The 60,948-nt window shown below is 37.6% G+C and overlaps 4 protein-coding genes and 2 pseudogenes across 6 annotated transcripts in view; 3 read left to right on the top strand and 3 right to left on the bottom strand.

Annotated features, from left to right (window-relative positions):
• Positions 1 to 612: 612 nt before the first annotated feature.
• On the bottom strand, positions 613 to 3,076 carry LOC122004801 (annotated as a pseudogene).
• Positions 3,077 to 11,561: 8,485 nt separating this feature from the next.
• Positions 11,562 to 12,596, bottom strand: LOC122007189 (gibberellin-regulated protein 6-like). Its single transcript, XM_042562999.1, has 4 exons — positions 12,408 to 12,596; positions 12,291 to 12,335; positions 12,181 to 12,214; positions 11,562 to 11,923 (listed from the first exon to the last, which is right to left on the bottom strand). The coding sequence occupies exons 1-4, from the start codon at positions 12,558 to 12,560 to the stop codon at positions 11,742 to 11,744; spliced, it is 414 nt and encodes a 137-aa protein (XP_042418933.1). The 5' UTR covers positions 12,561 to 12,596; the 3' UTR covers positions 11,562 to 11,741.
• A 4,328-nt stretch (positions 12,597 to 16,924) lies between these two features.
• LOC122007188 (zinc-finger homeodomain protein 9-like) lies at positions 16,925 to 18,371 on the top strand. Its single transcript, XM_042562998.1, has one exon. It carries the CDS (start codon positions 17,120 to 17,122, stop codon positions 18,092 to 18,094), a length of 975 nt encoding a protein of 324 aa, XP_042418932.1. The 5' UTR covers positions 16,925 to 17,119; the 3' UTR covers positions 18,095 to 18,371.
• A 4,576-nt stretch (positions 18,372 to 22,947) lies between these two features.
• On the bottom strand, positions 22,948 to 28,795 carry LOC122007187. Of its 2 annotated transcripts, none has more exons than XM_042562996.1 (8): positions 28,636 to 28,795; positions 28,039 to 28,334; positions 26,483 to 26,554; positions 25,905 to 25,969; positions 25,682 to 25,835; positions 25,069 to 25,152; positions 24,897 to 24,986; positions 22,948 to 23,212 (listed from the first exon to the last, which is right to left on the bottom strand). In XM_042562996.1, the coding sequence occupies exons 2-8, from the start codon at positions 28,291 to 28,293 to the stop codon at positions 23,084 to 23,086; spliced, it is 849 nt and encodes a 282-aa protein (XP_042418930.1). In that variant the 5' UTR covers positions 28,294 to 28,334; positions 28,636 to 28,795; the 3' UTR covers positions 22,948 to 23,083. The 2 variants fall into 2 exon arrangements, with proteins under 2 accessions (XP_042418930.1, XP_042418931.1); XM_042562997.1 differs by having other exon boundaries at positions 28,039 to 28,337; positions 28,636 to 28,774.
• A 23,566-nt stretch (positions 28,796 to 52,361) lies between these two features.
• On the top strand, positions 52,362 to 57,983 carry LOC122007186 (annotated as a pseudogene).
• Positions 57,984 to 59,623: 1,640 nt separating this feature from the next.
• The window catches only part of LOC122007184 (E3 ubiquitin-protein ligase MPSR1-like), a 2,435-nt gene continuing 1,110 nt past the window's right edge, over positions 59,624 to 60,948 (top strand). The window contains exons 1-2 of one of the 2 annotated variants that reach the window (XM_042562995.1): positions 59,624 to 60,406; positions 60,894 to 60,948. The exon at positions 60,894 to 60,948 is cut by the window's right edge and continues 734 nt beyond it. In XM_042562995.1, the coding sequence (XP_042418929.1) occupies positions 59,635 to 60,402 (768 nt within the window). In that variant the 5' untranslated portion in view covers positions 59,624 to 59,634 and the 3' untranslated portion in view covers positions 60,403 to 60,406; positions 60,894 to 60,948. The remainder of the gene's footprint in view (positions 60,407 to 60,893) is intronic. The other variant, XM_042562994.1, reaches the window with a different exon arrangement.

The following is a 60,948-nucleotide window of genomic DNA, read 5'->3' as shown; positions in this document are numbered from 1 at the left end:
AACTCGTTTAACTAAACAAACAAACTTGAACACATATGTGTTCAGCTTGTTATTGTTCATAAACAACATTGGTGAGCAATATTTGCGAACCATGTTTATCAATAAAATTCTTATCAACTTAGTAAATAAATAAAGAAACTTTTAAAATAAATAAATAAATAAATTTGTATTATCAAGTTCAAGAACTAACCAAAGAATTAAACAAAGTTAAATTGAAAACTCGATAACATTTAAACAAACCAAGCTCAAGTCAAACTCAATACCAAGCTTAAGCTCATTAAAAAGAAGTCAATCCAAGCTTAAACAATCATTTTAATGGCTCGGTCCATTTTAGGTTTGGCTTGACTACCTTATCAAACGAGCTTGAACACCACATAGTTTGGATCAGCTTGGCTTGTTTACATCCCAATGTATGTTCATTTAGCAAACTTCTTTGTTGATGAACATGGTTCACAAGCTATGTTCATGATCATTGTTCATGAACATTGTCCACTAACAAATCACAATCTCTATTTATGAACATTGCTGTGTTGTTCATTTTCTTTTTTTCTTTTTAAGCCACACCAAAGACTTTTTTCAGAAGTGTTATACGTATTTTGTTTCAAACAAACGCCTATCTTGTAAAGCTTTCAACTCATGTGAACTCCATTCTACTTGTCACCCATAATTGATGCTGACTCTGATATAAAGGATTCAGTAATGTGTTACTTGAAGAGTTCCTTTCTCATCTGCCTTTACAGAATCCATGCCAATTGGAGCTTAGTAGACAGCTTGACTTTTACCAGCTGCTTTTTCATATCACTGATTCTTGCTTCTTTCTTTTAGAGTAGATAATGATACTTTCCATCAGCTTTGCCTTCTTATACTATCTCTTTTCCTTTTGGTCCTGTAGAAGTTCCCTGTGTTAAAATTACAGTCATTAAAATACATGTTTGTATCATAGTTTTCCTATTTTTCCCTAATAAGTAGAACTCTTATTTTCTCTATGCTCATATATCAACATATCCATTTTAATATTCTCTTCTCTAACACTCTCATATGCCAACATTCAACTTCATATAACACAATAGAATCTAAAACCTAAAGTGAAATGATTGAATTTCAAATCACATAAAATGGATCTAGAATGCACATTCAGGTGTGTGTATGTTCCTCATACATTAAGAGCCTTTGAGTACATTCTGAATATCAATTTCACACTTTCAATGTCCCTAACATATCTTTCAGCATATCAGTACCACCTGTGTTAATTTTGGCACAATTTTGATACAATGGCTATCGAGTTATTTGGTAAAACCAACTTCAGCAACTGTAAATTCATAAGTTGCAATTAAAAAAGGTGTTCTTCTTTCTAGTTCTTGGCAGGTTAACTTGAAAATATTGGAAATTAATTTTGTGAAATTGCAGAGTGAGGAATCACTCACCCAATGGAGATGATGATGATGATGCAGTTTCAAACTTGGAGATAGCGGCCAAAAGCTGAGGCATCATGTGGAAAAAGCCAAAAGTTTGGCCATAACAAGAAGAGGTGGAAGTTAAAAGAGCAACTGCAGGGGTCCATCATCATGCTATTTCAACAAAAGCAACTCCTCACTGTCAGCCTTTGCTTACATAAGTAGCCTTGAGAATAATTTTTTTTTAAAAAAAAATAAATGCCTAAAGTAGTTTTAAACATGATTTACTTCCCTCCGTGTAATCTCCGTGTAATCTGGGGTGAGTATAATCATCTTAATTGCTACGATGTTTGATGAAATTTAAATTTATGTAAAATTATTAGTGTTAGGGTAAATTTATAAGTATCTTAATTAATTGAAATGTTTTCCCCTGTTTTATTACAAGTATATTGCGATTGAAGAGTGAAATCGATCAAGCAATCAAAGAAGAATTTAATTAACTCCATAAGAAAAAGAAAAAAAATTGGAATCGCATGCAAATTAATTAAAAGACGGCGGCGAAATTATTACGTGCGATCGCAGCAGTGCTCAATTTACTGGCTCGACGGCGGCGAGTTGGCGTTGGTCGGCGGCGGCCGGCCGTACGCGTTGAGCGCCGCCAGGATCCCCATGTGCGGCGCCTCTCCGCCCGCGTGGCTCAGTTGGTGGGCAGCTGTCTGCAGCACCGCCGTGGGGGACGCGGCCGCCGGCTGCGGGAAGTTCATGAAGTACTGGAGCCCGCTGGGGGCGGCGCCGGCGGTGTTTGGGAATGGCCAGATTGATGGTGATGGGTCAGGCTCAGCAGTGGTAGCAATGATGGTGGGTTGTTGGTTGTTAGGGTTCGCCATGGCCATCCACACTCTGCCAGGCTGTCCGTAACCGACCGCCATGATTGGATTCTGTGGCGGTTGGTGGTGGCGACGCCCCACCAACTCCTCCTCCCACCGCCGCTTCCTCGCGTTCGCGGGGTCCGCGGTCTCGGACCTCACCGGCTCTGCAGATTCAGCAAGAGCGCTGGAGGTGCTGAAGCTGAGAAGCAGGGGAGGAGCAGAGGAAGATGGAGACGTCTTCGTCGTCCCCGTGTAGTCCAACTCGCTGTGGAAACGGAAGGCGTGGCCGGAGAGCGGCGCGACGGCGGCGGCGGAGGAGGAGAATGAGTTTGGGGCGGAGAGGGAGGAGGAGCAGGAGCTGCGGAGAGAGATGTTGAGGGAAGTGAAATTTGCAGGGATGGTTCCGGTGCCGGTGGCGGCTATCACCGCCGGCTCCGCCTGCTGCAGGAGCCACTCGATGGTCTCTCCTTCGGACTTGTGGCCGAGCTCGCGGGTGAGCTGGAAGACGCGGGCGGCGCAGAGCACCGGCATGCGGATGCGCCGCCCGCGGCCGTCCACCTTCGTGTGGCGGTCCTTGGCGGAGCTCCTCTTCTAGGGCGGCTTGGTCCGCGTCGCCTCCGCCGGCGGAGGCGCAGTATCATCGCCGTTGCGGGCGTCGTCCATCCGCGACGGGAAGGAGGAGGCAGCGTCGGAGGTGGAGCACGACTCGACGAGTTCCTTCTTCTCGAGGAGCTGGAGCGGCCGGAAGCTGGGCCGCCGGGGAGCCTCGCCGCCGGGATCCATGATACGCGCGCACTTCCTCCGAAACCCAACGCCAGTGAGAATGAGATCGCGCAGTAAGCGTGAAATATAAAATCAATAAAATAATTTATTATTTTTTATATTTGGTAAAAAAAATGCTAATAATATTATTTATTTTCTGAATTTTATTAATTTAATGGCAGTGACTCTAGTGTCACTGACTGACTGGCCCTGACACTTGCTCAGAGTCCACGTGTGCTGCTGTTCTCTATCATCCAATCACCTGCGGCAGCGAAGGCGGGACCCGCTTGATGATACCTCCGGATATATTTTTAGAAAGAAATAACAATCAATAAATAAATAAATATGATAAAAAATAAATGAACGTCGCAACATTCATTTTATCCTGAAAAATACTTTTTATCCAATATTATTGTGTAACTAACGGTTATTGCTATATGACGTACAATAACTACTGTGATATATAAAAAATTAAAAATCAATTGTTATATGCTATAACAGTTGCCAATTATCTTTTACACAGTCAGTTGTTTTTTTTTTAAATATAATGAGTATTACTGAGTTTCTTTACTTTCTTTTATTTATTAAAATATTATTTTAATTAAATTATCATTCTCTAATAAATAAAATTAACATAAAATGATAATATTATTGAGCTAGCAAGAAGTTACTATACAAGTATAATAACTATCTATTAATTTCTACACAGTTAATCATAATTAGATAATATTTATTATTATTTCCAATAAATAAAATTAAAATAAAATAATGACAGCAAGTGTGGACCAGGATTTTAGGTTAGGAGACCTATTAAGTAATGAAAATAATTATTTATATGTTGTATAATGTCGTATGATAAAGATGACAGGAGAGGAGTCAGAAGGTGTCTACAAACAAGTGAACGAAACTGATAATAGAGTTGGGGTTTTGGGGAGGTTTCGACCGCTAAAGGAGTAAAACTTGATGGACATGACCAAGTGTCAAAGGAGTATAACTCATATAAAAATAAAGTGAACAATCCGTGAACGACTCACAATTCATCGAATGAGAAAAAATCATCTCAATTTAGCCGAAATATATGAACACGCAAAAATATTCAAAAGTCTTCTTTATACACGAAGCAAATGCTATGAATTTATATAAACTTATTTTGATTGCTCATCTAACGTAAAGAATCTTCTCTATAATTAAAATTATATGAAATAAATATGACGTATGTTTCTTCATTAATTTACTTAAGAAGTTTCATATTTCTTACAAATATTGAACTGAAACTCCTTTTTGTATCATTGGGTTTTAGATAAATTATTTCAAAAAAAATATTATCATAATTTACACTCTTAAAATTCTATTTGTATTCTTTTTTTAGTAAAATTCTATTTGTATTCTCTTTTTAGTAAAGTATCATAAGTTCCCCTATAATATCTTTTAATTATTTTCTAACATCATATGCTAAAAATAACTTATGAGAGTGATCATTAATATAATATAGTATAACTTTCATCCATATATAATATAAGCAAATATATACAATTAAAGAAACATCATATGATAAACAAAAGTTATATAGCAGAATAAATTATGTGGTAAAAAATGTAATTCTTTCGCCCAGTACCCTCGTCAGTCTGTCCCTAGACCAACACAAAGGAAGTAATAATCAGGAATGATTACTAGTCATTAATACAGATGACCAAGATATAAGAAAAGATATGCTAATGGACATGAACAGATATAAATGTGGGCGGACATGGACATAGCTGAGGGCCACAACCCCTCGGATCTAATTGTTTTGAATGACAATACTGTAAAATCTAGCAATAAATTAAAAAATCAGTGCAGAAATATTTTAAATAGTTAGGGTGCCCATTTGATTGCCATTTTTTTTTATTATAATGAGATAAATTAGGTATAAAAAAAACTAATATGTAACCTTGTTTTTTTTTTGTAATCTCTATTACGATAAAAAAAAACACCTTTTTGTAATCTCTATTACGATAAAAAAAATCTCTGAAAATATTCTTGAAAAAAAAAAATCTAAATCGAGTTTTCATCCATCCCATCCCCTTCGCCTAAAAGAAAAAAAAAACTAATTTGATTGATTTAGTTTATCAAATGGAGAAACAAAAGCAATAAAATTAAAGTGCATCTTCAACTTTTTTTTTAATATCTAAATTGTGTACTTAAATTTTATATTTATGTATTATGTTTCATTATATCATACCTTTACTCTTGCTGCATCACCAATCAATTACTTAAACTTTTTAATCGACTGTGTCAATTGATTGCCAAAAAAATACTATAACGATGAGGAGTGCAATAAGTTTGGCTACAAGTGTTTTTGAGATGCCCCAAACTTAATATTTCAATCCATATTTGAGGGCATGATTAAACTTAATTAGGAAGATACAGGAAGTATAATTAACTTGCTTTGAAGTGTTTTTGAGGTTCATAATGCCATCGGCGAGTTTTGCCCAAGATTCAACGATGACTTTAGAAACTTTAGAATCATTTCAAATTAGAACCATTACATTTTTGAAAGTCTCTAAATGTAATCATGTCAAACCTGAATCTTACTGTTTAAATTGAGAGCAGTAGATTTTTAAAAAATTTACCATCTTGAGACAATTTGCTATAAATTCATTAAAGGACATAATTGTAAGGGATCGGTGGCCGGCTTGAAGGGGGGTTGGATAGACGGCGCCCCCAAATACTCGCTTCTCCTACGATGTTAGCTTGCGCAGCGGAAATACAAAACAAACAAGCTAAACTAAAGACAAGAATAAGAAAGAGCAAACAAACCAACACACGTCGATTTACGTGGTTCGGAGATAAAGCTCCTACTCCACGGCGTGTCCGTAAGGTGGACGATCCCGATCCTTCGGTGGATTACTCCCCGGAAAACTTCCGGCTAGCTCAAACCTCCTTGTGGGTGGAGAAACCTCACCACAACCCTCACAAGAGCTCTTTTGACGCTAGGGCACAAGTAGACTACTAATAGAGATTAACCACCTCTATTTCGTCAACTCAAACCAAGCTCCCAAGCTTTGGTTTTATAGGCCACGGGTTGAAAAACCCCGCCTACCAGTCGACTGCTAAAACATGCAGTCGACTGCCCTCTATGGAAATTCGACCGTTACATCCCAACGGCTCGATTCCACACATTCTGTTCGCTGCCAGTCGACTGCTAAAACATGCAGTCGACTGCTACAGTAGTGCTACAGTAGTGCTACAGTACTACTACAGTACTGCTACAGTGAAACCCTAAAAACTAGGATTTTACTCCGAGTACAATCTCTCGTGCACTCGTACCCTCACCCTTATGACTCACTTGATTCTTCCTTTGCAGCTTTGACCTTTTGCCTTCAAGCCTACTTCCTTTGGCTCTCGTCCCTCGGATGCATTCAAGCCCGCGGCTCGTACCCAATGCCATCCTTCGCGTATGCCTCGAAGTCGCTTCCCTCGGCCCTTGTCCTCGCTGCCTTGTCCACGGTCCCTCGGATGCTCCATCCTTCACCGGACCCGAAGTCATCAACCTGAGTCATATGTGTATCCTGCAAACCTGCACAACTCAAATACACATATCAAATACAAGGGTGAACCTAACTTAAACCCTTTGCCCAAACACCAAAACACATGGTCCCGCGGACCATTGGGATTGCTCCAACAATAATTATTTAGATTATGTCAAGATTTTAAAATTTTAGACAATATATGTTCATCAATGAGTTTTGACCAAAATTCACTGATGATTTTAAATATCTCAAAAATACTTAAAATCAAGTTTACTGCACTCTTTGCATCCTCCTTAGTGTAATTATGTCCTTAGATAGATTTCACAATCTACATATAGAGATGCAAGTTTTTGAAATTAATATGATCTATATTTGATCACAAATTCATTAGAAGATCTAGTCGTGTTACACCCGCTCATAAATACTACCAAATTGTTCATAAAATTCCTCTAGTTTAGATTATGTTGAGATTTTAAAATTTTAGATATTATAACATTATTAATGAATTTTGATCAAAACTTACTAATAATTTTAGACACTTCAAATCAAGCTCATTGCACTAGTTGCAAACATGCCCTCAAACATTGGAATATTAAGATTGAGATATTAAATTCGAGACACCTCAAAACACTTCCAACTAAGTTAATTGCACTTCTTACAATTATAGATTTTTGAGAGTTGATTGACACATTCAATTGGAGTTCATATATGGAGTATAACAGTTTATAAATCGATTGGGACAGTAAACTATTCATATAATAGTTAAATGGTGATGCATCAACAAACAATCAATCGCGGGTGAAAGAAGAGTATAATGGAAATAAGACTTATTTTGGTAAATATAAAACTTAGGTATGTAATTTGACATTAGGAAAAATTGACTACACGATTCAATAAATTACCCTAGTTGCCCTAACTAAATTACACACACACACACAAAAATACAATATTCCTTACCTCGATAAGCTCCCATCATGAGGTATCTTCGTATCGCATTTAATATAAATAAATCTGACACAAATCGACCGAATCCTCATTCCATATGCTAATCTAGTCCTAAAACTAGATTTACCATTGCAAATTAATAAACCCTTGGGTTCATTTTGAAAACCCTAATGATTGTATGACATGGCCCTCCTCATAAAGGGGTTCCCTACCCTTAACCGACCAAATTAAATGCACTTTGCCACATTACTACCCCTCCATTAATGAAGAAATGCATGAGAATGTGAAAGTTAAGGAGTGCCTTAACTTTAGGGGCCCTCTCTTCTCCTCTCTTTTGGGGGTGTTTGGTTCCTAAAATAGGGTAAGGCTTCAAACACACCACATGGAGACCCTCCAAATTTAAGCTTGAGGTTGATGCTTTCTTCTTTTGAGCTCACAAGTTATTCTCTCAGGTGTACTATTTCCCTTCTACATTTAGGGTTCTACACTCCATGCATCTTTTTGGACCGATCGATATGATAGTTCAAACATTCACAATTGATTTATAATACTATGGCCTAAGCATAATTCATAAATATATATGTATTCAATTTGTTAGTATTTATCATGATCGATTTCCAAGGGCATACTTGATTTTCATTTTATCCATCTCGTCAATCATTATGGTGCTGCATTCAAAGAACATCACTATAGTAGTGTTGAATTTAAAAAAAATCACTATTGTGGTACTGCACTTCAAAAATAAATACCACTTAGGTACTAATTTTATACCACACTAAAATGGTACTACTTTTTGAAATGTAATACTACTGTGGTGCTATTCTTTGAAATACAACACAAAAATAGTATTGTTAATGCAGTATTATTGTAGGAGCACAGATCTTCTGGACCACTTTTTTGTGGTCCAAGGAATATACCACTCTTATTTGCGGTCGGATCGCGATCATGATCCGAACCTAAATTGTTGCGATCCCTTCTTGGGTTCACCGTCCCCACTAGATTATAGTTTTTGTTCGGAGCGAGCGGCCGGAGGTCGCTCGGAGGCCTCCGGTGGTGGATAAATAGGCAGGTTACTGGGCGCCGAGCGAGGATGTCCTCCGGGCGGTCTTCGGCCGCCCGCTCCGAACAAAAACTATAACCTGATGGGGACGATGAACCCAGGAAGGGATCACAATCATTTACAGTCATATCACGACCACAATCGGACTACAAATATAAATAACACATCCCCTATATCATAAAAAATGGTCCAAGAGATTCTACTTCTTATTATTGTAGTTGGTGGGAAAGGTCACAGATTTAGCCTGCTATGTCACGCCATATATTTTCAATTACTATAAAAAAATATTTATCAAATCGTATATTTGTATAAATTGACATGATTAATTATGAAAATAATTATCAAATAATTCACATTAAAATTAATATTTATAATATCTAACATTTCCTTTGCAAAGAACATTAATTAAAAGAAACCATCCTGCTTTGGTGATTGGGACTTATATTGGGCTCGGCCCAATTGCACAACGTGACCTGGGCTGGAGATATAAAATTCGCGATCTCTAATTCTCATCTCCCTCGCCTAGCCTCGCCTCGCCTCGCCTCTTGCCGCCATGGCGTTCAAAGCCCTCGCAATCTTCGATCGGGTTTCGCCATTCCTTCCCGATCCACTCACGTTGCGTGACAGCTTCCAAGAAGATCGTTGCGAGGTAGCGCGGCCGGTGCTGTGCTCGCTCTCCACGCGATTTGGGGCTACATGGAGTTTGAGCGCGCGATTGATGCGATGAACCATCCAATGGCGTCGACCTCAGCTTAATGGAGTTTTATAGGTGCGGCAATCCTCTCTCTTTCGTTCTTTTTTTTTTGCTTGTGCATGCGAAGACAGATTGAAACATTAACTTCTCTGTGATAGATTAATTTTGGCAAACAAACAGAAATTTCCTTCCCATTCTGCTTTGTCTAATCAACTAAACTACTGAAGGAGCACAATAGTGGTCATGTATAGATTAACGTCTCAAGGGATGGCAGAAGACATAGTAGCATTGAAACAAGAATAAAATGCTATACAATTATTTTCTTCGCCCACACTTTCATTGAGAATAAATAGGCCGTTCAATTGCAAAATTTGGAGGTCAAAATGAATCACATAATGTAGGAATTACACAGAGAAACTTTTCTGTAAACCTTTTCATAACGATGTACTTAGGCTAGCTTGGTTATTAGTATGTGGCAAAATGTGACTCAATCACCCCAAGCGTTCCTCAGCTCCATAGCGAGATGAAGAAAGTAAATCACGGTGACTGAGTGACCTCTCTAGTTGAGATGGATTTTATTCCCTAAGGGATTGTTCCCTCGAGGATTTGATCCGTGCTCTCATGTGATAATCTACCATCTAAGTACCAACTCGGCTATACTCGTAGGGCAGCTTGGTTACTAGTATGGTGACAAAAGGTGATTCGCTCGCCCCCAGCGCCTATGTTAGCCCGTCCCCAGGTCAACACGGAAGAGGAAAATCACAGATGACTATTAGCCTTGAGCAATTGAATAGCGCATGGGAGAGGACAGATAAACTTGGTTATTAGTATGGAAATACATGAGAGGGAGGAGGGTAGGAATTACTGAATCACTCGTCTATTTTGTGTTATTTTTCTCAATCTCTTTTCATCTTTTCCTAATTATCCATCAAAGTAAACCAAAAATAAGCTTTATAAAAATTTCGAGATTAAATTTCCATGATAATCACAATTATATGAGGTTTGCTATATAAATTTCATCTCTTTATTGAGCTATATATAATCTTGTATAATACCTAATATTTAAATCAGTTAAATTATTTTATATTAACTTCTTGTTTTTTAAAGTCTCCCTATACTTTTATATTTTTTTACTTTAATCGACTCAATTTTTCTTTCTAAGTATAAAATCTATTGTTAACCTTTGAACATGTTCATACTTTATAATACACACACTATGTTTAGTAGAGTTTACAAGATGATACTAGCTTAGGCATAGGGATCCACATTTTCAACTCAAATTCGTTAATTTGCGCCCGTTGGGGTAAGGACTTACGATGGGTAACCTAATGGCGTGAGTTCGAAACTCACCGGGTGAAATATACACTCGCAGTTTCTCGAATTTCTCACATGCCTAGGCCACTAGGGTTTTAGGGTTTGACCATTGCGTTTCCCAATTTATCTAGTGGTGATCCTTACAAGTTGGGTTGTTCACCTCAAGGTTAGTCCATTAACAAAAAAAAAAAAAAAGGGCAGCACGAAGCTCCCGTCATGTAGGGTCTCGGGGAATGATCCATTGTACGTAGTCCTTACCTTGCTTTTTGCAAGAGGTTGTTTCCAGGATTCGAACCCGTGATCTTTTGGTCACATGACAATAATTTTACTGTTACGCAAGGCTCCCCTTCAAAAGAATTACATGAACTTACATCACATTTTCATTTTCATTTTCATGCGTTTGCTAGTGTTTTTTTCCAGCGGCCTTTACATGTGCTCAGATTATTAAATTCCCCTTGTGTTCCACCATGGGCATTCTTTTGCCTTAGTATTATCAAATATATTATTTATTAAATTGTAGAAAGGTTAACATCTCAGAAGATATGCCCTAGTGTGAATATGTATATACAATTTCCATGATCCTTGCCATTGATCTGTCTTCAGATTGGACATTTATTTTTCCTGCTTAGGTAAAATATATCTCACATGTGTTTTGCAATGTGCATTTGACATGATCCTGATGTCATTTTTGGGTGGAAATGGACCTCGTAAATCTTTCATCATTTTTGGGTGGATAGGAATCATATATGCTCATCAAATGCTCATTTTAACCCTGGTTGGGAGTTCATCTGACTGTTGTTGATATCAGTAGCAAAAGGTTTGACCCTGTTGGCCTTTTGCTCCAACACTGAAGCAAAATTCACATTCTTCCTAAAATGGAATTACAGAAATTACCTGCTTTGCATGGCAATAGATTGCATCTTTGGATTAGTTTCCCACATTTTGTCCACTCTAGTACTCCAGTCTTTTTCTTTTAGAAACCTTTCCATTCTCCACACAAGACATAAATCATAGCCCATTAACAGTCAATTGTAAATATAGATTCTTAATACAAGACATACTTCCCCGTACCACACTGGCAAACCATACTGAGGTAAGTCGGGCAGCCTTGTGATAATATAGGCGCATTTTTAGGTGCAGCAAAATAGGATAACAATATCAATATGTTAGAGCAAATGTATGCTCCTCGACTCAAGGGCATTTAGGTCCTCCTCTCTGGGTCTTCCAGTTGTTATAACAAGGGCATTCTCCTTTGTTGCCATAATAGCCTGAGGGCACACAGAGGCACTTCATGCAACACTTCTGACAGAAGAACATGCATGGCTTGTGGTACTGCGTCTTGGAGCACCTTCTTGAACATTGTGATGGACACTCTGTTCGAGAACATTTAGCACTTTAAAATCCAAAAAGAAAGAAACTGACACATCTAGTCGACCAATGAGTCTGAAACATATTGCATCTTCTTCTTCTATTAGAGTTTCAACTGGATCTATGCATTTCAGTTGATCTATTTTAAGTTTTTTAGTAGATCTATCTAATGATTTCAACTACCCTGCTTCTTTTGTCGCTGAAGCAACCAATATTACACTAGAAACATTTCTTAAACTTGATTTATAGGAAGAAAACTTACGATAGATCCTGAGGGATCCTTGTCCATTCAATGCCTGACAAAAATCATTACAGAAATAAGTATTGCTACCTACTCCAGAAAATGGGTCTGGTGGAAGCAAATATTATTACCTGCATGTATTGCTCTGAAGAACCTTCAGTAGCTTTAGCTAGAACCTGGAACAAGACAACTAACTTAGGAAAACTTTTAGATGTCTAGAATATGTTTTGGTAAGAATGGAAGGTCACCTTGTGGCTGGAACCAGCCATGGAAATGGCTAGCAGAGCAATGACAAGCACAATAACAAGCTTAGCCATGGCCTTTGTGCTTCCCAAGCGTAGAGATATCAATAGATAATGGAGAGAAGAAATGATATGATGGGAAGTTGCAAAAGTGTTCATATTTATAGATTAGATGGAGGAAGACATGAGTCTTTAGGAAATGATAAAATAAAGTGAAGTGGCATCAGAGAACTCACCTAGTGGGCAATGGAAAAAACTAGGGTGCATGTGCTGGTATCAGTCCGGCACATGATGGAAGGCCAAACTGTGTCCAACTGCTCTGCCATCGCATTATTATCGCATATGGGTGGTCAGGTGGACCCTACTTGTCTCTCATATTTTTAATAGGCAATTAATAATCTTTAAAAATTCCCTTTAAAATCTTATTATTTTTAAACTGCCTTTTAAATTTTTTTAGTTCACTATCAAAGTGTCTTATCTTCCTAAATGAGTGATTGAGATGATAATTTATAAATAGGGTTATTGATAGCACAATGAAAATCCCCGGTGAGTTTAATGTCAATGAGAGTTTCAAGTGCATTTTGAAAAGTAGGAGACAATTTAGAAGTTATCCTTGCCAATATACTTGTTGCCATTGCTGTAAGATCATGGCCCTGTAAATCTCCCTCAAGGTGTGCATCATTCTCATCCAAATATGGACTCCATTGATTCCATCGTCGGCCCCTTTGATGTTGAGACACTTCCACATGCTCATAGTTCACCTTTTTTTCACATGCTTGTAGTTTGTCATAACAACACAATCAGTGTTTTGCTACCTAGCTATTGATCCTTTCTTGTGGTGCCTGGTGATGTTAAATAAGTTTTATTTTTTTTTCCTGTAATTTTCAATATAGTTTAGTTTTACATAATGATAGCTAAAATTGTGAATTTCTTTCATGTTTATGGTGTATACGAGCACTAGAGAGGTGAACTTTTTATTTCTCTAGAAAAAGGTTAGAAACACTAAAGCTTTCTTACACAAAATGTAAGATAAGATATGAATATTGATTTGGTTAATTTTTATTATGCTATTGTTCTTATTTTAGAGGGAGAAATATTTCATAAGTGGACTGCCATCTTTTTATGCATTTTTCCTTGTTCATATATAGTGGAGAATGATGGAGGTGATCCGAAGGAGACCGCAGTAAACTTTGTTGCTCTGCAGTAGTACATGAATGCACTAATTAGCTCCCGGGGCTCTTTAATTTTGCCGACTCTTATGATATCTCCACATGCAGTGGCCACATGAACATGCCCAAAGTTGCAGGTTTCAGACGACTCCTCTTGTTTTCTCTCACTATTCTTCTTCTTTTATTTTATTTTTCCTTTTCATTTACGATTGTTCTTACCACCATCCGGCTTTCACAAAGATCTAAATTGATTCTCTTACCTTTTACAGGCTGCACTAAGGGTGACCATCATTAATGGGTTGAAAGCTACACAGGTTTTGTTATGCCTTTCATTACTGTTCCACTTGTCTAGTTTAAGTTTTGAATTTTTAATAAAATAGTATTGCAAATTTGCAATCTTTTTTTCTTTCATGATTAATCTAAATTTATGACACGAACAGCATTTGATGTTCTAATATTTTTATGGTTCATCCAACCAAATGTTCATCAACCACTCAATATATCCAGTTTATTTAACATCCCCTTCACTATAAACAAGCTTATCCACTGAATTAAGTGATTGTCTAAATTTATGGAATTCACTTTTAATATTTGTACCAGGTCTGAGTCAAGAATAAAAACTTAGAATAAATTGAAAAAAAAATAACAGTTGCAATTCCAAATCTACAATGGGTTTTGGCCCTTTTCATGTTTTGAGATGAAGATTGGCCCTTTGAAGCCCATTTCTTTAGCAGCATAACCATATTTTAATTGGATGCTGTGCTGGTAAAAAAATTATTGAGTTGTAGAAAAAAAAATCTGTTGGAAAGGAGAAAAAGATGTTTTGTAGTAGAATTAAGAGTTTTATTTCCCACATATTTATAATCAATTTTGATATTGGGCTAGATTCTTCCACACCAAAGTGGGTTATTATTCAATTCTCTTTCAACTAAAGAGGTAAAGATGTTCGTTCTCTTTATTAATTGACTTGATATTTCAACTAGAAAATTTATTGTTATCCACACAAAATGCTCACAAGTTGATGCCTAGCTCAAGTATCTCAACTCACATGTTGTGCTTTGTCTAATAATAAGTGTTAGACTTAGCTTAGTTCTAAGTTCCATCCTTAGTAGTCTATTTTTTAAAATTATTTCTTAGTGCTTTTAGTCCTTTTTATGTCTTAGGAATAATATTTTTTTTTTAAAAAAATCAAAATATTTACATATCCTTTTCTATTGACACCTCTATTTAGAATAATCCAGGATTGATGTGGAAGGACTAGTTGAAATAACTCCATTATGTTGCACTTAAAGAGTCATCAAACAAGATCCTTTCCCTTCCTTGCAAAGGATTTACTTTTCAAGAAAAAATCCTTCGAAGTTTTTGGAAAAAAAACACTTAGATTTGATGTATGATAAATTATAGGCCATCTCTCTCTCTCTCTATATATAATTTTTCTTGGTTGAGAAAATTCTAGGATCTTTTTTCTCATGAATAAGCTTTGAAGTGTTCCCATATATGGACATGTGAATTATTATCTAAAATTTTGCACTTGTCAAAACTTTCATTCTTTATCCTTTGATTGGGACCATTTTAGGCAACGAATTCCAAGGCCTTGTTCTAAATTCCTCCACTAGCCACCCAATCCCTCTCATACATTCACTAACAACTCCCTTAACTTAGATAATTAATTTTTTTTTCCCACTAACATTCACTAGCATTTACACCAATATAATTACACTTACACATGAAAAATCATTTACTCCCAACAACTCATGTGCCCCCAATTATGACTTTCCTTTCTCCTATTTATTGCATCTCGCTCCTTTCCATCAAGTACTAGGTCTTTCTAGCGATTATCTAAGTATTTAAGAGTCAAATTTTAATTATGATGTGATGGAGGGATTTTTCTTCAATGAGATGATAATTCTAAGAATATTGAGTGTTTGGATGAGTTTTTTGAGCGTTTTCTGATTTATCTTAATAGTCGATGGAAAATTTTCGTAGAACCGAGTCGGTTACCTTTAGAATTAATTGATTTGAAGAGTTAGATACTTGGATTATAAAAAAAATTCTAAATTTTTTACACAAAGGCTTAACTGAGTTAGTATTCAACTAATAGACTTACGTCAATGGGTAAGTATTTGATCATGATTGTAGTAAATAATCCTCCTACTTAGGAGATCACTTATTACCGGATTTATCTCTCTTTTGAGTTTTCGTAAGTTCTTAAAGTTTGTGTTTATTTTATCTCCTAAAGCACTTAAAAGAATAATAAAAAAATTTAATTTAAATTTTAAATAAGACGAATATTTTAAAAGCCAGATATTTGAATGCGTGTAAATTGTATTATGAATTTACCTGATAATTGAATTAAAGCCTGACAAAGAGTTTAAACGTTTGAATTATAAAAATAAATAAATAAAATTTTACTTGATTTATATCATGCTTGATTTTACTTTTTGTTTGAAGAAAATCATTTAAAATTACCTTTCAGAATCATTCATGCCAACCTTCCACCTATCAATGATTTTTTTTTTTGTATGTTTCTGAAATCTTACTAGTTACTTGAATGCTTAGATTATTGTCATTAGGTGGTGAAATTAAAAAATTAATATTATTTTTCTAAGTTGATTGTGATTTTGAAACTCATCAAATATTTGCCCTCCTAGTTTGTTTATGGACATTACATTTGATTAATTTTTCGCCCCACTGGCAATGGTAAATAATATGATAGAAGAGTTTGAATTTTATATATATTACATTCGAGCAGTTTAAATTACTTATAATACTTAATCAATCTTCAAGAATCATTTATACTTTTAATTTATCAAGATAATTAATGAAAAATTTTGATAGTAGAAGCTCATTACTTCCAAAATTAATTTGATGAATTGGATACTGGAGTATAAAAAAAAACAAAAATTTCAAACTAATGTATCTATTTAAGTTTTGATGATTCACATTGTTTGAAAAATAAAGGATTAAAATTAAAAATGGATTCTTTATTATCATTTTTAATCATTAAAAAACACCTTTTTTTCTTAAATATATCCTTTTTTACTTGCTCAAATGGAATGAATGTCAGAGTAGTTATGATCAATACTTTTGTACAAAATTGGTATTAAATTATAAAATACTCTTTTAATATATATTCTTTCAATATTTCATTGCGAACAACAATAATAAATTAAAATTATTAAATAAAATTATTTATTTATTTTTATAAAAAGTTTAAAATCATCATTCGAATTTAAAATTGACAGCATGTGGCTCTCCAAGTGCCACTACCACTTGTTATCTCTCTCCTCCTCTCTAATTATTTACTTTTATCCTCACTTTTTATCAACAATTAAATTTCTCATCCCTTTCTTCCTCTTCTTCTTTAATCCATCTTCCTCTTTCGCTGCTTCTTCTTCTTCCTGTGGACTTTGTGCTCAATCTCATCGCGTTCTCATCTTACTTTTCATTTTTCTGAAAATTTGGGGTTTTATTGTATATTTGGATCGAGCTCATAAACTAAGCCAAAAACCCGCAGCTGCAGTTTAGAAACCCTAGCTAGCTTTCGGCATGGAGCACGGTCCCAAGGCCGCGGCGGAGGCCGAGGGGAGGCCCAAGCCCTTCTCCCTCCCCAACGGCGCCCTGCGCAAGCAGCACCATCATATGCACCTCCCGCCGCCCGCCGCTGCCGAGTTCATGTACCGCGAGTGCCTGAAGAACCACGCCGCCAGCCTCGGGGGCCACGCCCTCGACGGGTGCGGCGAGTTCATGCTCTCTCCGAACGCCGACCCCGCCGACCCCAGCTCCCTGCGATGCGCCGCGTGCGGCTGCCACCGCAACTTCCACCGCCGGCTCCCCGGGCCGCACCGACGCGACGGCGCCGAGGATGACCGCGACGGCACCGAGGACGACGAGGAGGAGGAGGAGGACGACGACGAGGACGATGATGGCGATGAGGTGGAGGGAGAGGGAAAGATCCCTCCGCCGCACCACCGCGGATCGCGCTCTCCGCCTCCGCCGCTTTTCCACTCCGCCCCCCACATGCTCCTCGCCCTCAGTGCCGGCCTCCACGGCGGGCCCTCCCCGATCCCCCTCCCCGCCAGGCCCGTCGCCGTCCCCTCCGCGTCCCTCGCGGCCGCCGCCGCCGCGCAGCCGCGGAAGAGGTTCCGGAGCAAGTTCAGCCCGGAGCAGAAGGGCCGGATGCAGGAGCTGTCGCAGCGTCTGGGGTGGCGGATGCAGAAGCGGGACGAGGGCCTAGTGGAGGAGTGGTGCCGCGAGATCGGCGTAGACAAGGGCGTCTTCAAGGTCTGGATGCACAACAACAAGCACACCTTCCTTGGCCTCGCTCGCCGCGGGAGCAACACCGGCTCTAGCGGCGGTGCCCAAACCGAAAGGCTTAGCCTTGGCACCAATGGCGATGACAGCCACCACATCGGCAGGGATGAAGCCGACCTTGGCACCAATGGCGACGGCCGCCACCACATCAGCAGGAACGACGATGGTGGCAACGGCCATGTGGTGAACGGTTCCTTCGCCTCCTCTTGAGCTGAGCTGAGCTCAGTTTCCCTGTGCTAATACTGATGTTGCTGCTCTTGTTGTTGCACTAGTATCGACTGCTAGATATCAGTAAGTAGTTCGTGCATGCTTAATTTAGTGCTCTTTCAAGCTTCTCCTCTGTTCAGTATTAACTTTAGTTTAGCTGCTGATATTAAGTAGATTAGAGTATAATGAAGAGAGAAGAGAGAGGAATCCAAGCATTATGTTTTAAGGTTGCTAATGCTTCTTTTCCTGTTTTTCAATAAAAAAAACATCTTTTCCCCCATGTTTGCTAGTGAATGATGATGTTTTAGAGAATTCAATAGATTGAATTAGTCTTTGAATTCTTGCATGTCTTCCGTACTGTGTTCTTTAGGTTCTACCAATGAAGAACTAAAATGAAACTCATAAATGCATTTATGGCCTTTTAGAGGTTAAGTTTTTTAGGGTTCTTAGTGATCACAAACTTGAACAAGGTGCTTAAATAGTTAATCCTTTTGTTATACTTGCTCTAGTGTGAGGATTTGTGATCTACTTTCTCATGAATCTAATTTTTTTTAGCCTGCTTACCTGATCTCATTAAAAAATTGTCTAGGGATCCCCATCTGGTTCAAGAACAATCATTTGGACAATATATTAATGATGTATAACAAACGTTTAGCCGCAATTAGCATAGTGGGAATAAATTATTCAGTCAAGATGCCTAATCAATTACATAATCCTATCAATCAAAACTATGTTATTCTTATCAAATCATCTTCTTGGAATTTGGAAGTGGGAATATTTTATTATCTAAACAGTGAGCTCTTTCCTTCATTAGCTGAAACCACCTAGTGCTTCCTTGTCTCTTTTGTGTTCCTTGCGGAATATAATAAACATCATGGAAAGATCAAAGATGCCTTTCTGCTTCTAATTTAGAGCTAGTTGTACTGAAAGGGTGAAAGCTACATCTTAGATACTATGATGGATTAATATAGTGCTACACTTTCTCTTAAATCAGCATGTTCCATCTTGACTACTTGATTATTTTAACTTTTACCTCTTTTAAGTTATTTTTTAGTTCTAAAGGTTGAACTTCCACTTCAGAAATATTATTGTGTTTGAGCTCATATCAGGAACTTTATTGGTTTGCTCATAAATAACTTGATTTATCTGAGATTAGTTTTTTTTTTGAATTTGTTCCTGTTGATCGACTTCAGTTTCTGACACATGCTTTTTCTTGTTATCTGTGAAACTTTGAACTCTAAATTCAAATAATTACTTCTACTGGAGCAAACACCTAAGAACATCTCTTGTATAGGATTCAATTTTAGACTTCAAATGAATTCTGAATTGAAGGAGAAAGCCAAGAAGAATGTGACTCCCATAGAGATAAATGCTAATCCAACAAAATTGTCAGATTTGTGGTCCTCTTCCATAATTATTAGTTCTATATGCCCTTAAATGACAAGGCATGTCATCTGTTGTTGTTTATTTGTTTCTGAATTCTCCTCATAAATTAGCTCCTTGCAGCCTGTTCATTGTGCTTATTAAAGATCTTTGTCCAGGGTTGGTAGGGTTGATGAGACCTCTTAACACACTTCATCTTCATTGATTTATTCTTATTTCTTATGAAAACTAGGGTCAAACATTGAGAATCAAATCGAAGTAATTATCTATCACTCAAAGTAGGTGCATGTTATTAAAAAAAAAAGTGGTCCCCTTGGATGGGTCTAGTGGTTAGCGCATGAGCTATTTTCATAATGAGATCTGGTGTTCGAATTTTGGCAAAGTCGAGGTAAATACCTCCCTTATGTGCTACTCACTATTCCAAAGGCTAGTAGCCGCCCGTGATTTACCTCCTCCATGTTGGCCTTGGGACTGGTTGGTGGGGATGTTAAGGACGAGCGTATTCGTCTTTTTGCCACAATGTTATTAAAAAAAAGTGCCCCCTCGGATGAGTCTAGTGGCTAGCGCATGAGGTGTTATCACAATGAGGTCTGGGACTCAAATCTCGGCAAAGTCGAGGTAAATATCTCTTTTATGTGCTAGTCACTATTCCAAAAGCTAGTAGTCACCCGTGATTTACCTCCTCCATGTTGGCCCTGGTACGGGTTGGCGGAGGCACTGGGGTGAGTGTATTCGCCTTTTGCCATCATGCTATTAAAAAAAATCTAACAACTGAACTAGGGGTGCTCTGGTTATGACGTTGATATCCATTGACTGAGGTGCAAGATTCGAGCCCCCACCTGCGCAGTCTCTTATCAATTAAAAGTCCATAATTTGGGGCATGTTGACTGAGATCACCGCTTCGGTGGTAGGACGCTCTTATCACTCCCCAAAAAATCTCTTAGGGAGTTTTTGGGATATGGGGTCGCGAAGTTGTGGGCCTAGTCACTATAAAAAGTTTACCCTACCTTAGTTTTAACAACTGAACTAGGGGTGCTTGGTTATGACGTTGTTATCCATTGACTGAGGTGTCAGGTTCGAGCCCCCACATGCGCAGGCTCTTATAAATTAAAAGTCCCCAATTTGGAGCCGGTTGACTGAGGTCGTCGCTTCGACGGTGGGATGCTCTTATCAACCAAGTGTTACTGAGGCTCCTCAAAAAATTTCTTCGAGGGTTTCTGGGGTATGGAGTCGTGAAGCGGTGAGTCCGGTCATTTTAAAAAGTTTACCCTATCTTAGTTTGACCCCACATGTCATCCGAGATGGTAAGTGGTGGTATGCTTGTCACATGAGGTCGCGAGATCGAATCGCAGGGTTGTCAGGGCATAAATCTGCGGACCCCGTGTAACTCACGCCACCATCATTTACTCTCTCGGTTGTTGTGATTTATTTCTCTCGTAATGATCTGGGGTCGAATGCGATAAGAACGCTCGGGGCGAACAATTTTGTCTTTTTTCCGCCGCATGTTATTAAAAAAAAGACCAGTGTTGTCAGTTAAATCATTTAAGAAGTGGAAATTTTGTGACTTGTTTTTTTTTTTTTTTTTTTTTTTCTCTTTTTTTCCATCTTTCCTTGATCATTATTTTGGAAGACTATAATCTTTCTCTCTCTCTTTTTTTTTTTTTAAGTCAGTGGTTATTAAATGTTGAGGTTTTTATTTTTTTTTTGGAGTTGAGTGCCTTCTTCCCAATGCTATCCAACCTTGAAGCTTACCAGCATAATTATTTCTTAGTTTTTAATTTACTTTTTTTAAAAGAATTGTATTGCTACTCATTTTCATGCCTTTTGTATGGCATGCTTTTTAAATTAATTTTTCATAGATAAGTATAGAAGTATTTTTCATCTAAGTCCAAATTTTGAGTGCTATTAATGTCACTTTCTATCAATTAAGTGATATAAGAGCCAATGACCATATTTCTTTGAGTTATGATTTTCTACCTTTTGGAAAGATCAAGACTTTTATGTAAATAAGTTCTATCAAGGATAAGATATATGAAGAAATTATATTCCTTTCCTCTTCTTTGGTACTCATGAAAAGGTACTTTAGGCCATAAAAAGATCATGCATCATCTACTTTACTTAATAATTAATTTATGTTAATGAGAACCACAAAATAATTAGTAAAAAAAATGGTGTTTGATTAATTTACTCATCCTCATGTCCCTTCAATATTTTAAAGATTTTTTTTAAAAAAAATTGGTTCTTTATGAAATTAATTTGAGAACTTTTTTTTTCATATTGGGTCTTATTTTTCAACTTATGAGATTATTCATTTCTTATGAGCATTAGGTCAAGCTCATCAACTTTTTCTCAATATTTTTAAGTGATTTAACAATAATTTTAAAGAGTATGGTGGCTTAATTTTCAAAAACTATTAAATATTGATAGCATTTTAATGCTTTTTAAAATACTTATAGATGCATCTTTCCAAGTGTCTAAAGTGATTGCCACGAATCAAATCTAAAATAAGATTCTTGTTAGAAGATGAAAGTTTGAGAATTAAAATTATTTTTAAAAAATATATATAAATAAATAAACAATGAATGAATGCAAATAAGGTTGAAAGATGATAAGGATGTTATGTCTATCTTAAGGTGAGTCGAAAGGGTTAAGTTGATTCACTCGTCACTTTTTCCTTTTGTCCTTTTCCTCTTTATTTATACTCCTAAACAAATGCATATGGGGAATAAAAAAGTTTCGAAGAAATGGCAAAAGTATTTTTTAAAAGATTTCGATTTTATAATTTTTAATTTTGAAATCATTTATTTGGGAAAAAAAGGAGAGAAAAATCATATTTTTTTAAAAAAAACAATCAACAATTTTCATGCATGCAGGGTTCAATGAATGGAATATATCCTAATAATTAATTATTTTTTATCAGAAAGCAAAAGTATTTGTTTTGATTTTTCGATTTTTTTAATTCGTAAATTAATTATACTTCTTTCTTTTATAAAAGCCATTTGATTTTAAGAAAATACAATGATTTTGCAACTTTATTAGGCGTGAGAATATGAACTTATAAAACAATTATATATCACAATTACAGGCTAATCATCGACTTAACCTCGAGCTTAATCACAAGCAATCTACCTTTTTAATGATCGTTTGGTGCGTCATTAACGTGGCATTTAATCAACCTACTTGTCCACGTTTGCTTAATGACTTGATCCCACATTTTTAACTTATTTATTAGTTTCAATAAATTCTATTTTTTAAAAAAATATATTAATTCACATTAATATCTTTCTTGTCTTTTAATTAAATAAATTCCATAGGGCAAACCACGGCCCTACTTATTTATTTATATCTAACGTAGCTAAATTTATGTGATTTAATGAATTTATCATGCAACTCTCATTTTCTTCATGCAATTTATTTACGAAAGGAATAAAACAAAGACATTAAATCATCTTGCAGTAAAAATAAAATAAAAGAAAAAAGAAAAAGGAAATGCACGGTAGCGAGGAGGAAGTTCTCAGTCGACATTTACAAAATCAGATGGAGATAAAAAAAAAAAATATGTGAAGAAATGAAATTTAGTCGAGTAGAATGCTACATATGAAGTTACATCTATGACTCCGGCTCTGGGTCTTGGTGCGGAGTGGCCGGCGAGTCGGGTGCTAATGTGAGGTGCAAGCCTCTTTGTCGACCGGACTGCAATATGAAGGCCAATTCAGTCGCTGCCAAAGCCGCTGCTTCCTGCGCATTGTCGCCCAACATAACCCGATACTTCAGTAAAGAAAATAGACACACAAGATGTATAAATTGATATCCCTCTAACATTCAAATGCTATCAGTTGCAATGTCGAATGAAATTTAAATCTAATGGTAAAATAAAATATATAAAATTTAAATATAGTAGTAGATGTGTCAAGATAATTATTAAGATATACGATAGCAAATTACTATAATTGAAAATTTTAAGTAGTTAAGGTTGTTTTTGCAAAAAGATAAGAAAAAATTGCTCAAAACTCTCTAATAACAAGCTATTATTCTTCCTCCTAAGTCCCCATGTTAGAAAAAGTTTGTCACTCTCTGCATATAATTTTTTTTTTACTTCAACTCTCAGATGCACACCGATTTATCTAATTACCCTTCATTTTTTATAGGTACAAAAAATCTAAAAGGAAATATAATTCTTTCTAAATTCAGCATATTTAACTAAAATCTAACATATTTTTTTATCAAATTAAATACGACTCTTTTTCTGCTTACCAATTGATTGAGAACTCATACCAATCCATTGGCTTAGGCTGAATAAATTAGTTGGTTAGGCGAGAAAAAAATCATACTCAATTTAATAGAAAATATACTCGATTCTAATTTAAATAGAAGAAGAATTATACTTCCTTTAAACTTTTTGTACCTATAAAAAATGAGGATAATTAGATAAATTAATGTCCGTTATGTTTGGTTAGGGAGTGAGAATAAATATTGTCTAACATGGAGACTAAGGATAAAGTTTAAGTTGGTTGGGGATCTTACGACCATTTATCGAAAAGATAAAGAGTTAATAAAGATATTTTATATAAAAAAAATGAAGGATGACATATTCTTTGTGATTATAAGATATTGCTAAGTTAATATTGAACTATGAAGTGAGAACGCAAGTATATATGCGTATATTAAGATAGATCTATGGACAAGAGGATAATCAGGATAAGAAACATTAAAAAAAAAAAAGTTGCACATTTTAAAAGAAAACTCCAAAGACCTGTTTAAGATGATATAAATATATATTTAGATGATCAATAAATGCCTCAATTAGACAATAAGAAATCATAATAAATACACATTAATTGAGAAACAAGCCAATCAAAGAGGACTTGATTAACAATGATAAATCAACATAAAATTCATTTAAATACATTTAAATATATAGACGAAGATATACTAAGGGATCAAGGCCAATGGAACTCCACTTAGTGAGACAGACATAATTGTTATTGTTGTATTCTTTCTAATAATTAACTTTTGGTCAGAGGTCTTTGGTTACAATAGGTTCTTGGTATCTTGCAAGTGCACTTGATATTCAACTGATCTGTAACTTATATCTAGTTGAGTCGAATAATCATTTGGTTTGTTCTGATGGAATCGAAGCTACAGGCTCCGGACCAATCAGGTGTGGCAGCCTTAGATCTAGGATCCCATCACTCTGGTGTAGTGCTGGAACTCAGATGACAAGGAGTTGTTGCGATAAAAAGGATTAACATTTAGCAACTGTACAAATTCTTGTTGTGAGTTACTAACAGTTGAGAAAGATTATCGGTATACTGCATGAACTTTGTTTTGCAATTCAAAGATATGACATCCATGCTTAAAAGTTTAGAAGTTTCTGCCAAATATTGTACGTAGTAGGGTAAAAGAATTGGAGAGTTCTGACCTGTCTTTGACGCCGGCGTTGCAAGATGCTTATAGCCCAAGCCATGACGTAAAATGGCAAGAGAAATCCAGCAGCCCGTAGGAGAAAAAGCTGAAAACAATCACTAGATAACATCAACACTCAGAAGAAGCTAGATTGAAGAAAAGTATATTAGATTGAAAGTTTGACATACCGAAAAGAATGCGGAAGCATCATCCTCATCTCCATTAGCATTGGTAAGAGACATTGCATGTCTCAACAACAAAAGGGCCATCAGCTGCACCAGATATTAGAAAAGAAAAAACAAATCATATGCTTGCAAACAAAATAGACGGTTTATTAATGTTTTATATTAAAAACAATGCATAAGGTTGTGAAAAAAATAGATAGTTCTATAGAAAGGAGTTCCTAGATAGAGAAATTAAATCAAGATTAAAAATGAAAATCAGAGTTCCTTAATGCTGCTCTGTAACTGATCCTCTGAGAAGTAAAAGTGTGCTACTGATTTCCTACATTACTCATGTGCATCTATATTTTTCAGATCAACATAGTGACCATCTACTCTATCATTACAGAAGACAATCATAAGATACCAAAAAAAATAATTGTTGATTAAAACATCATTCAAGCAGATAATAAAATTCAAAATGAAAATAGGTTACAGAAATTTAATGTGCAGTAAAATTAAGACAGCATTAGTGTGGTTGTCAATCGGTTGCAACAACTAGATAAACTGAAAGGTATTAAGATCATGTGATGCATGAAAGCAGTAAGACTTGCTAATTCTATGACAACTATAAGCTTACAATTAGAGCAGCAGAGCGGCAAAAAGCAGCACCACTGGCATTTGTAGCATACTCGTCGTATTCATCATCAACAAGTTGGCGGCGTGCTGCTGCCATTGCTAAGACCCGAGGGTCATGAAAATCCAAAGGAGAACCTGCAATTATCCAACCACCACTATTTGGAAGAAATGGTAAGAATATGGAAGTCAGCACAAGATAAAGGAATATTTAAGAGAAACCATACTTGATGTCTATTCTGGTCTCATCAGGAGTGGCACGTGGTGGCGCTGTGTACCCAGGTTTATATTGCTGCAAACCATGGAAAAGGGCTTATTATTATCCACATAGCCACCATCATCAAGCTATGTAAGTCCCAACAATTCAAGTTGGTTCATTAAAGTAGTTTTGGAATTAATGTGTGCTACTGACATAATTATTCTTTCACGACAAGTATGGAAGCACTTAGTCAATACATATTAGCACTTAAAGAAAATCAATGTGTAACCAGGGCCAAGATGGAATGACAGAATTTTTGGCAGAAAACGGCCTAAAGCATGAGCAGGTTAAGGTTACCTCACATCATATGATCATTAAAGTATTGTGCATAAAACCTGGAGAACAGGACTTTAGAGACTTTCTATGCTATAGAATGTGATAACAAATGAAACCAATGAATTATTATGTCAAAAAAATATAAACTACAATGGATTTCTTTTTTTTTTTAAAAAATGACATTATAAGGACACGATATATTCAATTGTATAATCCTTTAAAAAGGAGATAGGATAATACTGAGAAACTACCACCAGAACTGGGACTCACCTCATGGCAAATCTCACAGGTTATATCACCCTTCTCATTGCACCAACGCTGCACACATGCCCTATGGGCGTACTGCATAAATGTAAAATTTCAAGAACGTAAAATTCCAAGAACTTCTTAGAAATATATAAAACAGCCAAATCATAAACATATAAAACAATGTGAGAAATAAAGAAAGTAAAAAACTAGTTGCTTTAACTATAGATATAGTGTCAGTAAAATGCAGAATCATTGTACTAATTGAGTCATTTTAAAATATTTGGATCAGTCTATTCTGATAAAAAAACAAAGGATTATTCCAACATCATGTCAGTGTAAAGAAGTAGCAAAGTAGGGAGCAATCATAATACCTAAAGTTTGAAGATACAAAAGGTTGCAAAATTTCAGAAGAATGATCTCACTCAGCTGAGCTTTAAGTAATAACAGATCTAGAAAGGAGGATCGTGGATTGGAGTACAACTTACATAAACACATTCGTCTGTTATTAGGAGTAGCTTTAAATTATTATCACATGTAATGGCTCTATGAGATTGAAATGGTCAGAAACAAGGAATAAGAGCAAGTGATGTACATCTTCTGTTTCTATTGCAATCTAGATAAGGCCACTAAAACAAGAAGTTATCCTCAATTGACTATTTCTGGCATCCTTTCTTGTCCTACATCTGTCTTTTGGTTCCAATCGTCCTAATCTGTAAGGCTCCTTTGAACTATGATCCAACTATCCACTTGAATGATGTTATGAATGCATTCATTCTCAGTGATTAGATCATTGCATCAAGAGGGACCTAAAATCAGCTTTCACATAATAAGGAGGAATTTGTCTTGAAGCATTGAATGCTGAGGGCTCAATTGGACGATTCAATAGAGCCGGAAACTAACTATCCAATGCGCAGTCTAGGTGGGTTAGACGAGAGACTCATCTTTCAACATCAGCTTGAATACTCTCATTGCTGTCTACTACAACTTTTACATAAGCCTTTCAACTGACTATGACAAGATTTGACTATTAAACTCAGGAGATTGTACTTGACAAGATTTGACTATTAAACTCAGGAGATTGAACTTGACTTGGAACTGGATCAAGTTTCCTTTGACACCGTGCAAGGCTGGCATGTTTGTCTCATTCCTAATTTGAATGAAAAAACATTTAGACGATTCCATAATAATATCAACTGCCTTGAGGAAAATAGAGTAAAAGGAAAGAGGTTTGCTACAAATTCTGAGGCCCTCTAGATGAAAAGTTGAAAATTAAGAGGACAAAGCACAAATTAATCTACACTAAATGAATTAGTCACCTTAGGAATCATGATCAGCAAAGTATCACAGGGAGGGGAGAGTGACCAGATGAGGTTGTGAATAGGAATAACTTGCAAACCGTTTTGATTTTCTTAACGTTGACCAAGCTCTTTGAGATAAAATTTTTTTCTTGGCATAGTCTAGCTACAACTAACTCCTCTTGATTGAAGAAGGAAACTAAAATCGGTAAGATATAATGAACTGCATGGCATGATTAAAGAATTCAAATCAAGAAAGCAAAACGATCGAAATTTACAAACCTTCAGACTACCACTGCAAGCGCATGGGGCCTCTAAGTTCTTAAGGTGATCCTCCTCTTGGCAGATGCGGCAGTCTACCGTCTGAATAAGAGGTTCTTCTTCCTCGGAAACCTTGATATTCTCCTTTCCTTCCTTTTCTTCCCCAGAGACGGCACCAGATTCCGAAGATGGCGTCGAATCCTCCTCTCTTGCTACCGTTTCAGTAGTTTCGGGTGCGATCAGGCGGTCAACATGCAACATAACATGATCGCCCATTACCTTCTTTCTTTAAAACCAAAATTCCTTCTTGAATGTTCCTGCTAAGCAATCATTCATAGAATTCACCAAACCCGATAAAAAAGGAATTAGTTTGTTAATCAATAGCCAAAGTCCGGAAACCAAATTCACAAAACCATCATATAGAAAGGTATGTTTATATAAAAATTGTTTCCGCAAGTGCTCATCAAGAATCAAAGGACGGCGAGGAATCGAACAGAAGCAACCTAAACGCAACCGCGCAAATCGAGCAAAAAGAAAAACACAACGAAAGAGCCATATAGAGCACTACAGATACCAAAACCTAGTCGAGAGGAAGGAGGTGGAGGAGCAATCGCAAACCTGTCGACGACTTCAGAATCGAGGCGTGGACTTCGTCGAGAGATCGTCGATGGATTTGGGGCAAACCCTCTCTTGTTGTTTAGCTCTTTTATATGCAATTAATTCCATCGGCTGTCTCAACTAGTGCACCGCGGTTTCCCATGAGAGACTTTGTACTCGAAATTTCTTGCCCAATTTGTACTGCGTTTTCTATTGGAAACAATAGTGGTCCAGCCCCGTGCCTGATCGGTAGATTGGAGCGCTATAGAACCGTGAGTAACGGAAGGGAGCAGGAAGGCGATGAATTGACGGTGCCGTTAAGAGTTGACGGCGACTTTGGCAGAGCCGTTGCCTAGCCGTCCGAGACGCGTTATGCGACCCGCAGCTCACGGCTCTGACAGTGGGAAGTGGGGACCACCGAGAAGCGGTTGAAAGGCGCCGGGCCGGGTCCATGGAGATGAGATCCTCTGTCCCCAAAATGCTGTGTCCCCATGTCCCAGCGCCGATCGGACGGACTAAATCACATCTTAAGAATGCAGTGTACATCATGAAAATATCATAGCCGTCCGATCGGCGCTGGGACATGGGGACACAGCATTTTGGGGACAGAGGATCTCATCTGGGGTCCATGAGCCGGAGCAGGCGAAAGTCGGAGGTTCCAATTTATATAGCACATATCTCCTAGATTTTTTTTTTTTTTTTCAAAAGATCTGTCACTCATATTTACGATCGGATCATGATCATGATCCGACCGAAAATAGTCATGATCCCTTTCTGGCTCACCGTCTTCATCAGATTATAATTTTTATTTAAAGCGAGTGACCGAAGACCGCTCGAAGACCTCCGATGGTGAATAAATAATCAGATTATTGGACGTCGAGTAAGGATGTCCTTCGGACAGTCTTTGACTGTCCGTTCCGAACAAAAACTATAATTTGATGGGAACCGTGAACTCAAGAAGGAATCGCAATTATTTACGACCGGATCACGATCATGATCCAACCATAAATATGAATAATATATCCTCTGGATCATAAAAAATTGTCCAAGAGATCTGCCTTATATGATATTTTTTCTATATTTTTATAACTCGGAAACTATAGTTCACCTATAAAAAAAAATGTTTATCCCTAGGATGGGCTAAGTTGGTATTGTCTAAGTTATCGCCGACAGGAAAGGATCAAATCTCGGTATCGTCGATAGGTAAGGGCCATAGATATAGGAATGATCCTCTAGCGTATATGTTTCCCCCATAAACGATCTTGGAGCTATTCAAGCTGAGAGTTATCACATTTTACTATCGGTATATACAATAAATGTGTCTTCATATATTAACACTGTTGGTATTTACATATGATATGATGTTACTCTAATAAATGATTGATTTTTAGTATATGTAAAATACATTATAAGTCACTGATCCACCTATATAAAAGATCATTATATTGGACAAAATCCTTTATGAATTAATTTTATTTTATATCACATGGACCGTCTTGATGGCTCAAGTGGATATTATCATTTTTTACCACAACCTATAGCATAAATTTAAAATAAAATTTATGCACATTTAAATTGACCATTTAAATATTTATCTCTATTTTATCATTGGATTCGTCCCATATTCAGTGTTATCTTATCTGATTAATCATTTTGTTATCGGAATTATTATGCAGTGGTAAGAACATTCGGTGACATATTTAGAGAGATTTTTTCTTTCAAATAAAGCTTGTAATTAAGAAATGATGGACTTTTGGACCGCTCATTTTAAATAATTTTTAATTTATTTTAAGGATCAGTAAAAAATTATAATGAGATAAAATCAATCATCTCAAACTCAACGTTATCTAACATATTAATCATTTATATTTTATCACCAGATTACATCTTAAATCTAAATTGATCTGTTATAATATAAATCTACTTTAATTAAATAATCAATTGATCAAATAACGTATTTAAAATTATGAAATTATCTACCGTGCACGTAACTTTTAGATTTCTACCTATTTGTTTCTTATTTTATACTTCCATCATTATCATTATAGTGATATATTTAAAAAATAACACCACTATAGTATTTTATTTGTGAAGCTTGGAAATACCAATTGATGCGATGATTAAGGGGCACCCTACTATCACGGTAGAAGTCAAAGTCAACGGATAGACGGTGTTAGTCGATCAAACGGATTATATGTCGATCAGGGATTAAGTACCGACCCACTGTCTTCAACACGGAGAGTAATCAAACCGACGCTCAAAGGGCGCGCAGAAGCTGAGCCGAGCGGCTTCTCCGCTCGGACTAGTAGTAGACTCAACATCAGCTGAGCACGCAGACGGTGAACTACCTTCTCGCTCAGCCCATCAATCGAGCATAAGGACAGTGGGCTTCCGGCCGAGCAACCCCCGCTTAGCCCGATAATGGACGACACTTGGACAGCGGACTTTCAGCCGAGCGGTTATCCCGCTCGACGTGACAGCAGACAGTGCAAGGATAGCAGAATTCTGGCCGAGCGGCCATTCCGCTCGACCAAGTAACAAACACAGTGGAATATCCTTTGACATCCTTTTGGGAGCTAGTGCCGCTGATAGGCGGCATGGTCAGACAAAGAATCGTACGACGGAAGCTTCCACTGTCACTTCAGAGATATGCTCGACCCGTTAAGGTACTGCGTCAGGGACACTTTACTGACATATCTTTTCAGGGAAAGCTTTGAGATGTGTGCTCACCTTGGGAAGCATGCACGCGCGCTTCCGGGGCTCTATATAAAGGGGTCCAAGCATCGACGGAGGTATGTTTTTCTCGCGATTTCTACTATTGCGCTACAGTTCTTGCTCCTTCTCGCTTCACCGGAGACTGACTTGAGCGTAGGAAGGTCATCACCGAGGACCCCTTCCCTGGCTCCGCACTGACGTTGCTTGTGTTGCAGGAGGGAGCGAAGTTCATCGGAGGTCAGTAGGAGCGCCACGTCCCCAGCATTCATCTCTTCGACTTTCGAACAGGATCATATTTGGCACCATCTGTGGGAACGTCACCTGAATCCGAGCCGAGAAGATGGAAGACGCATGATGACTAACCACCGTGACACTCACTCAAGAGGAGCCGGAAATGCTCGTGCAAGCATGGACAACAAAAATGATAGAGCAACAACAACAACAAGCGCTAGCCGATCGCCCAGCGCCGCAGCCTGCAACATCGGCAGTCGATAGGCGAGCGAGGCAAGAAGACCGAGCGGAGCAACCTTCTGTATGGGGGCAGAACTGAAGGTCGACCGACACCGAAGGGGAAACACCGCCTGCGCCGATCCCCTTCCATCGAGCTCTGTTCCAAACCCCTTCGGAGATAGCCCAAGCACATTAGGAGCGGGAATCATCTTCCGACGATGCGCCTGTTCGGGATGCGTGGAAGGGAAAAGCACCCCGAAGCGTCATGTCTCCCGAACGGATCAACATGCAGTTCTCAGAGGAGATCTTACAAGACCGTCTACCTCGACACTACACTCCATTGACGATCGGGACGTACAATGGATCGACCAACCCAGATGATCATTTGGATTGATTCAACAATAAGGCTACGCTACACCAGTACACGGACAGAGTGAAGTGCAGAATCTTTCTCACGACTCTCTCCGGATTGGCGCAGCGCTGGTTCAGAAGTGTAAGAAACTAGAGCGCTAAACATGCGCAGCGAAACCCATCTAGTTCCTCCAAGAGATCCATGCGAAGGGAAAGAAAAATATACTAAGGTTTGAACAACAAAATGATAGTGTAGGATCATAAGGAATTTAGATATCTGCATAATTGCATGATATTGTCCGCTTTGAGCTTAAGCCCTCATGGTTTTGCTCTTGAGCTCTACCCAAATGGCTTCATGCCAATGGAGATATATTTCTCTTATAAACCTATGATATTTCCTATCTGTTTTCAATATGGGACTATGTTTGTAACCTTACAACCCCAACAATCCCCCTCTCAAACAAAGGACCACAGACTTCCCACGTCCGATCCTCGACCCACCAGGTCTTCCTGCCCCTCGGTCCACCCGACCTACTAGGACTTCCTTGCCTAGCCACAACTAGGACTTCCTGCCTGGTGTCTGGTCCTTTTGATCCAAACATAGGAGCCCCTACTTTTTTTGTTAGAGGTCAATATTATACCCATATGGCTCAATTAGACCATAGCACTTGTGCACAGTCGACGGTTAAACTTTCTGGTAGTCCGAGCTCTGATACCAATTATAGGATCGAAAAGAATTTAGATATCTCCACAAAATCAGTGTTGTAAGACGAGAAGCTGGAGTGGAAGGTTGCTCAAGAAGGTCGAAATTGGGTTTGGGTGAGCCTTATTTCGGTTGGCTGAAATCACCCAAGCAAGCGGAGCCGGAGCGGAAGACCCGAATTGAGGCGAGCAGCACTAAAGCAGAGGGCCCAGATCAAAAGTCAACTAACTAAGTTGACTTTGGTGATCAGAGCGCCCGGAACCTGATTTTAATCGGACCACATTTGACCGTGATCCGTTGCATAGGGGATAAAATTTTATCCCCCTCCTAGGCGCCTGGAACCCTCCAGACGCCTTGACTAAGACTATAAATACAATTTTGGTTCAGAAGCTTTTCATTCATTCAATTCAACGAGTAATTTTATATTCTACACTTGTGCGCTTCTCTTGTTTAGCTAAGCTTCTTATTTTTGTACGTCAGTGCTGTAAGAGACTTCTTCACCTAAAAGAGATATTAGTACGATTCACTCCTTGGATTAACAACTTCTCCGGTTGTAACCAAGTAAAAAATTTCCGTGTCTCTACCTTTTAGTTCTTTCTTTAATTATATACAAGTGCTATTTTAAAAGTCTGAGAAGTGTTTTGCTTTCAATTTGTGCAGGGCTATTCAACCCCCCTTCTAGTCGGTCCAACGGTCTCAACAAGTGGTATCAGAGTTAGGACGCTTCAAGAGGACTAACCATCGATCGAAACATCGAACAAATGGTTGGACCGAGCATATACCCACCGAAGTTCAAGGGGGAGTTCGCCAGCTAGAAAAAGCGAATGCAGGTATTATTCAAAACTGACTTTAATTTACTTTTAATTATGAAATTTGGTTTTGTAGTACCCGAGGGCAAAGAAAAATACCAGTGGACGAAAAAGGAGCAGGCCGACTACGTGGCAAATGGCAAAGCAGAATTCCATCTGCTGAGCGTCCTTCCGCCACAAGAAGTTAACCGGATCAGCAACTATGACTCAGCAAAAGAACTATGGGAAAAGTTCCTTGAGCTGCATGAAGGGACGTCCGAAGCCAAGCTCGCAAGACGGGATTTACTTCGCAACCAGCTCACCAACCTAAGACTTGAAGAAGACGAAACAGTTGCGCATCTGCACTCGAGAATTAAGGAGCTTATCACCGAACTGTCGAATATCAGAGAAAAGGTAAGTAACCGAGATTCGCTAAGGTACGCACTCAATTCATTTCCTAGAAATACTAAATGAGCATCACTAGTAGATGCCTTCTATATCTCTAAGGACTTAAATCTATTTCCTTAGAAGAATTATTTTCCACGTTTGAAGTGCATGAATCGAGATGTGCAGGTATGAAGGAGCCGAAGCACAACGTCGCCCTAAAGACATTGAGAGATGAACAAGACTCGGAATCCTCTCTCGACGATGAAGAAATGGTTATGATGGTAAGGCGATTTAAGAAATTATGTAAATCTAGAAAAACTAACCATCCGCAGGGTAGAAAGAAAATGACGATTCGATGCTACCACTACAATGAAAAAGGGCACGTCAAAGACAACTGTCTCAAGCTAAGGAACAAGGACAAGGACAAAAGAAAGAAGCCTGTCCAAAAGAATGAGCACAAGACTCTGAAGGCGACGTGGGACGATACGTCGTCCGAATCGAAAGTCGAGGCCTTCTCTGGACTTGCATTAATGGCAAGTCATCAAGACGAGGACTACAATTCAAGCTTGTCTGAAATGAGCATCGAGAGCATCGATGAAGGGGGAGCTACGTCGGAAGAAAGCAGCAGTTCAGGGAGAAACACGGATAACGAGATCGACAAGGTAAGTCAGGTACGATCCCTTTATCCCGATAAATTATTTAAGTTTGTTAAATTATTAACTAAATATTGCTGTAAGTTAGAAAAAAAGATTAAAAATTTAAAAGTAATTTTTGCTAAAATTTGCCCATTGGAAGAATTAGACAAATTAAAATTAGAAAATAATAATTTAAAAATACAAGTAGATAACTTAAAAAATCATGCATGTTCACAAAATATAAATTTTAGAAAATACAACAATCTAAATTGGTATTTTAGATATCACAATCGACAAATTAGAAATATTTCAAAAAAGTATGTCCCTAGCTAAGAAATTCTTAGTTAATCCAGTTGGTTGGAACCTATACTGGGTTCCAAAGTCTCGTTTAACTTGAACTCTAAATTAGACTTAACGCTTTCAGCGAGAAAATTTAAACGTTAAATTTCTTTATGAGACTTTGTCTAAGAAAGTGATTATTGCTCCAATAATCAAGAAGGCCTAATATCTCGCCACTGTCTGGAAGCCAAAATATTGAAATAAAATGTTTAATAAACTTATTGATAAATCATTAAAATTGAAATTAAATAATTCTTTAAAAAGTTTTTTTTAACATTTTTTTTCTGAAAATTACTTAAAATTCTTTTTAACCATAGAATTTTTAACTTATAAAAAAAATTTCTTGCCTTAATTTTTTTTAGAAAAGTTCTCAAAAATATTTATGCTTGGAAAAAAAAATTAAATTTTTTTTCTAGAATTTTTTCTGGCAAAATTGTCTAAACTTAGAATTTTTTAAAAAAATTTCTCTTAGCAATTTTTTTCCAAAAAAGTATTGAAATTAGTTTCAAAATTTTTAAAGTTTTCAAAATTATTACTCTTATATTTTCTCTTGGTATCCCATTTTTTTATGTGATCAAAGGGGGAGAAGAAAAATGTTAAGTCTAGGGGAGGTAAATTACAATTTTTTATTTTTTATTGTAATATTATTTGTTTTACTTTTATGTTTATTTACCCTAACTTAACTTATGTTGCTCACATCAAAAAGGGGGAGATTGTTGGAACCCCAAGGTTGTTTTGATGTGATCAGCAAGTTAAGTTAGGTCCTGTGGTGTTTTAACCTTGTGTCTAAGTGTGCAGGAGCTTAGGAGCACAGGGAGTCGAGCAAAAGACGTAGCTAGTGAGAAGGACGATAGGGGAGAGAGAGCCGACGGGCTCGGTGCGTCCGAGAGATGAGGTGCTGCGAAAGAGTACGCGTGCAGATGAGAAAGAAGCACGCGGCGTTTTCCGAGGGACGAGAAGCCGGGGCGGAAGGTTGCTCGAGAAAGCCGAAATTGGGTTCAGGTGAGCCTTATTTCGGTTGGCTAAAATCATTCAAGTGAGCGAAGCCGGAGCAGAAGACCGGACTGAGGCGAGCAGCACCGGAGCAGAGGGCCCGGATCAAAAGTCAACTAAGTTGACATTGGTGATCCGGGTGCCCGGAACCTAATTTTGACCGAATCACGTTTGACCACGATCCGTTGCGTAGGGAATAAAATTTTATCCCCCTCCTAGGCGCGTGGAACCCTCCAGGTGCCCCGACCAAGGCTATAAATACAACCTTGGTCCAGAAACTTTTCATTCATTCAATTCAACGAGCAATTTGGGTCTGATTGAGCAATTCCGGATCGAAAATATATCTTTCTCTTATAAACTCATGATCTTTCCCATGTGTTTTTAATGTGGGATTATATTTGCAACCTTGCAACCCCAACAGAAGGTTGTTGCCTCCGCTCGGCTAGCGTGGATTTATACCTCCTCCTTTTCTTCGTATACCAAGGTAGGGGGCTTATCAGTGATTGCATTCACCTCTAGCCGTGGAGTCTTCTGAGCGGCTTTCGTCTCAGTCTTGACCATCTCCACATAGTAGTGTCGAGCGACCAGTTGGTCACCTTTGACCTCACCCACCTGATCGTCCACTGGAAACTTTATCTTCTGGTAGTAAGTTGACACCACCGTCTAGAACTCGTTGAGGGCCGGTCGGCCCAAGATAATGTTATAGGCCGATGGTGCGTCCACCACTATGAAGTTGGTGGTCTGGGTCCTCCTCAACGGCTCTTCTCCTAGCGAGATGACTAACCTTGCTTTGTCGATCAGCAAAACTTCGTTGCCTGCGAATTCGTAAAGCGGAGTCACCATGGGCAGCAACTCGCTTCGATCAATCTGCAGATGATCGAACGCCTTCTTGAAGATGATGTTCACTGAACTTCCCGTGTCGACGAAAGTCCGATGAATAGTGTAGTTGGCGATCACTACTCGGATGATTAGAGCATCATCATGAGGGATTTCTACTCCCTCCAAGTCTCTAAGACTAAAGCTGATCGGGAGGCTTTCGGCCTTCTTCTTGTTGCATCCTATGGCGTGGATCTCCAACCGCCGAGCGTATGACTTCTTAGCTCGGTTGGAGTCTCCACCGGTCAGTCCTCCAGCTATCATGCCCATCTCTCCTCGGGAAGCATTATTTATATTTTCTTCTTCCCGAGAGGATGACCTATTTCCACTACAAGAAAACTCTCATAGACATCGGTGGAACAACAACGGTTTTAAGTAAATTCCGATGTCTTTGAGTATTTTACACCAATTTTTTCAAAAATCGATGTCTATGAGCGTAAATTTTCGCTTATAGATATCGATTTTTTAGGCGATGTCTATGAGCGTCTTTTTTTCGTTAATAGATACCGATTTTTAAAATCTAGTGTTAATAAATCAAAATAAAATAATTTAATTTTCCCACTAGTCAAAATTTACAACATTTCATAAAGTTCTCTCCAAATCTAAACCTAGAAAAATTTATCAAGAGAAAGTGGAAAAAAAATAAGAAAGAAAGTGGACGACGACGACGACCGGGGTGCAGATGCCGACTGGGACGCTACTTGTATGTCCTTAATTTTATTAAGAGAAAGTGGGAAAAAAAAAAGAAGAAAGAAAGTCAGAAATATTAGTTAAAAAATTATGTCTGTTGGTAAAGAAACGTATCGTGGGTATTTTAGTCATTTTAGTTTTGTATGTTTCTCCTATAGAGTCGTCCCTCGCTTTACTATTCTAATTTCATATGAGACCTGCTTTCCCCCGGCCCCATCCATTTTTTTTTTTTTGACCTTTATACCCGCAATTAAGTGTCCATGTTTTTTTTACAAATTTTTATTTCTTTTTAATCAGTTTTTTATCAATTTTTTTTTAACAATTTTATTTTTTAATAAGTTTTTATCAATTTTATTCTTTTTAAATAATTTTTTATTATATATTTATAATATATTTTTTTTTTTTAGTTGTAGATTTTCATATTTCTCACATTCTCTTCCAGCTCCATCATATTATTTACCTTTATATTATTTTTTATTCCATTTATTTTTGTTTTTTTTTATTTTTTTATTAAATATTTTTTGGGTAAGAATATCATACTGTTTTTATATTTGTAATATGAAATCGGATAGTATGTCCCCAATTTTCTTTCTCCCCATGTTTCACTCGTCGCCTCCAGCCCACTACCGACGACCCTTTATCGTCGCCCCGATCAGAACTATACCCTAGGGGGAAGGTAAACTGAGGGGGATCGCCATCGACACGATCGACATCGGAATTTGACCGAATTTGAGCAGGGACTCAGATCGACAGTGAAGGAAAGTGTGCTCAGATCCGACCAAATTTCAGCGTTGATCGTATCGATCAACCCCAATACGTTCATCTTTCCCCTAAGATATAATTTTAATCGAGGCGGCGACCGAGGGCCGCCGATGGTGCCGCCGACGGTGGACTGAGGCAACGAGTGAGAACAAGGGAGGTGATATTAGAATAGAGGATTAGATCTTTGGTAATATTTTATTTTTTTAATAGTAAATTTTAGGGTTATTATTTATAAAAAATTTAAAAATAAAATATGGATAAAAAATAAAAAAATTGATGAAAAAATAATAAATAAAATTTATTTTAAAAATAAAACTAAAGAAGTAAATAAAATTGGAAAAAATTAAAGAAGTAAATAAAATTAGAAAAAAAATAACTTGTTATTTAAAGAAAGAGGGGTTAAAAGGTCATTTAATAGAGGAGAGAGAGGGGGTGGGCTGTCAGATGGGGTGGGAAAAGCAATTTACTTTCATATTCGAAACCCTAATCTAAAACCCCAACGCCCACCCGTCCGCCACAGCTCCTCGTTCCCCTGAAACCAAAGATCGAAGAAAATGGGAAGGAGGGCGAGGAAGTTCGCCAAGAAGAATCTCCAACCCGTGATGAAGCGGAAGCGCAAGCTCAATGCTTCGTTCCAGAAGAAATTCGCTCCTCGAGAAGGTATATCCTAAACAAAAGGGTGCATCTTTTCCCATTTATTTGTCCACCTGCTTTGTTATATTGGACTGATAGTCTGATAGTGTTGTTATCTTGTAAGTTATTCAGGGTCATGTAAAAAAGAAGCGTTATGCTTATTTTTTCCCTCTGTTTCCTGTTATTAGTTTATTTAGCTAAATAGCTGCTATCTTTTCGACACATTTATTGTTGCTAAAGTGGTTATCTATCGTTGACAGCAAAAAGCGACTCCTCTGAAGAAAGCAAAAACTTGAAAAATGATATGCAGACTCCAGTGTATGAAAATTTCCCTAAGAATGTGAAATAGATGATACTGTGTTAGTTCATATTGTGTGGGGTTTTGTTGTGTCAAAACATGTTAAAATTTTACGTTTCTCCTCACTCAGAGATCCAGAACAGGAGATTCTGGATGGAATTGGTTCCACCAATCCTTTTGGTGATTTATTTACTAAGGAAGATGATGATTCTGGTGCAGATGTTTCAGATAGTGATGGATACCTCTCTGAGGTATGCGAATTGGACCCTCCTTGAATCTCACCATATTAAACTTTACTGAAGTTGATTATTTTTTTACAATAATTGTCAAGGAGCTGGATAATTGTTATTGTAGGCCTAATCTAGATCTTTGGATGAATTGGTTATCAGAAATAATGTAATTACTGAATAGAAAATTAATCCTTTGTTGGTTTTTTTTGGCCCATTTCCATTTGTGTATCAGATTTTTTCCTTTCTATGTCTGTTTTGTTGCATCATTGACATTTTTTCTATACATATATCTCAAGTTTGTTCAAGTCTATAATCAAAATTTATACTCACGTTCTAGTTGAGTGGATTTCTCTTGTTCACAAATTTGTTAAATATTCATAATGTAGATTTCAAATTCCCACTGTTATGACTAGGTTTTGGACACTATGAACACTAGAAAAAAGGCCAAATCAGCACGTGATGATGATAAGTATTCACACACAAATGCAAAAGACAAACAACAAGCTCAAAAAGAGGGTGCTGAGGATAGCCAGGACATAGGATCAGACGGGACGACCCAAACAACAAGATCAAAAAGAGGTCGTACACAAATGAATAAGCTTGTTGTTCAAAGGGTTCAGGGAGTCAAACAAAGTTTGAAATTTAATGAGTATGAACAGCCAGTTGGCCAAAAGGCTTCTGAATTGCAGAGTTTTATTGGTGTGCTTGCTCGGGAAAAAGTTAATATTAATTACCACTCTTGGAAGCAAGTGCCAAATGAAGTTAAGAACATGATATGGGAATCCGTCAATGTAAGTAACATGATACTTTCTTATGTGATGCATTTTTTTCAACTTTCTTATGATACTTAAGATATTTGTTTGTGCAGTTGACATACCAACTGGACCCAAAATGGAGGAATGGGTGTTTGAGCTCTGCAAACGCCAAGTGGCGTCAATATAAAACTCACCTCACCAAGACATTCATCCAACCAAATAGAAATAATCCGAAGCTTCTCAACAAGGTACCTCAAGGGCATTGCATTTCACGTGAAGATTGGAGTAGCTTTGTGATTAATCGGATGTCTGAAGACTTTATAGTAAGTTGTTTAAGGTGGTCTTTTTAAACTCTAGTTGATATATGTGGTTATAATTCATCTATCACTTTGTAGAGGAAAAGTGAACTACAAAGTCAAAGAAGCAAGGCAAACTTATACCCTCATCGTCTTTCTCGAAAAGGATATGCGGGTTTGTCTGAAGAAATAGTAAGCATTTAGTTAACATTAAATTCCTACTTATGGTTGTTGTAGTTGGTGTTGAGTACGTTGACTTCATGTGGTTTTTTGCTTACAGTCTAGTGTTTTATGTGATGACGATGAGATAAACAGAGCCATCCTCTGGAAGAGAGGGCGGCTCAACAAGGCAGGGGAATTTGTTGGCGATGAGTTGAAGCAAACAGTGAATAAGATTGTAAGCAAAAGTATACATAAATTGCTTATTTTGTATATATATGATATATGTATATATTTAAAGTTATTGTATTTGGATGCATGACAGGATGATTATATTGTCCAAAAGAAGGATGGTAAGCTGTCCTTTACCAAACCATTTGAAGATATTCTCACGAAGGCCTTAAATTCTAATGAACATGGTGGGCGTGTGAGAGGCATAGGAGCAAATGTCACTCCATCATCCTTCTTCAAGGTTGCTAGAGGGAAGGTGCAAATTGATAAGGATGCCTATGATAGGCAACAGAAAGAGTTTAAAGAGGCAAAAGCTATGCTTTCTGAGCAAGGTGAAAGAATAGAAAAATTGGAAGCAATGGTGTTGAAACTATCTGGTCGAGAATTTGAGAGTGAGGAGAAGGATAGCTCCTCAGTTAAACCACAATGCTTCCTCGATATAAAACCTGAAGCTGAATGTCATAGGCGCCTCTCAAATGAAGACCTAGAAGAACATGATGATGATGATGTGAAATTTATTGAGAAGGATTCGACTTTACAGGTTAAATATATATTTCACATTGATATTATTATCCCATCGTTAGTATCTAATGAGGCTTGTAAAACACTATATGTTGATGATTCATGAATTGTTTGTCTTATAGGGAAAAGTAGTGATGTTGTTATTGCAACCTAACGACAAGACTGTTGCATATGGGACAATTGTCTCCGTTAATGGACCTGACAACTTTATTGATGATGTTCCATTACCCGTGAATTGCATGAGGATCGCCATTGATAAAGCAATTGATCAATCAGCACCACTGCCTGTTGCAATCCCGTCTGCATGTCAGAGTATTGGGGATGCTGTAGGTGGCCATGTGGCTTGGCCTGTACACTTGATCAGCATGCGGGATGAGGTAAATGTGATAAAGTGTTGTCTAAATTTTGTGTACATTAAAAGTATGTCACATATCTAATATATATATGATTGCATCTACATATGTAGAAGACCAAGAAGAAAAAAGTTGACAACAGAAAAGAGAAGTCTAAGTTACAATGGTCCAATGTGCCAAGACCGTTACACATCTTATATAGTTATTTTCAGCGTCTTGATGAAACAGAGAATGTGATTTTGGAATTAGTTCCTGATGTATTTGGCATGGAACGCACAGTCCATGTTAATTGCGATGACATATTTCCCTTTTGTGAATTGAAGCCAATCACAGACACTTGCATAGTTGTGTATATGTGGTAAGCTTTCGATCGAATTGGACTTTATTTGTGTTTCATTAATTTAGATTTCATCATTTTTTGGGGATATTTTCCAATTGTAGGCATCTATATAGAAAGATGCAGGAAAAGATGTTGCTGCAGGATTTCAGATTGGTGGATCCAGTGCCTGTGGAGTATGTACCATCAAGAAATCAGGATAGAGATTTCATCCAAGAACAGTTGAATAAAAGGGCTTCTTACTTAAGCAGTAGGCTAATTGGTACCTCAACTGGTCAATTGGTTGTTGTGCCATGCAATGTTGGGTGAGTAAGAATAACATTATATATCACTCTCACTTGCATATTTTGAGAACTTGCAAGATGCATATATACACTAATTATATTTCTTTGTGTAGTTTTCACTGGATTTTGACTATCATCAATGTTGAGAAGGAGATTATTTTTTTGTTAGATCCTCTTAGTCACCGCATTCGTGATCAAGATTGGAAATATATTGTCAACATGTAAGTTTTTTGGCTTCTTTTCTTACCTTTGTTGAAACATATATGTATTTTGATGTGACAATACAATTCCCACGGGTTATATGCATGAAGGGCCTTGAAAATGTATAATGCGGAGGCGGGAAGGAAAGGGAAAAAACAACCAACATGGGTAGTTGTCAAGGTATGTCCTTTTGATTAGCAACTGTTTCACTATCCTTGAAGGAGTTATTCCAATATTTCTTTTCTAACATAGGCTCCTCAACAACCGGATGCGGAGCAATGTGGTTTTTATATCATGCGATATATGAAAGATATAATTGAAAATTTTGGAGTTGACCACAAGGATTCACTTCCAGCAATGGTAATAATACAAACTCATATTTGATTTGATTGATTATGAACTTCTCTTAGCTTTTCCCTCATTATATCAGATCTTGCCGCTGCTGTGCTTTTCCCGTGGTGCTTGATGTGTTTCTATGTAGTCTTTGAACTTCTCTTATGTGAGATGAACAAGTAGATAGATCCCTTTTAGATATTCGTTGCTCCAGTTGTTGCGCTTGGGGTTTATGATTTGATCTTTCATTTGATTTCCTCTAGTTCTACAAAGTTTGTCTGGTTGAAAGAACAGTCTTGAATTTGTCGAGTTTGTTCTTAGAAATGATTTCATAAGCCTAGCTCGAAGAGGATAAAGTTTGAAATTCGAGTTGACTAGTTAGCATTTTATGCCTTGAGACCTGGAGAGATGTCTTGGGACTAACCATGTGCAGCCATTATGCTTTAGAAAATGTCATTGTTTTACAGTGGAATGAGATGGTTTATGCTGAGTACCCGTCATGGGAAATTCAAGATAACAAGTAGTATTTAATTATATTTTCAAGAATAAGAGGAGAAATATGTAGTTTATCAATGTGATATATCTTGATGTCTAGTTATGTTTCTTATGTTATTATGTTTGTCTAGTGCTTGTATCGAGGTGCTCAGAAAAGACCCCCGTTAAGAGAGTTGGATCGTGGAGCTGATATCATTGTTGCTACACCAGGACGTTTGAATGATATTCTGAATATGAAAATATTGAACCTCCATTAAGTACTGATTAATTAAATTACAACTATGAGAAAATTTTGTTGCAATAATTTCTAGTTTGGAATATATTAAGTTCTCAGGAATGATAGATCTATCACTATATGATGTGGTTGAGATAAATGATGAATGCGTCTCTTTTTAAGCATTCAAATTAGTCATCTTGTTACCTAGTGCTCTTACTACTTTTTCAACTATGATTTTTGGTCTTGGTTTACTAATATATTATTTATGTGTTTTTACAGTTTACAAATCTCAAGTACTCCAGAGTTGAAATTGATGAAGTGCGGTTCGAGTGGGCTAAATGCATGCTAGATTACATTTGAGTAGGAAATGTATTTGATTTTTGAAAACTTTGGATGATGCATGCATTTGAATGGAATGTAAATTGTGGATATTACCTTGATGTGTATAATATCTATTACCTTTTGATGTTGTAAAAAGAATATTTGTGTATTTTATGGATACTGTTGTAAGAAAAATATTTATGTAATTTGTGAATATTTGTGTATTTTATGGATACTGTTGGAAGAAGAATATTTGTGTAATTTGTGAATATTTGTGTATTTTATGGATACTGTTGTAAGAATAATATTTATGTGTTGGTTACATGGATATTGATTTGTTTGTATATTATCGGTTTTTTACTGTTTCGAAAATCGAATTTGTGTCGTTAAACAATACTGATATTACATCGGTTTTCTATCGCTGCAAAATCGTTGTCCTTAACTAATATTACATCGGTCGTATATCGCTGCCAAAACTGGTATTATTAACATAAAATATTACATCAGTTTTACACCGTTGATAAAACGGTGTCGTTAAGTGATACTACACCGGTTAATAATCTGTTCGAAAATCGATGTCGTTAAGTGATACTACACCTGTTATAACCCGATGTCTAAAATGGCAGCCCTTTTACATCGTCTTCATAGGCATCGGTCGAAAATGTAATAGACAGCGTTGGAAAATCGATGTCTATGAGGGTTTTTCTTGTAGTGTTCGCTCGGCTGGGGCCCGGGAGAGATCGATGTCCTCCCTCCGCTGATGGTGATGACGCTTGGACATCTTCAAGTTGAAGTCTACACAGATGCAGACTGAGCAGGGAGCGTTATGGATAGGAGATCAACATCAGGCTATTGTTCCTTTGTTGGTGGGAACCTAGTTACGTGGCGAAGTACAAAACAAAATATAGTAGCCAGAAGTAGTGCTGAAGCAGAATTCAGAGCTGTTGCCCATGGAATTTGTGAGGTAATGTTGATCAAAAGAATTCTTGAGGAATTGAAGCTTTCTTTTTCAACTCCTATAAAGGTTTATTGTGACAACAAAACTGTTATTTCCATAGCTCATAATCCTGTTCTTCATGATCACACAAAGCATATAGAGGTGGATAAACATTTCATCAAGGAGAAAATCAACACTGGAGTAATATGTATGACATATCTTCCAACAAATGAACAATTAACTGATGTATTAACGAAGGGACTACACAAGAAGCAATTTGATAAGCTGACTAGCAAGCTGGCTATGGAAGATATCTACAAACCAGCTTGAGGGGGAGTGTTGGAAATCCATCATTAAAATCAAAGATATACAAATCAGGAAAAATAGGAAAGGATCATTTGTCAATTATTAGCTTTAATTAGTTTCCTTATTTTTTTAATTTTCTTTTCATTAGTTTCCTTTCTATTGTAAATTCTCTCTATAAACAAGAGAGTCGTGTACCTATTCTTTTGTATAAGAAATTATATCTTCCTCATTTTCTAAGTGTTTCCCTATGAAAAACCTCCAGGCAAGGATGTTGTTTTTGCATTTACTGCATCGTAGGGATCATAGCATGTTATTTTGAAGAAGTTGCAAGGTTTCTTGCGTTTTGTTTTCTACACTAGATGGTTAGTAGCATACGGATTTGATGTTATGAGCATGTTTTCTCAAGGTCGTGCTTTCTTCGATTTCTATGATAAAATAAAGAAGCTTTAAGGTTTTCCGTTTGCTTTTGCATCAAAATTTCTCCAACTAGATGGCTGAGGGAGACATTGCTATTCTGCTGGGAATGTATTGGGGGGCTGTTTGGGTGAGGGAGGAAGGAGGAGGTTGGGGTTTTTATGTGCTGTTTGGGTGAGGGAAGTAAGCTGAGGTTTTGGGCAGATTCGACTGATGATCGGGACTGATTTGGATGAGGGAAGAGGGTTGAAAAACTGTGCTGTTCGGGTGAGAGAAGTAAACTTAGATTTTGGACAGATTCGACTAACGATCGGGGTGGAGTTGGATGAGGGAAGAGAGTTGGAAATTTGTGTTGTGGGTAGGGGAGGAACATCGGAGCTAGGGTTTTGTTGGTGGTGTTCGGGTGCGAGGGGAAGTGGGTGAGAGGAGGGGTCGCAAGGTGAGGTTTTGTGTATGAGGAAGAGGGAATTGGGGAGCATGGGGCAGGGTCCTCAAACAATATTTCTATTTTAGTTACTTTCCATGTATACTAGTTGTTTTTGGTTATTATGCAAGTAAACTTTATATACTCTTAGCAATGATTTTCTATGCATGAAAAGTGAAAATGCATTGTTTAATAATATGACTTTCATGAATTTATTCAATGCGTTAGGGAATCTTGTTTAAGAAGGATATGGTGAACCTTACCAAAATAGAGGGGTTAGGAAATCTGGCTTAAGAAGGGTCCGATGAACCGTACCAAATCAAAGGGGTTAGGGAATTCGGCTTAAGAAGGGTTCAGTGAACCTTACCACTGGTATTAGGGTAAAAGTTTAACCAAACGATCAAATGTTGAGGTAAAAGAGGCCCCATTCAATGATATGAACTCATCTAAATATTTTGACGTTGAAAGTTAATGTTTGATGTTATTTTATTAAAGGTGAAGGTCTCTGAGACTAAATGTCAGCAAGGTTTAACTTTTAAATATTCAAGGCATGCTCTTAAAAATATATATATTGAAAAGCATGTGAATGTATGTGTATTTCTTGCTTAAAATGTTTGAATTTACTGAGTTTTTAGATTCACTAGATTCCTATGGTGTAGGTAATGAGGAGACAGAGGGACTTAATAGATGAGCTCGCTCGTACCGGGCAGTGCACACCCGACGACACTCTTCTAGAAGACTAGGTTCACTATACATTGGACATTGGTTTGCTTTAATTCGAGTTGTTTATTCGTTTTTTTGGTTGAGGAAAACGGTTAAGTTCTTTCCGTTGTCCTAAGTCCATGTACTGACTTTTATATTTGGATTGTTTCCTTTACATTGGCGTGTCTCTTCCTTATTCTACTACTATGATGTATGTTTAGTTTGGTTGGAGTCCAAGCTGAACTCGATTTAGACACATGTTTTGACTAGCTGGTTATAAATAATATAAGTTTTGGGGTGTTTCACCGGCAATCATGAAGATATGGTCTCTGTTTTTCGTACTAATTATGAGAAATTATTTTGCTCTTCTGCTAGCATTCCCTCGACCACTGTTGTCTCATCATCTCCAGGTGCGTTTGTTGTGTCTTGTTCTTGGATGCTGGATTCTACTGCGTGTGCTCATATTATGGGTTGTTTGTTTTCTCTTCCTCTTTTGTTTCCTCATCTTTATCCCTTGTTTGTCTAGCCAATGTACCTATTCTCCGATTACGGGAAGAGATGTTGTCAAGCCCATTGCAAATATTACTCTTGAAAATTTTTTCTTTGCACCTAAATTTTCTATTAGTTTACTATCCATAGGCCGGCTAATAAAAGCTCATAACTGTTATGTATTTTTTTATCCATCCTATTGTATTTTTCAGGACCTGCACATGAAGAGGATGATTGACGGAGGATATGATGGTTTATACTATTTGGATGCGGTTACACTTGCAAGTTCTTGGACACTCTCAGCAATTGTGTCTCAGCATTGTTGTCTAGGTCACCCATCTTCTTGTGCTCTCAAAAGTTTAGTTCCCGTTTCGTCTCTGATTTCTCGTGTGAGTTTGAGTTTGGCAAACACCATCGTACTTTTTTTCATTCTAAAGTTGATAAACGTAATTCTTTTACATTTGAACTTGTTCATTGTGAAGTTTGGGGACCTAATAGAGTTGAATCGAGAGGAGGTTTTCAGTATTTTATAATTTATGTTGATGATTATTCTTGCATGACTTGGTTATATTTACTCAAAAATAAGAGTGAGGTTCCTGAGGTGTTAACATCATTTTATAATGAAATAAAAATAATATTCTGTTGCGTTGTGCATTCTTTGTACTGATAATGCACTTGAGTTCACTACACTGTCTACATTATGTGATTCTCATGGTATAATTCATCAAATCTCTTGTTCATACACTTCACAATAAAATAGAGTTGTTGAATGCAAATACCATCATATTTTAGACGTAGCTCGTACTTTCTTTTTCACATGCATGTTCCTAAGTTTTTTGTGGGGTGATGCTGTCTTGCTTTCTATAAATAGGATACTGTCTACTGTGTTACATGAGGATATCCCCTTCTCTTATCTTCATCTTGACAAATCTTTTTTTTTGTGCCTCCTTGCATATTTGATTGTTTGTTTTGTTCATAATTTTACTCTTGGCTTGGATAAATTGTCTTCTCCCTCTATTAAATGCATTTTACTTGGATGTTCTCGCACACAAAAAGATATCATTGTCTTGACCCACTCATAAAATGCTGTTATACCTGTGCTGATGTTACGTTTTTTTTGAGTCTCAACTATACTTTTTTCCTGTGTAGCTCAGTCACATGATACATTAGCATCTCCTCCATTATCTATCCCACCATCCATGTTCCCTACTATAGATGCTCTGTCTCCTAAACCATTGAAGGTATACACAAGGTGTGCTTGGCCAGAACCCAATTCATGTTCTTCACCTCCTCTTCTTGTAGATCCTGATTCTCCTCGCCCCGCCGATATTAATTCCCTTGGTCCTGCGTTCTGGGCTTTTGTTGTTTCTCTATCATCTACAGGAGTTCCAACTTCCGACTCTGAGGTTTATCAATACTTGGCTTGGCGAACAACAATGAATAAGGAAATGTCTGTCCTTATCTCTCGTGGTACTTGGGAGATGGTGGTTGCACCACCCTCTGTTGCCTGTCGTTGGGTATTTAATCTGAAATTTAAGCTAACGGTACTATTGATCGATACAAAGCTTGTCTGGTGGCCAAAGGATTTACACAGACTTATAGTGCTGATTACTTTAAGATGTTCTTTCTACTGTTCGTCTGAATTCTATTAGAGTTCTATTCTCCTTGGCTATCAATCAATCTTAACCAATATATTAGCTAGATGTGAAGAATACTTTTCTTTATGGCAATTTGTACGAGATCGTGTTTATGGAGCAACCTTCAGGTATGTTGCTTAGGAGGAGAATGCTACTATGATTGACATACTTAAAAATGACTATTTATGGTCTTAAATAAAGTCTAGAGTCTGGTTTGATAAATTCAGTAATATAATCAGTGTTGTTGGCTTCAAACAGTACAAATCAAATCATTCTATGTTTGTACGATATAGCACAAATGAGATTATCGTTCTTATTATTTATATTGATTATATCCTACTTTCCAACAGTGATATATATGGGATAGAAGAAGTTAACTATTTGCAGCAATACTTTGTGACGAGAGATGTGGAAAGTCTTAAGTATTTCTTGGGAATTGAAATTGCTCATAACAAATCTGAAGTTTTGTTATGCCAATAGAAGTATGCTATAGATTTACTCAAAGAAACTGGATTGCTTGGAACAAAATCGACAGATACACCTTTGGATATCAATTCAAGTGTTTGGGATGATACTGGAGAATTCTTTGAGGATAAGGCAAAATATAGATAGTTCGTTTGCAGGTGGAATAATTAGTCGTTTTATGGATAAGCCAAAGCAAGTTTGGGATCCTGCTATTACAATTCTTAAGTACATTGAAAAATCTCTTGGAAAAGGGTTGTCATTTAAGAGAAATGGGCACCTAAAGATCGAAGTTACGACAGATGCTTATGTAGAGGGAAATCTAGTAACATGACGTAGTAAAAAATAAACTATTGTTGCTAGATCTACTGCGAAAGCCAAGTACAATGCTATGGCTCACTCTGTAACACAAATGTTATGGTTGAAGAATTTGCTTGAAGAATTAAGATTTACGTATAATGAACCATTGCCAATGTATAATCAAGCAACTATTCACATTGCAAGTAACTCAGTTTTTCATTAGCGGATTAAGCATATTGAGGTTCACTGTCACTTTATTCGTGAGTATGTAATGAGTCAGAAAATTACCACTTTATTTATATTATCATCCAAGCAAGTTGTCGATGTTGTCACTAAAGCATTAGGAGGAAACCGATTCTAACCTTGTAACGATATGATTAACATATATGCTCCAGCTTGAGGGGAGTGTTGAATACTTTCAAAGATTCCCTTAATTATAGAGTTATGATTGATTTAGATTAACTTTATTATAGGGATTAAGATTGATTGTAATGAATGATTGATAAGCATACTATAATTATAGGATCCTCTTTCCCTTCTTATGTATATAAATACCTACACGTAACCAGATTAGGCTATTGAAAATATATTATCTCTTTCTCTTTTAAATTTTGGATAAGTGTATATAAGGTCTTGGCGGTTTAATACTTACAAGTAAAAGAAGAGGAGGATGCTTAACAAATGTTTTATGCTTTGGGTGTGGGCGTAAAAGAATTTGTCATTGGTTGATTCTAGTATTGAAGTGCAAATTTATTGGTTCTTTTTGTTTTGGAATGGTACTTTCTTGTAATGGATTTTTGTAGTTAAACAACTTTTGAATACTTCTAAAAAAACAACTACTTACTATTTACATTTTATTTTTTTGTTGCTTCTACTTCCAAACTTTGATTTTATTCCTTTTCAATCATAGTAAGTGCTACCTTACTACTTTGTTTATAATTGTCAAAATCAGTTGATCTTGATTTGGATCAACTGAGATTGGCATTCTCATAGATCATCTCGCTATGTTTGTGAGATTGAGCATATGACGAGAACCCTTTAAGGTTCCTTAGAATATCCTAGGAAATAGTTGGTAACAATAAATTTATTGATTGTCAAGAAATCAGTTAAGATACCATGTGATTCAATAAAAGGAGGTGAAAGGGAGAGGGCGCAACTGTGAGATTAGGTTCGAGTATGCAATGGTTGTAATGAGTCTCGGTTGTCTAAGAGTTGAAGCCATGGTTTTGCATATCTCACATAACTACTTTCGAACAAGGCAGAAGCAAATTAGAGGAAGAACATTACGAAAGCAACTGAGTGATTAAGGCGTTGTTAATGCAATAGTGTGATTGCCTTCTGCTTGAGGTTGATCAGGTAATGTTGTTTGCACCTTCAGATGGGAGGAATTAGGTGTTTTTAAATTAAATTTGGGTTATTGTCTTATTAAGTAATCTGTTTATGTTATGTAATAACTTATCAGTGAATAATATATTAACTAATAACTTTTTTAGTAAGCTTCATTATATTGTCAACCATATGGTGATTGTATGCTTTAAAAGTGCAATTAGATTAATGATTTAAATACCATCTAATTAGATTGGGAAGATCAAATAATGTACTTCTAAGTTATCTTTAACACATGTTGAGTTGTGTGCTTTTAGAGGTGCTTTATAAGCTTAGATGAGATAGCCACTATGTAGCATGTTGACTCGATAAATTAATGGGGTAGATCTCTCATCTAACTAGATCATGACAATTGATATTAGAGCAAACCTAATTCATGGCATGTTGAGACATTGGTATGAGATGCTTGGGTAGTGGTAAATCCACCATTGGCCCTTGCATCTTGACAATTGTATATGTTTTTTGGGCTGAATTAAAGTTTGAATCTTGAAAGGGACGTATTTTGTATTTTGTGCTAGTTGTTGGACTCAATAAGTTTGAGTTAGATCCTTAATCTAAGTGGGTCTTGACATTCTCTCCATTTGTTATTTTTTTTCCTTGGCATTAAAAATCCAGATGTGTGTAATTTTCCATATCTTTTACTTTCATTAACATACAAGTCAGTATTAACTCTAAGATATAACACTGACATTTTGTCTTAATGTTTTGCTCTTATCTTATGATCTATGTGTAAGCACTAAATGCTATTTTATCATAAATGCAGGTGCTTCGACTTTTAAACTGTACGTTATAATCAAAGACAATTCTTGGATTTGCAGTGTAAACATCTGGCTTTCCAAAGGCCTGAATATGGGAATGATCGTATGATAATATATTTATAACTCACAGTTTGTAAAAAATGAAGATATGGCCTGGAGGTGTTATATTATTTTTTCTATTCATCTTGTTGGTTTTACGATTTGGTACATTGGAGAACCCCCAGCTGAAAGATTACTTCAAAGTCACCTGTTTCATAATTCTTCAGAACAGCTTGAGTGGGTGGCTTCTGAAGACTCACCTGCAATCCAAATTCCAGGGGACGGTTATTCCATAGTTTCTGCCAATGAAAAGGCCCAGCATCTTTTCATGCCAATTAATGTCTCTGAGATAGGGAAGTGGTCTTTGCAACATGGTATCATTTGGGTTACCTATTAAATCACTATACCGGATTACCTCAAGCAATTGAGGCAATTGGGGAAGGTAGTTCTGCACGGGAAAGTCTTAAGGCTGCAATAGAGGGCAAAAATTCTAACAAAAGTAATCTGCAGAAAGACAAAGATGAGCAATGCCCTTATTCTATTAAAAATATGAACGTGTCAGAATTTGCCAACGACACATTTAAATTGAAAATTCCATGTGGTTTGATTCAAGGTTCTTCAATTACTCTCATTGGTACTCCTGAAGGTCTCCTTGGCAATTTCCGCATTGATTTAGTAGGAACACTCTTCCTGGGGAACCTGATCCTCCTATAATTTTTCACTACAATGTTCAGCTTCAGGTGGTAAGTTAACAGAGGATCCAGTGATTCTCCAGAATGCTTGGTTTGCAACTAATGATTGGGGTGCAGAGGAGTGTTGTCCTTCTTCAAATACTGATGGCAGTCAGAAAGGTAATCATTTGAGCAAGCTGACAACATTATTAAGACACTCATGTTAATGATCTGGTTGCACATAGTTTTTCATGAATATTGCTCTGAATTTAATCTATTGCACCGAGTAACATTTGGTTACTTTTAACTTCTGGTCAGCTTTTGTATTCAGTTTTTTTTCAGAAGTTTCATTCAAGTTTCTAAGTTCTAACAATCATTTAAAAAGAGCATAAGGTAAATGGATTTCGGTTCTGATCATCATGGAGATACCTCCTACACTTTTCTGTTGTCTGATTCAATTTAACTTTGATTCTTGCTATTTATTCAAACTACAAAAACTATTGCTCAAAGAAGCAGATTACTGAGTTTATCTTCTTTGTTGATTAGTAGTGTTGCCCGATCCTAGAAATTACTTAGTACTTGACAACTACAGCCGCAAAATGCCACATTTATTTGTTCAAGTAGCTTGGACTTGTGCTGTGATGACATGCAAATATCCTTTACACTCTGCCTGTTGCTGCTAATGTGGTGATAGACAGTATTATAACTTTGATGAATTTATCTGTTGAAAATTTGGTGCCGAGGTTGGTTGAGATCTACTGGGAGATTTGGATTTGAAAGATCTAGTAATGCAGTATCCTCAATTATATTTCTTTTTCTAATTGTTCCTGGTTCTTTGTTAGTTGCAGTGGATGATTTGGAGGGATGCAATTCAATAGTTGGTAATGACGGAAAAAAGGGTTTTCATCTCAAATATGCATCACAATATCTCTAATTCATTTTCACTCAATAAAGAGGGAGATAAGCAGAGAAATTATTTTCCCTTTAAGCAATGATTTCTTTTCATTGCTACTATTAGAGTGGGCATAGAGGGAATCCAGATGACTGTAGATGGAAGACATTTAACTTCGTTTGCATTCAGAGAATTAAGTAACTGGAAGTAATGACTCTACTTCTTGTTTCTGAGGGCAGGGAATTTAGATTTGATAATTTGGGTTGTTTTGGAATATTAGAGTACTTTGTCAGAAATTTCAGAGATTTGAAAATGAGGGAAGAGTATGCATGATATGGAGCTAGGTTGGTCAGCCTAGCAAGAAAGGCATTTGTTGCCATTGGGCATTGGCTTATACAATCTTAAAAGGAATCATCATGCCCAATCAATGCTATCTGTTAACTTGGCACTATCTTGTCCATTTCATTTCAGTTCTATACTTAGGGACCTAGTCAATAGGACTATTAAGATGGCAGAGGTTAGGAAACCTGAGTATTGAGTCTCATCTCTTATTTCTTTCTTGCAGTGCAAATGTTTTTAGTTGATTAGGAATGCCATGGATATTGCTTTTAGAATAAAAACAATTCATATTGGGTTTATTCTTTCCCTTGGACCAGACAGTTTTACTTCTGAAGTTGTTGCATACTTGCATGTTCAAATTTTTTATCCCTCTGATGGATTTCTTGTCCATTATTTTCGAGAAAATTAATCCCAGTCCACATTATAGAAAGTGAATTTTGTTAAGAGTTTGGCTAAATAAACCACTCTTTTGTTCTCTTGGGTTCCATGATTGTAGTTTGTGTTGGTTTGCATAGTAGGGTTACCTAAATCACATGGTATGATTTATCATGCAGCATAAAAATCTAATGGTAAATGAGGAGCTATGGGATGAGGCAGGTACATGTGGAGACATCCAATTGATGCCATTTGTGGATTATTATAGCTTAATTACCTTGAAAACCATTGCTATTTGTATTTACGGGGTAAGCTTGGACCTTTGTTTATGAAGACCTACTTTCTTAATTTGATATTCTCTTATTTAAATTTTTTTACTTGTTTCTACAGACAAATATTGAATCAGCCAAATACATAATGAAAACAGATGATGATGCTTTTGTTCGTGTTGATGAGGTTTTTTTCATCGTGGGAACAAATATCACTAGTGGACTTTTATATGGCAGGATAGACTCATCTACACAACCTCACCGAAATGTGGAGAGCAAGTGGTACATTTCAATTTAGGTGATTTGTTATATTTGTTGGTGCAATTTGGTTGACTAAGCTTGAGTTGGCTCAAGCTTGAGTCTTAATGTTTGAGTTTTAATGTTTGACAATATGGAGATTATTGGTATAATTGTCTATCTAGGAGATTGACGGTCAAAGGTTGACTAGAAGAGTCAAGTAGGTCAAGATTGATCGGATACTTGATTGGGAAGTCCTAACTGGAAGTTAGGCAAGGGTAAGACTAACGAGAAAGTTGGCAGAAGAAGAAAATCTAAGTGGGTCAGTATTGACCGGACACTTAGTGTGGAAAAGTTCAAGTGAGTGAAGCTAGGAAAAGTCCTGGTGAATGAACTCAGAGTAAAACTAAGCAGTGAGGAAATCCTGGTGAGTGAAGCCAGGTTGATCGGACATCTGGTGTTCGGAAGTCCAAGTGGGGGAGGACTAGACATTTGTCATGAGTGGAAATTCAGGCGGGTCACAGGATTGATCGGACATCTGGTAAGTGGAAGTCTAAGTGAGTCATGGAGGATCAGACACTTAACAGAAGTGGAAATTCAGGTGGGGTCAAAGGATTGACCGGACATCTGGTGAGTGGAAGTCCAAGTGGGTCATGGAGGACCGAACACTTGACACGAGGAGATAAACTCCAAGTGGGTCAAAAGATTGATCGGATATTTGGTGACGAAGTCCCAAAGGTCAAGATTGATCGGATGTTGGGCAAGAGAATTTTAGACTTGGTTAGGCAAGTCAAGGTTGGTCAATTAGTTGGGAAATCAATTGAGCCAGAGTCCCAATCGATCAGTTGGGAAGTGTCGCAAGCATAGGCGGTCCAATCAATCAGCTGGGGCTACGCTAAATCCATTGGAGGCTTTTCTCGCGAGAGCACGGAATGTGGCTGGATCGATCGGTTGATCGATTAAGCCACTCCAATCGATCAGGTGATTGATTGGGGCTGATTTTTCGTGATGACTCGGAAGAGAGGCTAAATTGATTGGGAAGGAGCCCAATCGATTCTAAAGCTTTCCGCAAGAGCACTGAGGTGCTTTGGATTGATTAGTTGATCGATTAATCCTCCTTAAATCAATTGATAAATCGATTGAGATATGACCGTTGTGTAGGTTTGAATGACAATCTGACGTAGCAATCGATTGAGATCAAGACCAATCGATTGGGAACCCTAAAGCGTGCAGATAAATAGCGTTTTCACTGCAACTCGATATAATGCTCCTCTCCGAGATCTTCTCCGGTATTGTCACCATTTCTTGAAGCTTCTTGTGGACAAGTGTTGCTGCACTTCTAAGGTTCAAGAGGTGTTTACAAACTTTAAGAAATCAAGCAAGAAGAGGTTTTCCATTTGTATTATTGTATTTACTTTTTGCTTGAATTGTATTCTTGTTGAGAGCTTGTACGAGATTTCTCCACCTCTGGAGTGTTTCCGAGAAGGAGTTATTTCATAGTGGATGTGTGAGAGAGGACCGGATCCTTGGATTAGTCACCTCGTTGAGGTGTATACCAAGTAAATTAAAGTGTTAGCATTTTCTTTGAGTTTTCCATTACAAATCATCATCAACGAAGCGAACGAGTTAATCATCCCCCCTCTAGCTCCCGGAGTGTCCCAACAATACTTATATTATACACGGAATTCATGGTTTGAAAAGTCCAATGTGGTACAACACAATTGAAATATATCATTCTAGTAAATTATCAAAAAGTTGATACTGATGATCAGCAATAAGAAATCTCTCCTATGTTGCGTCAATGAATATTGTATTGTGCTTACACTTGACACACTGTCGCACAGACGTGCAAAGGGTTTCTTAAGGCAAAAATATCCTCTTATATTATGTGAAGAAAGTGTCCCTTCAACCCTTACAGACACCCATCTAATTAAAGGCCTGTATTTTTTAACATTAAATTCAAATTACTAATGATAAAATCGTTTTTTTTTAGTTTTCTTAATACAAAACACTATTAATCATCACCAGTTTCTTCTAGGTGGTTAGTGGAAATATTTTAATAGTTATTTTCACAATTGTACAAGTATTTGGTTTGAGCCTCTACATTCCTCTTAATTTTGGGTGGAAATGGTTATTTTTTACCATCTGCCTAAAGTGTTTTGCTGAAACTAATGATCTCATTCAACTGCTAACATTCATGTAGGAATGGCCTGATGAGAAGTACCCCCGGGCTCATAGTCCAGAATATGCAGTGTCCCACGACATTGCAGAATCAGTGTGCAAGCAACACAAAGAGGGGATTTTAAGGGTATCAGCGTTAACTGTATAGATATGACTTTCTTTTTTGAAATATTGAAATACTATTGTTAGGACTGAAAGAATTTAGACATCTGATATTGTCCACGGGCTTAAGTCTTTATAGTTTTATTTTTAGACTTTATCTAAAAGGTCTTATACTAATGGAGATATCTTTCTATTATAAGTTCATAGCCTTTCCTATGCGTTTTCAATATGAGATTTTATTTACAACATTGCAACCTAACATATGTTTCTTGTTAGATTCACTCATTGATAGGGCCTTAACCTACAGATGTTCAAGCTAGAGGACATTGCAATGGGCATATGGATAAAATAGATGAAAAAGAAAGGATCAGATATTAAATATGTGAATGGAGAAAGGATTCATATTGGTGGGGTGTGAGGCTGGCTATGTCCTTGCTCATTACCAGGAATCTTGGGAAATGCTATGCCTGTGGCAGAAATTTCAGGAGACAAAACGAGCAAGATGTTGCGGGGAGTAGGTTGGTTCGAAACAATGTCATCTCGGCTTGAAACTAAGAGGCCAGTTATGTTCTTGCTCAATATCAGGAACCTGGGAAATGCTATACCTGCGGCAGAAATTTGAGGAGACAAAATGAGCAAGATGTTGCAGGGAGTAGGCTGGTTCGAACAATGTTTTCTTGGCTTGAAACTAACACTGCATTCCTTGTGCAGGGAAATTTACTAAATTGGATGGAAAGATGATGATTCTTGTACCAGTTGCTATTGCCTAAACTAATCCCCTTCGATGGTTGTGGAGCTGCAGGTTTCAACATGGTTGATGGTCGACTAACCACATGATTCAACTGGCTGATGTTTCTTTGAGATATTGACATTATAAATTTCTATAACTATGATTTTAGAGTGGCGTTATTCTAATCACGGGAAGAGAAAGAGAGGTTGCTGCTCCAGTTAACATTATTTGAGAGGGAAGCTGCTTATGTAGTTGATAGTTGAATGGAGAGAGACCACAATGGTCGTACCTTTCTTGTAAACATAATTACAGTAAATTTCCTTTATTTTTGAAGGAAAATTCACAAAGGTTAATGATTTCTTGGAGCTACAATGAGGATGCCATGATTTCTCTGGTTCATTTTTGATCATCAGCGTTTAACAGGTTACTTGGTCTCTCTTGATGGCATGATGACAAAAGATAAATACGTTTGTCTCAGCGTTCCGTCAATCCGTCCTAAGGTCAACATGGAAGAGATAAATTATGGGCGGTTACTAGTCTTTGGAATAGTGATTAGCATATAAGGGAGGTATTTATCTCGATTTTGTCGAGATTCGACTCTCAAATTTTATGATGACAATACCTCATGCGCTAGCCGCTAGACCCATCCGAGAGGACAGGTTACTTAGTCTCTCTTGCATGTTCTTGAAGTGTTCATGTTGTCTTATACCATGTTCATCATAACTGAATCAACGCAGACAAAAATTATTTGTGTGCCTCTCTACGCTGCTAAGATTCAATGCTACTCACCTGTTCCAGATCTCTTGGACAGCAACTTGGGTGTGTTACTTATGTTTTCAAGTGGATTTCCAAAGAGCACCAAGTCTCGGTAACACAAGCTCCACCACCACCAGTACCTTGGATCGGATCTTCTGGATCATTTTTTACAATCTAGAGAATAGTACTTTTACATATATTGATGGTGATGGATACCTCCCATTTATAAAATAAGTAGGAATCATTTATCCCCATCAATACATACAAAGGGACCATTCCCTGAACTGCAAAAAGTGGTCTAGAGGATCTGTTCTCCTAATACTCATTTGTATGGAGCACAGATCTCTTGGATTACTTTTTTATGGTTCAGTGGATGTGCTACTCGTATTTGTGGCCAGATCGTGGTCGCGATCCTACCGTAAATTGTTGTGATCTCTTCTTGAGTTCATTGTCCTCACCAGGTTATAGTTTTTATTCGAAGCAAACGGCCGGAGACCGGCTGGAGACCTCCGGTGGTGGATAAGTGGCCAGGTTACTGGGCACTGAGCGAGGGTGTCCTTCGGGCGACCTCCGACCGCCCGTTTCGAACAAAAATTATAACCTGGTGGGGGCGGTGAACCCCAAAAAGATATTACAACTATTTGCGACCGGATCACGATCACGATCCGACTGTAAATAAGAATGACACACCCTTAGATCATAAAAAATAGTCCAGAAGATCTTGCCTCCACTTGTATGTTGTAAATACTTCGCCCGACTTATTTCTTTCTAGAAAAAATCTGGAAAAAAATATAGTGATTCTATTCTTTTCAAAATAACTCACTATTTTTTTTAAAAAAAATATTCTTTAAAATATACATTAATGTCAAATATCAGTAGTAAATGAGTGACTTGAATTATAATATTTTAAAAGTTATTTGTGACATGCTCAATTTAAAAGATTAGCGTATATTGATGAGTAGCTAATTCGATTTGAATTGAACCGGGTTGTTATTTCTTCCGAATTTGTGGTTCGAATCGGCCTAGAAAAAATATCTTTTCCCACTCCTGCCCCTCTCAATTATTATCATCAGGATAAGATCCGCTGCGCCACTACATCCGGGGTCCACTGGAAAAAATATTGTCCGTGGGTTGAACCCTATCAAAAAATATTAGTAGTGGTTCCGAATGGATATCCAATCGGGAGACGGGTAGAGACTTGGGTTGATTAAATTTGAGTTCCGCCTAGGAGAGTTCCGAGCTCGTTCAAAACGCTCGCCGATGGGAATGGAAGGGACAGTTGGAGACGTAGCACCACTTTGGAGGCGGCGAGCGATGGCGGCGGAGGGAGAGGAGTCGTTGACAGCGGCGACTGCTGAGGACGGCCTCGAGCGGCTCATCCGAAACGCCTTGAGCGAAGGGGAAGAAGGTAGGTCGCCTCGCTTCGTCCAGCTCATCCTTGGAGTGACGGGTTCGCCGCCGCAGGAAGCGGCGGACGATTCCCAGCCGGCCGATCGGATCGTGCTCTTCAACCCCGTGACTCAAGGGATGGTGGTTCTGCGGGCGGACGCGGCGCTTGTGGCGGAGTTATTGTCCGAGAGCAGCGTGGGTGGAGGCCTGTCGCCGGCGTCCAAGGCGTCGATCGAGGCGATGAGGACGGTGCGGGATGTATTGGGTGAGGAGGAAGAGTGCCCGGTGTGCTTGGACGGGATGGATGGCGGAGGAGACGAGGCGGTTGCGGTGAGGGAGATGCCGTGCCGGCATCGGTTCCACGAGGTGTGCATCGTGAAGTGGCTGGGCATACGCGGGTCGTGCCCCGTGTGCCGATTCCGGATGCCAGCGGAGGACGACGCCGGATCGAAGATGGTTGTTGGCGAGGGGCGCGGAGAAGCGGAGGGCGACGAGGTGGAAAGGAGTAGGAGGAGGAGAAGTGGGCTTTGGGTCACCATCATCTACAGCGGAAGCCGGAGGAGCAGACGCAGCGATCTCGATCTACCCTCCTCGTCTTCGCCGGAAACATCAGAAGACGGTGGCGTTGGAGAGATGTAGTCAGGTAGGTCAAAACCATTCTTTTCTCTTTCGTTTCCCATATTTTCTGTGCTTTGCGTTGGAATAAAGAGGGATTTTGTTTGTGCACAATCAAAAACAACCTCATCTTTCGATCCGTTCGAACCATTCTTTTCCTCCCTTTCTATTTGAATCATTTTGAAGAAATCTACCAATCTTCTCCCATCCATAACATCGAACTGTTAGATATTCTTGTTGGATAATTCACCATGCTTGGAATTTTGCTAACAAATCAATGCCAGACTGATGTGATTTCTTGTTTTGTTCTTTTCGATTGGATTCAATGGAATGATAACGATTGACAACGAACCATTTGAGCTTCTTGTTTCTCGCATCAAATTCTACTCATTCCATATCCTACTAATAATTCTCCAGCACATTGCTGTTTTTGTCTATTATTTATTACATTTAAGCTCTGTAAAAAATTATTATAGATCTGTAGCTTTGCTTTCATCTTCCTTGCCCTTGTGCAGTACCTTGAAACAGGGCACTTCTCTCCATCCCCCACTTGCGTTATGTTCCATTACT

Source organism: Zingiber officinale, chromosome 7B (assembly GCF_018446385.1).
Source record: "Zingiber officinale cultivar Zhangliang chromosome 7B, Zo_v1.1, whole genome shotgun sequence".
Lineage (NCBI taxonomy): Eukaryota > Viridiplantae > Streptophyta > Magnoliopsida > Zingiberales > Zingiberaceae > Zingiber > Zingiber officinale.
Note: the sequence above shows the minus strand (reverse complement) of the source record. Positions and strands in the feature narration are given on the sequence as shown.

Coding starts and splice junctions, on each gene's coding strand:
- LOC122007187 (XM_042562996.1), bottom strand. CDS start 28,293: ATGGGCGATCATGTTATGTTGCATGTTGACCGCCTGATCGCACCCGAA. Junction 26,555..28,038: donor CTTGCAGTGGTAGTCTGAAG/GTTTGTAAATTT, acceptor ACATTTATGCAG/TACGCCCATAGGGCATGTGT. Junction 23,213..24,896: donor AACGCCGGCGTCAAAGACAG/GTCAGAACTCTC, acceptor GACAATGCGCAG/GAAGCAGCGGCTTTGGCAGC.
- LOC122007188 (XM_042562998.1), top strand. CDS start 17,120: ATGGAGCACGGTCCCAAGGCCGCGGCGGAGGCCGAGGGGAGGCCCAAG.
- LOC122007189 (XM_042562999.1), bottom strand. CDS start 12,560: ATGAACACTTTTGCAACTTCCCATCATATCATTTCTTCTCTCCATTAT. Junction 12,336..12,407: donor TGGCTGGTTCCAGCCACAAG/GTGACCTTCCAT, acceptor GTCTTGTTCCAG/GTTCTAGCTAAAGCTACTGA. Junction 11,924..12,180: donor AGGATCCCTCAGGATCTATC/GTAAGTTTTCTT, acceptor GTTCTCGAACAG/AGTGTCCATCACAATGTTCA.